This window comes from Gossypium raimondii, chromosome 12 (assembly GCF_025698545.1).
Source record: "Gossypium raimondii isolate GPD5lz chromosome 12, ASM2569854v1, whole genome shotgun sequence".
In the NCBI taxonomy this organism is placed as follows: domain Eukaryota; kingdom Viridiplantae; phylum Streptophyta; class Magnoliopsida; order Malvales; family Malvaceae; genus Gossypium; species Gossypium raimondii.
Window position 1 is genome coordinate 4,448,779 of NC_068576.1, and position 72,089 is coordinate 4,520,867.

The 72,089-nt window shown below is 33.0% G+C and overlaps 4 protein-coding genes across 4 annotated transcripts; 3 read left to right on the top strand and 1 right to left on the bottom strand.

Moving 5' to 3' along the window:
- Nucleotides 1-9,148: 9,148 nt before the first annotated feature.
- On the top strand, nucleotides 9,149-18,207 carry LOC105762934 (E3 ubiquitin-protein ligase UPL3). Its single transcript, XM_012580911.2, has 17 exons — nucleotides 9,149-10,351; nucleotides 10,715-10,825; nucleotides 10,939-11,055; nucleotides 11,134-11,304; nucleotides 11,386-11,547; nucleotides 12,049-12,297; nucleotides 12,420-12,541; nucleotides 12,627-14,058; nucleotides 14,242-14,337; nucleotides 14,437-15,993; nucleotides 16,144-16,368; nucleotides 16,449-16,553; nucleotides 16,692-16,772; nucleotides 16,868-16,936; nucleotides 17,020-17,148; nucleotides 17,526-17,651; nucleotides 17,723-18,207. The coding sequence occupies exons 1-17, from the start codon at nucleotides 9,455-9,457 to the stop codon at nucleotides 17,786-17,788; spliced, it is 5,715 nt and encodes a 1,904-aa protein (XP_012436365.1). The 5' UTR covers nucleotides 9,149-9,454; the 3' UTR covers nucleotides 17,789-18,207.
- Nucleotides 18,208-33,473: 15,266 nt separating this feature from the next.
- On the bottom strand, nucleotides 33,474-38,062 carry LOC105762935 (beta-galactosidase 13). Its single transcript, XM_012580912.2, has 18 exons — nucleotides 37,838-38,062; nucleotides 37,536-37,744; nucleotides 37,365-37,431; nucleotides 37,192-37,284; nucleotides 36,966-37,109; nucleotides 36,327-36,421; nucleotides 36,120-36,225; nucleotides 35,912-35,996; nucleotides 35,711-35,829; nucleotides 35,472-35,639; nucleotides 35,196-35,371; nucleotides 34,998-35,107; nucleotides 34,817-34,926; nucleotides 34,618-34,725; nucleotides 34,429-34,530; nucleotides 34,151-34,296; nucleotides 33,718-34,063; nucleotides 33,474-33,621 (listed from the first exon to the last, which is right to left on the bottom strand). The coding sequence occupies exons 1-18, from the start codon at nucleotides 38,060-38,062 to the stop codon at nucleotides 33,496-33,498; spliced, it is 2,535 nt and encodes an 844-aa protein (XP_012436366.1). The 3' UTR covers nucleotides 33,474-33,495.
- A 17,940-nt stretch (nucleotides 38,063-56,002) lies between these two features.
- On the top strand, nucleotides 56,003-60,215 carry LOC105762936 (rac-like GTP-binding protein ARAC3). The gene is made up of 7 exons (XM_012580913.2): nucleotides 56,003-56,238; nucleotides 57,141-57,228; nucleotides 57,324-57,433; nucleotides 57,523-57,586; nucleotides 59,370-59,434; nucleotides 59,554-59,619; nucleotides 59,701-60,215. Exons 1-7 carry the CDS (start codon nucleotides 56,140-56,142, stop codon nucleotides 59,803-59,805), a joined length of 597 nt encoding a protein of 198 aa, XP_012436367.1. The 5' UTR covers nucleotides 56,003-56,139; the 3' UTR covers nucleotides 59,806-60,215.
- A 681-nt stretch (nucleotides 60,216-60,896) lies between these two features.
- LOC105762937 (ubiquitin-conjugating enzyme E2 10) lies at nucleotides 60,897-62,086 on the top strand. The gene is made up of 4 exons (XM_012580914.2): nucleotides 60,897-61,160; nucleotides 61,275-61,402; nucleotides 61,566-61,670; nucleotides 61,761-62,086. The coding sequence occupies exons 1-4, from the start codon at nucleotides 61,091-61,093 to the stop codon at nucleotides 61,902-61,904; spliced, it is 447 nt and encodes a 148-aa protein (XP_012436368.1). The 5' UTR covers nucleotides 60,897-61,090; the 3' UTR covers nucleotides 61,905-62,086.
- The last annotated feature ends 10,003 nt before the right edge of the window (nucleotides 62,087-72,089 follow it).

The window sequence follows — 72,089 nt, forward strand, 5'->3', positions numbered from 1 at the left end:
GCCAACTGAATGATTTACATATGGCCATAAACCCGCTACGGTGAAAGCTACTCAAGAGGATGATAAGTATCAGCAAATAATGGATAGACTCATCCATATTGAATCTGCTTCGACACTATCTATGCATAGAGGAGACAAGCAATTCTTCCATTATATCAATAATCCTACTGAAAATATAAATTACATTGGGAATAGAGGTGGAAACCATTATTCAAACATATACAATCTTGGCTGGAGAAATCACTCAAACTTAAGATGGGGAGGAAACCAATGAGAAGGTAACAATTGAAATCAAGTTAAAAATACTAATTACCAACCTCCTTATTTGCAGAAACCCTAGGACAGAACCAACCCAAGTAACCATATTGCATGTGGTCAACGTCTAGATAGAATTGAGAAAGAAATGCAGTCAATGAGAACATATGTCAAGCAGATGCAATCTGAGTGCACTAACTCAACGAGAACATTGACTAAGCTCAAAGATCAAATGAGCCAATTGATGAGCATGATGGGAGATATTAAAAGAAAAATTGGCACACATATTCCTAGCAATACAGAGGATAATCCACGGAGGGAAGGTAAAGAGCATATGAAAGCTATAGCACTTCGATCGGTCAAGGTACTGAGTAGCCCAGAAATAGCTACCTAGAGGAAACTGTGGATAATATTGATGAACCTCAAGACAATTCCCTAGAAGTGGAAGACAGACCTAAACTAGAGGGGGAGAATGTGTCAGCGACTAAGATGGGAAAAGAGACACCTAAAGATGTTGAAATCACGAAAGTCTCATTTCCATCAAGATTAGAAGAAAGGCAAAAGTGGGACGAGTATGAATTTGTAAGTTTTTTAAATTTGTCCAAAACTTTAAATGTTAACCTACCTTTGATCGAGTTAATTGAGAAGGTTCCTAAGTACGGCAAGTTTTTAAAGGAGATGATGACAATGCCTAAGAAAATCAAGGTAGAAGAACATGTTAATTTAAGTGCTTCTTGTAGTGTAATTATTTCTAGACAAGTACTGCAAAAATTGAAAGACCTGGGCAGTTTTACTATTCCCATAGAAATAAGGAGTATTCACTTTAATAGAGCCTTATGCAATTCAGGAGCTAGTATTAATTTAATGCCCTTATTAATTTTCGAGAAACTTAGGTTAGGGAATCTAAAAGCAACTCAAATAACATTGCAATTGGTTGACAGGTCTTCTGTACAACCGAATGGGGTACTAGAAGATGTGTTAGTCAAGGTGCGAAGCTTTATCATTCCTGTGGATTTTATAGTACTTGATTTTAAGGAAGATCATGAGATACCAATCTTACCAGAAAGACCTTTCCTGGCCACTTCTAGATCCACCATTGGTTTAGAGAAAAATGAGTTGAAAATGAAAATTAATGGTGAGACTGAAACCTTCAAATGTGGCAATCAATTGAACGAGAAAAATATGAGGAAATTAGGGGAGCATTGTAAAAATTTATCTATTTTTGACGTTCACAAATCAAGGGAAATGCTTCCTTTTATGGATACAGAAAGACAAAACGGGTTCAAGGAATGAGACGAACAGGAAATAGCAGAATGGCACAACGGATGGTGGACCAATGCTAATAGAATAAGAAAAATTATCCACGAGTGAATTGGCAATATTGCTGGATAAATTTGGCAGTATAACTTAAAATTTTTGAATTGTTGTATGATATTTGTAAATTATTGTATATCTAAATAACCATGTAGTTTAGATTTTAACCTTTATTTGATGTAGGTTTATCCCTGGATCGAAACATCTTTAAGATGGAGTTTTGGGCTAAAATAGAGTCATTGTCTCGACATCACAATAGCAAGTTGCAATGTAGCAGATAGTTCTTGGAAATCTCTAAATTGGCAGATGTGTCATGACACGGAACCCCTGTGCCACGACATCACTGCAATTTTTTGTGGGGTTAACCCGACCCGTTACGCAACCTGATGACTTAAACATGAATTTTACCCAATTTTTAACCCTTTAAAACCCTAATTTTATAACCTAAAACTATATTTACTACTAGTTAAAACATCTATTAGCCCTTACTCCCTTAAACACTTTCAAATCTCTCAACACCTCCTAAACCTTAAACCCTCAATTTCCAAAATTTCCTTCATCCTCGGTACAACAAGGAATAGGGACACCACGGGCAAGCAAGGAATTAAAATGAATGACGACTATACAATCAAGGTTAATAGTTCTTCAACTCAAACTTTTTGCTGTTCCATTGAATCATTTATTTAGTAAATTATTAGGATTGAAACATCATGCCTCCTAAGAAAGTTAGGCGAACAATGGAAATGGAGCCGTTGATGGTTCAATCTCCCTCTAATTTTCCAAATATGAATGTTGAAAAGTATTTCAATGAACTTCAAGGGAAAATATTCATTCAGGAGAGGGGATTTGATCCATCGATGATTTTGTGTAAAGAAATTTGGCCTTTGGTCAGATATCATCGATAGGAATGTCTTGAAGGAGAATGTCGTGGTCCCTTTTGTCTAAGAGTTCTACGCATCTCTACGGGACCACGTGTCTAGAAATACTTAAGGTCATATATTAGATACAGTACTTGTGCGAGGGAAAGAAGCATAATTAACCCCTAGAATAATTTATGACTTTTATAATGTTCAATACTATGAGAATGATTTCATTGATAAAACTAACTTAGTATATTTTAGAGACATAGATATAGATAATATTATAAACTTTCTAACTGAAGGAAGGGGTGAATGGAAGTATCGCGCAAGTACCATTATCTCAGTATTTTTTATCAAGCTATTATGTTTCCCGAAGCTAAGATGTGGATCCAATTCATTTGCACACGAATTAACCTACTTTAAATGTTTCTAACATTAATGCCTTTAGAACAATTTTACTCTACGTTATTTTGCAAAAAAACATGTATGTGTTGGCAAATGGATCCACCAAAACATGGGAAGATGCATTAGTAGCCAGAAGGTGAGAGTATTATTTCCCCATCTAGTGACAACTTTATGCAAAAAGGTTAGTGTACCTATGACATCCACTGAGCAGTCGTTGAAACCATTCCGAAGCATTATCGGGGATACCTTGTTCCAACAATACATCGAACTGCAAACCAAATAGATAAAAGACTGAAACAAGTGATAGCAAGAAACAATAGCTACACCAACTTTGTCAAAAAGGTTGGCACGAGCTCAACAAGATGTTGATGAGAGCAGTCATCCAAAGTTAGATTAGATGATTCATTGGATGTAAGAATCGGGGACAAATTTTTCAAAATTTTTCTAGGACAAATGACATCCGAGTCCCCAATTATACATCAGATATGTTCGATCCGATGAGTATGAAACAAGAAGAAGAAGTACTGGAAAGCGAAGGAGAATGAGAAAAAGAGGAAGATGACGGATATAAGAAGATGGACGATGAGGAAGAAGATTGAACTATTTTTAATTTTATAAAGATTTGTATTAGTTTTGGGATAATTTTAATTTAGACTTTGTAGGAGTAGGATTAATAAGTAAATTCTAGTATGTTGTCATCTGTTTAAATTTTCTATGTAGGAACCCAACATGAAAGAGACACAAACAATTTGTCAAAGGAGGAAGCAGCCACCATTAGCAATTGGAGTGACTATGATCAATCGGGTAACTTCATTCCTTATCTATTATTGGGGCTACATATTGAGGACAATGTGTCAACTAAAGTGTGGGGAGTAACATAGAAAATTTGCTTCAAATTTTTACATTTTCTTTGGTTTTTCTTGTCTTTTGTGTGCTTGAGCTTGTAGAAATACAAGTGATTGGTTAGGAGTATGTACATAGGTTGCTTGTGTTTATGAATAAATTTGGCATGATGATAGGTGATTTTAAATTTTTTATTATTAGACTACTAAAGTTCTATATGTTATACTGTAAATAGATATTAAGCTATCATTTGTACCAAGTGATATAGAAAATACAAGGAAACGAGCATAGCAGTAGAAATGATAAATGGTTGAATTTGTGTTTGTTTGGCTGATTAAATTTATGTATGATAAGATATTTAGAGATGACCTAAGGTATTGTTTGGAACACATCTAGAGCCAAAAGGCTATCCTATTTATAATTCACCTTTAGTACACAATTTAAGCCTTTTGACACTTCTTAATGAACCGCATTACAAACCCCAAGCCTAAAAACATTAATTTGTATATGCCCTTTTTCATTGGTCTTATACCGCACGATTATAAACACTTGGCTATACGTATTGAGGGTAAAGTAGATACGTCACGGTGGACTTTGTAAAATTAGAATGAAATAAGAAAGATGGGTGTGATATATGAACTATAAGTTAGCCTAATGTGCGAAACAAAAAGAAAAATCCAAAAAGAGAATTAGTACGAGTAAAAAAAATCTTAAACTAGCGAAAAAGCATTCATGAGTGAGATGTATTGAAAAAGAGAAAAGTCACAAAGTCACAAAAGAAAGAAAAACTCATTCATTAGTGTACAAAAACTCATAAGGCTAGCCATAGTTACTATGTCATGCTATGAGTTCCTATAGATGGAGAGACAAATAAGGCGATAGAAGGAAAAATAAGACAATGAGTGGGTAAAGGTCATTAAAGGGGAAGAATAGGGATCAATACAATGTGCCAAACTATTTTCTTGTTTGTAACCTTTTGATACTTACTTTTTTTGAATTTTATACCTATCCTAAGCTTCAGAACGTTACAAGCCGAAAAGGCCTATGTGACCTAAATATCATTATACATAATGGACATCATATTAAACGTTCACATAAATGACTATTTGTATTCTACTTGGATAATCAAAGTACTTGTATGATTTTTTGATGGATCCCTATAGGTGAGAACCTTAATACTTGTATATTTTGTAGCATACTGAACTTAGATGTTTGTGATCAAAAGTGGTAGGTCGACTAGTCATCATGTTGAAATTGTTAATAAGCATGAAATGCCTAAGTCATATGCTCCGAAATTAATACTTGTACCATACTTGTTCAAAGGTCGTCTTTTTTATTTTGTTATCTTTGTTTATATAGCTTGAGGATAATCAATGACTTAAGTGTGAGGGAGTTTGATCTACCGTGATTCAGTGTAGCAGATTTAACTAGTTTTCACATTTAAGGAGCTTGAATACAAACATTTTCATTGTGTTTTAATTAAGTTTCTTTAGTTTATTTGCATTCAATAAAATGTGCCGCAACATAGAGAGCAGAATAGAGAAAGTGAGAAATTTTCTTCAATGTCGTGACATAGGCTGAGGGTGTCGCGACATACCCCTGAAGATAGCTGCAGAGGAGTAGACTGGCTACTATGTTGCGACACAGGTCTTAGTGTGTCGCGACATCGATCTATGATAGAATAAAACACAAAACAGGGGTATTTTGATTTGCATAATCAAACTTAAAGCTCGGGAACGTTAGCTAACCTAGGGTTAAGGATGACAACTACCTAAAGGCTATAAATCGGCTCATTTGGCATATATTATGGACACACTTCATTAGCTTAGATTCTCTTTTTAGGTTTTAGGTTTTCATAGTTTTAGTTATTTGTTTTCTTCAAGAGATCTGATTATAAAGGAGATCAACTCCTGAGAATCGTGTACCACAAATACAAACTAATAAATAGGCATGTGATCCCATAGAAATACATCACGATTCCTTGTGGAAAAAAACTATTTGCTGAGACGAAAATAAAGATATCAAATTCCTACCAAGATAACTAAAAGTTCCAATTAATAAAAACACTAATGAACCAAAAAAAAGGCAAAGGCCCAGCAGAAATTGCTTGTTTTTCGAGAATTCACATTATTCATCAATATCAATCAGGCTTTCTTAAACTCTCTATTTCAATCCATTCTCTATGATTAATTCTTCCATTCTTTTGTTGTTGTTTATGAAAGGCATGAGGAACTAATCCTTATATGGGGGATTAGCGAGTGGAGGTATGATCTTTTAACTATTTTGTAGGGTTACTTAACGGATCAACTATTTAGAAAAGGAAGAACGTGAAACAAACCCTTGGTTTGACAACCTTGAGAAGTCATCAAGGTGGTAGTTAACCTAAAATTGGTACTACCCATTTGTTAACACATTTACCCTAAGCTAGTCTAGACTATGAGGTTGGAAGATAAGTAGTTCTTGTTGACTCGTTTTGTTAGTGAAAGATCGAAAGATCCTGCTAGGGTAGCGACTAGTTGGTTGACGGGGGAACCCAAGACGATAGTTAATTAAAATTGTCGAAGCGAGCTGATCACCCATCTTCATATTTGTTTTACTTTATTTATCTCTATCTCTTGCAGTTTTAATTTTTTTTATGATATTTTATTTCATTATTTTACAAACAATAAAAATACTTCTTATTTTACTCTCGTACTATAATTGACTTAAAGTATTAATTAGATCTTTAATTGTTTAGGTTAAGATTGATTTAGTACTCACCTCCTTTGGGTACGATCCTCGGAGTACTCACCTACTTCGTTGTAAAATTTATATTACAACTTGACCCATATACTTGGGGATACCTCCTCATAACTCTTTATTTTATAGCAGTATTCACATTTTGGACATTTGTACGTCCGGAGGTGGTCAATGACATTATAGACTTCACATTGATTTAGAGATTTCCAGTAGTAAATGTTACAATAGTACTTATATGTGGATACAAAGTAAAATGAATGACAATGATATTATCAATTTGTCACAATTTATATTGACATTATTAGTATAATTGAAATGAATGTTAAAGTAAACCAGAAGTTTATTGATACAAATGCATTTACTACTTGGCGTGATCAGTTAGACCATCCTGATCATATATGATGCGAAAATTAATTGAGAATTCATATGGAGATTCATTAAACAACTAGAAGATTATTTAATTTAAATAATTCTCATTTGTTGCTTGTTCTCAATGAAAATTAATTGTTAGAAACTCACTAGCTAAAGTTGAGATTTAATGTCTTGCATTTGTGTCGCCAACTTGCAACCTGTCGTTTGCAAGATTGCTTGTCTAAATAATTAATTTCAAATCATGCAATTAAGACAATTCATCTTGCTAATACTAATGAGTTTATATCTCAGTCTTTTATTGATTGAATTTGAAAATTTTTTGTAAAAAATTGTTATTTATCGCATAATGGTTTAGAGAAATTATTGATTGAACACCAATGATTAATATCTAAAACCATTACTTATGAGAACTAAGCTTCCTATTTTAACATGAGATTATGTTGATTTACATGTTGTACACATCAAGCCAATAAGTTATAAATACTCCCTATTACAATTGGTTTTTTGTCAAGAGCTAAATATTTCTCATCTTTGAATTTTGATATGTGCGTATATGATCCAATTGCTCCACCACAATGCACAAAGATGAGTGAATTCTCAAAGAAAGTTTGGAATATATATTAATTACAAGTCTCCTTTTATTTTTAGATATTTTGAATGTTTTGGAGATTCAATTATGACATGTTGTGTGATTACTATTTTGATTTGATAGTTTTCCCGATATTAGTGGGAGAGAAATAATAGTTGAATGAAATCACTACTTGTAAGGAGTTACCATTATCTAGATCCTTATAAAGAGTAATTTGAACCATAAGTTCAAAAAGGATAACTCACTTTATTACAAGTTAACTGTCAAATGTATTCACAAACTTAATTAGAATAATCAAGTGTTATAAACCATTTAATATTTTGAATCAAAGTCCCAGTAGGACAATCAGTCAGAATAAATAATAGATTGATCGGTTTCAAAAATAAAAATTCTTCTAAATTGTCATATAGTGGAGGTGGATACTCCAGAAGAGACCCAAGACATAATTAATAACTAAAATTCTAGAAGAGATTCAAGTACCTGAAATTGACGATTAAAATAGTGAAAATAAGAGATCTTGATAAGTTATGTCAATTTGAGAAAATGTCGAACCGATATTAAAAGTGGTCGACAATGGTTTTGCATGCAATATTATTGTTGTAATAATGAAATAAAAGGAGGATCTTGAATAAATCTATTGAGAAATATAGATATGGAATAAATTGGTCAAAATAGAAAGACGCGACTCAAGTACAATTAAATTTGTGGAGTTTTTTGAACCAATAGTCCAAATATCTAAAGGTATAAAGCCAGTGAGGGTACAAATGAAGTTGTTTTGCAAAACGGAATAAAATATGAAGTTTTTGCTAAGTCATGTAATTGATTATGAAAAGATATAATATTCTTTTGTGGTAATACAATAACCTTTAGATATATTATTAAACTAACAGTTCATAAAAGATTTAACTTGTGTTTAAGGGTTGTTGTTACAACTTTTATGAATCACTATATAGTAAAGTTTATATTAAAATTCTTGAAGGATTTAGAATGCGAATCATATTGAAATTATTGAGAAATTGTTCATTTATATGAATTGAAATAATTGAACATATGTGGTAAATTTGACTTAGTCAATAGTAGTTAAAAACTATTATAAATTGATCCAAAATACTATTTTATTTTCATAGAAGGATCATGATTAAAGTTTGTCATTATTATTGTTGAAATTTGTAAAGAGATCAAAATATATTTCCCCTCTCATGACTTTCAAAAAAATGTTGATATAAATGCTTAGCAAATACGTTCAAATGGTCATTTGAAAAGTTAGTATTCAAGATTAAATACATAGAATATGAGGGGAAATAAATACGCGCTGTATTCTTTTTCCCTTAACCGAGGTTTTGTCCCAGTAAGATTTTTAATGAGACAACATATTATGCATATTATAGATATGTGTATTTTTTTTCCTTCTTCCTTTTCTAAGAATTTTTTTCCCACAAATTTTTTTTAGTAAAGTTTTTAATGAGACACATTAACAATGTCAATATCATGATAAGTTTTGAGATACTTAAAATTATAATAGTGAGTAGAAATAAATATCTACTTTATCTATACTTCTTAGGCCTATTAAATAGACTTTTAAGAAGCATTATAAACATTGTGATTTATCAACCATATGCGCTCTCTTATTTATTCTCCCATTTTATAACACGTATTTATGATAAAAATCTAAAATATCTCGAATATTTATTAACTCTTAAAAGGCTTATTTAAGAACTGGTTGTATATAATTTATAGATAAATTTAAAGTTATAATCTAAAAAGCTTCACCCTTTTTATTTATTTATTCATTTTCACTTTAGGGTTTCAAGTTTCTCTCTTAACCTTCATCTCTTTAGGGCTCAAATTCTCCCCTAATTAATCATTGAATTCTATTTCATTCAAAACCAAGACAAAGGCGTGGTTTCCCTGATTGTAAATTCTAGGGTTTTACATTTATCCGAAGCGTGGATTCCTTTGTTTTCGTTTTCTAGGGTTTCGATAAGCTGTTGTTGAGATGCAACAAATAATCGGATCAGGAATCGTCTGATCTTGTGGTGGTGACCGTCCGATAATCAGGGGCGTTGGTCCCCTTTGTATGGAAACTCGGAGCCGGAAGCGGGCGGAGGCCTCCTCAGCTGCCCCTTCATCTTCTCCCTCCGGTCCCACCACTCGCTCTCATAAACGCGTTCGTCTCTCTTCCTCCTCTGCCGCTGCCGCCGCCACCGTCGCTGTTACTCGCTCCCGTACTTCCCGCACATCACGTACTTCCGCTGCCTTAATGGACCCCACTACAATCGAATCTTCTTCCGGTTCCCGCCGTGATCGCCGTTCCAGCAAAGCTAACCAAACCACAACAAGTGACAATCCGAATCTTGCCTCTGATAGAGGAAAGGAAAAGGAACATGATCCTAGGATTCGCGATAGAGATAGAGACAGGGATAATAGAGACAACAATTCTAATCATCCTGAGAGAAATTTAGGATTAAATATGGACACCTCTGGAGGCGATGAGGATGATAATGATAGCGAAGGCGGTGTAGGGATTTTGCACCAGAATCTGACGTCAGCAAGCAGCGCGTTACAAGGCTTGTTGAGGAAGCTCGGTGCCGGACTTGATGATTTGCTTCCCTCATCGGCAATGGGTTCCGGGTCTTCATCTCATCAAAGTGGGAGGTTAAAGAAGGTTCTGTCTGGATTGCGTGCTGATGGAGAGGAAGGGAGGCAAGTGGAGGCGCTGACCCAGCTGTGTGAAATGCTTTCAATTGGTACTGAGGAATCGTTGAGCACGTTTTCTGTTGATTCCTTTGTTCCCGTGCTCGTTGGATTGCTTAATCACGAGAGTAATCCTGATATCATGATACTTGCTGCAAGGGCGCTTACTCATTTGTGTGATGTGTTGCCTTCTTCATGTGCTGCTGTTGTGCATTATGGTGCTGTTTCATGTTTTTGTGCTAGGTTGCTCACTATAGAGTATATGGACTTGGCTGAACAGGTTGGCATTTTCGTTGCTTCCTAAATAATTGATTGTTAGAAAATGAAATTGATCAAATATGTGGTTAAACTTAAACACCCTTGAGCTGATTGAGCGACATCTTGCATTTCATTATGAACTATGGTGAACTGCAACTAGCTAATTCTACTAGAAGTTGGCCCCCCAACTGATAAACAGGGGATAGTTGAGCATTTTCCTGAAAGCCTATTTGACTTAAAATTTGCTTGTTTCTAACTAACTGTTAAAAATTAATGTTGTGGGTATTCTTTATTGTTCTTAGTTATGGACTTGAATTAGAAAGTTGAAAACTGTAGATTTGCTCCCCTCCACTTTCTTATCTTTCTGGTTGAATTGCTGCAACAGTCTCTGCAAGCTCTGAAGAAGATATCTCAAGAACACCCAACTGCTTGTCTGCGAGCTGGTGCTCTCATGGCAGTGCTTTCATACTTGGATTTCTTCTCCACTGGGGTTCAGGTGATTTAATTTGTGAACATTTTGAGTGTTAATCAGCATCTATGGAGTGGAGAATTTTCTTGCTATTTAGATTCTTATTGTGTTTGTTTCCTATATTTGATCCCATATTCCAGCGAGTGGCACTATCTACTGCTGCAAATATGTGTAAGAAACTCCCTTCAGATGCAGCTGATTATGTCATGGAAGCTGTACCACTATTAACAAATCTTTTGCAGTATCATGATTCGAAGGTAACGTGAACATCATATTAGTGATGAGTCATTTGTGGTCAATTATGTTTCATCCTGAACACTTAGCTATCTTTCTAGGTGCTGGAGCATGCATCTGTTTGTTTAACGCGCATTGCTGAAGCCTTTGCATCTTCCCCGGATAAATTAGATGAGCTTTGCAATTATGGACTGGTTACTCAGGCTGCATCTCTCATTTCCATAAGTAATTCTGGAGGTGGACAGGCATCATTGAGTACACCAACATATACGGTGAATTGATGGTGCTCCTTTGTTTATCTATTTGAATGCATTTTATGTACCATTTCATGACATTTGGGTTTTTGAATTCAGGGCTTAATTCGGCTGCTCTCAACTTGTGCAAGTGGGTCTCCCTTGGGAGCAAAAACTTTACTTCTGCTTGGGATCAGTGGCATACTTAAAGATATACTATCAGGTTCTGGTGTTTCGGCTAACTCATCTGTTTCACCAGCCTTAAGCAGACCGGCAGAGCAGGTAACAATTTTAATTCAAGCTGAAGAGTTGGTAGTTATTATTGCTAGCTGTTTATTTAACTGTTTTACATGTGTGCGATGCTATATTAATACAAGTGGAGCTGAGGAAATGGTATAACCTTTAAAGACAAAGTATCAACTCCAAGCTTTACTATCAATTTTGTGAACATTGCATGTCAGTTGTTTTTTGTTTTGTGGTATCTTTTTTTAGTTAAGGCTGAAGAGATTGTAGTCTTCATTGCATGTTGTTTATATATACCTGTGTACATATGATACGTGTAAGGTTTGAATGTTATATTATTACTAGCAGTGAGGAAAATGGTATAAATGTTAAGACACAAAGTTTAACCCTTTTTATTTGGTTAAAAGTTACTTGTTTTCAATACTTCTATTTATTTCTTGCACTTTATACAGTCTATATTGACATACTAAATTAGTAATAGCTTATGCATGTAAGCCATATTTGTCTGATGGGTCTTGTAATTCTTATATGATTGTGTAGATTTTTGAGATTGTCAATCTGGCAAATGAGCTTCTTCCTCCATTGCCACAAGGAACCATCTCCCTCCCTGCTAGCTCTAATATATTTGTGAAAGGATCTATTTTGAAGAGGTCTCCTACTAGCAGCTCTGGGAAGCAAGAAGACACCAATCGAAATGCTCTTGAGGTTTCACCCCGTGAGAAATTATTGAATGATCAACCTGAACTTCTTCAGCAGTTTGGAGTGGATCTCCTTCCTGTTCTCATTCAGGTAGCCTTTTCTTTGCAGATGGTAGTTTGGTTATCTCTTGGTTGTTGGTATTGTCTCTTATCTTTTATGGTATTTTCTTTTTGTGTGTAGTATTATATAATTCCTTATCTTTTGTCTATCAGATCTATGGTTCCAGTGTCAATAGCCCTGTTCGCCACAAGTGTCTCTCAGTTATTGGAAAACTAATGTACTTCAGCAGTGCAGAGATGATTCAGAATCTATTAAGTGTGACAAATATATCTAGGTATCCACCTTAAGTAAAATAGAGTCGTTAACATATTCATTGAATGATTGGTTATAGTGACTTATTATTTTGTTTGATCTTATAGCTTCTTGGCTGGTGTTTTAGCATGGAAAGATCCATATGTCTTGGTTCCTTCCCTGCAAATTGCTGAGATCCTCATGGAAAAGCTTCCTGGAACTTTCTCCAAAATGTTTGTTCGAGAGGGCGTGGTTCATGCTGTGGACCAGCTTGTTTTAATTGGTAATCAAAATACCACTCCTGTTCAAGCATCTTCACTTGAGAAAGATAATGAGTCTGTATCTGGAGCTTCATCACGTTCTAGGCGATATAGACGACGTAGTGGTAACTCTAATCTTGAAGGAAGTTCTATGGAGGAGTCCAAGAATCCAGCATCTTTAAATATTGGCTCACCTACTAATTCAGTCGAAATTCCTACAGCCAATTCCAATCTTCGTACTGCAGTAAGTGCATGTGCTAAAGCATTTAAAGATAAGTATTTCCCCTCTGATCCTGGGGCTGTTGAAGTTGGAGTAACAGATGATCTGTTACACTTAAAAAATCTTTGCATGAAATTGAATGCTGCTGTTAATGATCAAAAGACCAAGGCAAAAGGAAAATCTAAAGCTTCGGGGTCTCCATGGGTTGATTTTTCTACTAGCAATGAAGAGTATTTGACTGGGGTGATTTCTGAGATGCTAGCAGAACTAAGCAAGGGGGATGGTGTATCCACTTTTGAGTTTATTGGTAGTGGTGTTGTTGTGGCCTTGTTAAACTATTTTTCTTGCGGGTACTTCTCCCAGGAGAGAATTTCAGATGTGAACCTGCCCAAGCTTCGTCAACAAGCCCTTAAGAGATACAAATCATTTATCAGTGTTGCCCTTCCTTCTAGTGTTGATGAAGGAAGTATGGCTCCTATGACTGTCCTGGTTCAGAAGCTTCAAAATGCTTTATCATCTTTAGAGCGTTTTCCTGTAGTTCTTAGCCATTCATCTAGGTCATCTAGTGGGAGTGCACGCCTCTCTTCTGGTTTAGGTGCATTAGCTCAGCCTTTTAAGTTGCGGCTCTGTCGAGCCCCAAGAGAGAAGTCTCTTCGTGACTATTCTTCGAATATTGTGTTGATTGACCCATTAGCAAGTCTAGCAGCTGTTGAAGAATTTCTTTGGCCTCGAGTTCAACGAAGTGACACTTCTCAGAAACTCTCTGTGACTGTTGGAAATTCTGAGTCTGGGAACACACCTAACCGGACTGATGTATCTTCTCCGTCTACCTCAACTCCTGCTTCTACCACCCGACGCCATTCTTCAAGGTCCAGATCATCTGTCAATATTGGAGATGTGGCCAGAAAGGAGCAATCACAGGAGAAAAGCACTAGTTCATCAAAGGGAAAAGGTAAGGCTGTTTTGAAGCCTTCTAAAGAGGAGCCAAGAGGACCTCAAACAAGAAATGCTGCTCGTAGAAGAGCTGCTCTGGATAAAGATGCTCCAATGAAACCTGTAAATGACGACTCTACTTCTGAGGTATGCTTTTTGATTATTAGATATGATTTTTCATTTGTTAATAAGGCAGTCATGTTCAATATGACTATGTCAGGACTTCCCTGTTTTTAGCTTGTGTTTCTTCTCTGTTGCTTGCATGGAATTGTGCCTTTCTTTCTATTTCCTGTTGAATGATCATCATTTGACCCTTATTTGGTTGGTTAGGATGAAGAATTGGATATGTCCCCTGTGGAGATTGATGATGCTTTGGTGATTGAAGATGATGATATTTCTGATGATGAAGATGATGAACATGAAGATGTAAGTTATATTGTGCCTGTAGAAATGTGCAGCCCCTTGTTGATTGTAAACTCCTTTTAAATCTTACTATTGATTGATGGAAATGTTGTTCTTTTCCAGGTGCTCAGGGATGATTCTCTTCCAGTTTGTACACCTGATAAAGTACATGATGTTAAGTTGAGTGATTCAGCTGAAGATGGTTCTCCTGCTCCAGCTGCAAGTGATAGCCAAACTAATGCAGCTTCAGGATCTAGCAGCAGAGCTGCTGCTATTAGGGGTTCAGACTCTGCTGATTTTAGGAGTGGCTATGGCTCAAGGGGTGCAATGTCGTTTGCAGCTGCTGCCATGGCTGGGCTTGGATCTGCCAATGGTAGAGGTATTAGGGGAGGTAGAGATCGACAAGGAAGACCTCCTGGCAGTTCTAATGAGCCTCCAAAGTTGATATTCACTGCTGGTAATAAGCAGCTCAACAGGCATTTGACCATCTATCAGGCCATTCAAAGACAGCTTGTGTTGGATGAGGATGATGATGAGAGATATGCTGGTAGTGATTTTACATCTAGTGATGGAAGAGGGGTGTGGAGTGATATCTACACAATAACATATCAGAGGGCTGAGAGCCAAGCTGATCGATCATCACCAGGGGGATCAGGTTCTGCTACAGCATCTAAATCTGGTAAATCTGGTTCATCCAATTCCAGCTCTGATCCCCAACCTCATAGAATGTCTCTATTAGATAGCATATTGCAAGGGGAACTTCCTTGTGATCTAGACAGATCCAATCCTACTTATACTATATTGGCACTGTTGCGCGTGTTAGAGGGTCTGAATCAGCTTGCACCTCGTTTGAGAGCTCAGATTGTTTCTGATAATTTTGCTGAGGGAAATGTTTTAACTCTGGGTGAGTTGAGCACCTCCGGTTCTAGAGTTCCTCATGAGGAATTTATTAATGGTAAGCTGACTCCAAAACTGGCGCGGCAAATTCAGGATGTTCTTGCTCTATGTAGTGGAAGCCTTCCTTCCTGGTGTTACCAGTTGACAAAGGCATGCCCCTTCTTATTTCCTTTTGAGACACGAAGGCAGTACTTCTATTCAACTGCCTTTGGGTTGTCTCGTGCATTATATCGTCTGCAGCAGCATCAAGGTGCTGATGGCCATGGGTCAACTAATGAAAGAGAGGTAAGGGTTGGGAGATTACAGAGGCAGAAAGTTCGTGTCTCCCGGAACCGCATTTTGGACTCTGCTGCAAAAGTGATGGAGATGTATTCCAGCCAAAAAACTGTGCTTGAAGTTGAATATTTTGGAGAAGTTGGCACCGGATTGGGTCCAACCTTGGAGTTTTATACGCTTTTAAGTCATGACTTGCAAAAGGTTGGACTTGCAATGTGGAGGTCGAATTCTACATGGAACAAGTCAGTGATGGAAATTGATGGAGATGGAGATAAAAATGGAAAAATTGCTGGTTCTGCTACTATTAACGGAGATATAGTCCAAGCTCCTCTGGGGTTATTCCCCCGACCTTGGCCACCAAATGCTGATGCTTCTGAAGGTAGCCAATTTTTTAAAGTAATTGAACATTTCCGGCTGGTTGGGCGTGTTATGGCAAAAGCTCTTCAAGATGGACGGCTTTTAGATCTGCCTCTCTCAATGGCATTTTATAAACTTGTGCTTGGTCAAGTAAGCTGACTGCATTTTTTGACTTATTGAACATGTTAAATCTACTTTAGCCTTGTATTTCACGTTTTCATACCGATAAAGTAATCCCTAGCATTGTCACAATGGTCTTTTACCTGTTCTTGCTAAAGTTGACTTTATAAACCATTGCAGGAGCTTGATTTGCATGATATTCTGTCTTTTGACGCCGAATTTGGCAAAATTCTGCAAGAATTGCATTTACTTGTTCGTCGAAAGCAATATCTAGATTCATTGGGTGGTGACAATAGTGATGCAATTCCTGACTTACGGTTCCGTGGAGCCTCAATAGAAGATCTCTGTTTGGATTTCACGCTTCCAGGATATCCGGACTACATATTGAAGCTAGGGGATGAAACTGTATGTCTTCAACTTCTCATTCTGTTACCCCCACCTCATTTTTTTGTCAAGATTTTTTAATGTAATGTTAAATATATCAGGTGGATATCAACAACTTAGAGGAATACATATCTTTGGTGGTTGATGCAACTGTGAAGACTGGAATTATGCATCAAATGGAGGCATTTAGAGACGGTTTCAATCAGGTGAAGATGCTTTCTTTGTTCTGAGTTTCTTGACTAATTACAAATTGATGTCCATCATGGATTTCCCTAATATATGCATGTAAGGAGCTGTTTTTGGGATTGATCTCAATGTTAATATATCCGTTATATAACATGCAGGTTTTTGATATCTCATCACTGCAAATATTTACACCCCAAGAGTTGGACTATTTGCTGTGTGGTCGTAGAGAGTTGTGGGAGGTAATTTGACACTTGAATTATGTGATCGTGTTGCCATCTTTGATCAGAACTGGTTTTGCACTTTGATTTTAACAATACTACTTTTAATTTTGCAGGCTGAGACTCTTGCTGATCATATAAAATTCGATCATGGATATACTGCAAAGAGCCCTCCAATTGTTAATGTATGTTTGTTTCATACTACTCACATTTAAGTTTTTTGAGAGGCATTTGATCCGTAATGATGTTCTGTTTTGTGATTTCTTAGTTGCTTGAAATTATGGGAGAATTAACACCAGAGGAGCAGCGGGCCTTCTGTCAATTTGTTACTGGTGCACCCAGGCTTCCACCCGGTGGTCTGGCAGTGCTAAATCCAAGGCTGACAATTGTTAGAAAGGTAATTTGAGTTAGAATTAAAAACCTTTTCTCAATATTTCTTCTTGATTACAATGATGTAGACATTTGTCGTCTTGCATTGAAAATCTCATTAAGATGATTTTGGAAGTCAGGTGGAAATGGACATATTTATTGCAGGTTATGGCTTCTTTATGTGCACTGGCTTCAATACTTTTAAAATTGCTACTAAAGATGGAATAAATTAATGAGTGCTATGGCTAATGTTCTGATTCAGGCTAAATTATCGCTTTATTTATTTCTTGCTGTAAAATTATTGCTGTTAAGATAATATTCCATTCACCTAGTCTAGTATCTAGGGCTATTCTTGTTTGGTATGTTGGTGGCTTGAATGCTAATCTGTCTGAAATCTAAATGCAGCATTCTTCGTCTGCGACTGCTGCTGCTGCTGCCAATGGAACTGGACTCTCAGAATCAGCAGATGAGGACTTGCCTAGTGTCATGACTTGTGCTAATTACTTGAAGCTTCCTCCATATTCTACCAAGGTATGTGATTATTTTTTATTGTGAGGAAGGGGGTTAAATTATTCTTGTACTAATTTCATGGATATTAACAGGAAATTATGTATAAGAAATTGCTATATGCAATCAATGAAGGGCAAGGATCTTTTGATTTGTCATGAGTCCACCGCCACAAGGCTAACGAACAGAAGAGAGTTGTGTGGTGTTGTGTTGAGGCAGTGTGTATATTTCTGAGCAGCACAATCCGAGGGTCAATTTTTCTCACCTGCTGCGAGTATTTTTGATGTTCCAAAGTAGCATATTGATTTTGCTCAAATAATGGCATTTCTCTTCACTGCTGCTTCTCCGTTACTTCAAACTTTTCTCAAATCCTGGGTAGACACAAATCTGATTTTTTCCGCTTTAGTATTTCTAATATTTTCCCCAGTTGCATGCGACTTATATGCTAAAGCACAGAAGAATTTAGTAGGATGTTTTTTGTTAAAGCACTTCTGCATTCAGCTGCTAGAGCTTTGTATATAAAATTAGGGAGGAAAATGAATAAAATAATGATGAAATTGTTATTCCTTTTTCTTTTTCATCCTTTGTTTATATTTAGTCCTTTCGGTTTTCTAAATTGCTACGAGTTTTCCTATGAAAAATTTGCAATTTTTGGGCTCGGTAAATTTTAGTTAACAAATAGAAATACTTTAGTTTGCTCAAAGTTGGTTTTGCTACTTTCAGTTCTTTCATACTCTTTCTATTAATTATGTTCTTTTGTGAATTTGGTCTCTTACTTTTTCTTCAAATACGAGCAATCTCAAAAATTAAAATTAGTAAATATTCAAAACTTATAATTTGGTAGTGATTAATATTATTAAGTTTTTGGTGTTCTCTATCCTTGAAAAATTTTATAAATAGAAATTTTTGTTCTATATTTTGAAAGAGATTTCAATATTAATATCAGTTTGTAATTATATTTAATTTTAAAGAGACAACTAAAGGATAAAAAATGATCAACTCGATTTGAGCAAATTTAAAGTAGAGAAATTATATTCAAATAAATTTACGCAGTCTATCCTTAAAATTTAAATCCAACTTACAATATTCTTAAATTTTAACCAAGTACTTCAACTGAAATTTTTCTTAAAAGAAGGTATCTTCTCATGCTGTATTTCGTTGGAACACTAATTAATATAGGACATTAACAAAATTTTTCTAAATAATAAAGAAAAATTCCAAATATGATTGGAGAAAAATAAGTTTGGGAAAGAAAATCTAATTAGAAAAATATTCTTTTTTTTAAAATTCTGTTGTTGATGCCGAAATGGATAAAAAACCACTTTTTTCTTCCTTGCATTCGAATTTATCTAATATATATTGCAACTTATACATAATATGAATTTATTTAGAATATGTTGTAATTTATTTATGAAATATACAAAACGCAAATTTAAAAGATCAAACAGATAAATTATTGTTGATTATATTATTAAATTGAAATTAAAATAATATTTTATTTTATTATTAAATTTTAAATATTAAAATAGACTTAAATGTCAAAAAAGTTCTTGTAAAAATTTAAAAATAAATTAAGCCCCTAATTAAAAAGTGCAATTAATTGAGGCATTAATTAGATGTTAGTGATCACTTGAGCTCCTGAAATATAGTTTTCTATCGAAACCGTTGACAAGTGGAAAAATGATGATGTGGTGGTTGATATGTTTTTTGATGTAGAAAATTGTTGACGTGAAGAGTTTAATTTTTAGAAATTGTAAAAGATTATAAAAATAAAAAATTATATAAAATGATTAAAGTGATAAAAATAATAAAAGATGTAGAATTTATTAAATTTATAAAAAGAGTTGTAATTTTTAAGCGTTTACAATATTTTAAAAGAAATTTAATAACTTACACCTTTTATATAATTTTCTAATTTTTTGTCTAATTTTTTTATACAATATTTTAATATTTTATAAATTTTAATTTTTTTTAAAATTATACTTTTTGTTTTCCCTCGCACATTATCTTACATCATACAGTGCTCCTATTCTTGCATCACATCTCCTTAACCAAAATCATTACTCATCACTCACTTTAGGTCACCAAATACTAAATTCATTGCCACTCAAACCTCTCACTCAACACTCTCTACAAGTCTGATTACCATCACACTTCAAGGTCCCCATTCCTTTCTTACCAAAATCGAAGGCTAGGGGTGTTCAGTCAGTTAACCGACTTGAAATAACATTAACCGAATTAACCGACCTTTCAAAATTTTTAACCGTTAACCGGACCAAAATTTGTAAAAAAAATATTCACCGAACCGAAATTTTTCAGTTAATTCGGTCGGTTAACCGAAAATTATATGTTTTTTCTATTTTTGGTTAAAAAGTAACCGAATTACCCGAATTAACCGTGTCGAAACTATTTTTTTGAAAACAAAAATTTAGTTGTCGACTTTAAAAAACAAAAATTAGAGTCGCCACCGATCCTTGATTGAGGTGTGATCGGCTCACCTTAAAAATGATTTTGGTCTGCAAAATTTGAGAAAACAGGTTCGGGAGTCAGTTACGCACGAGGAAGGGTTAGCACCCTCATAACGCCCAAAATCGGTACCAAATTGATTGTTTAACGTCTTGGTGTCGAAAAGTTGAAAAGATTTTAAAAGAAAACTTTTTAACTCGAATGAATTAAAATAATAAAACATTCTTATTTTAAAGAAATAAAATATCACACCCAGTGAGTTAGGGCGCAACATTTTTAATCTTCAAAATTAAGTTTGTCTTTTGATTTTTAAAACTCATGCATTTAAATTTCAAAGGATATTCGTTTATTTCGGTTAAAAGAGAAAAATCGAAACCCAGTAAGTTAGGGCACTATAACTCGAATTTCCCAAATACAGAATATTGCCTTTATTATTTTAGAAAAATCCTCATCTCGAGAAAACAATGCGTCATATCCAATGCGTTAGGACACAACGTATTGAATTCCTGATAATGAGCTTTTTATGTTTTTTTGATTAAAGAGCATTCCAGATTATTTAAATTCAACGAAGAAAATTAGAACCCAATACGTTAGGGCTCAATCCTTTCGAAGATCCCAAATACCGAATATTGCCTTATTTTGAAAGCCTTTGAACAAAAATAGTTTTAATGCTTTCATGAAATCAAATATATATATATATTTTAAAAATGATAAAATGTTAATATACAACATAAAACAAATACTTTAATATGAATTATATATGTATATGTATTTACAAAATATGTATATATATATAAGTATGATATATAAATAAATTTTGAAAATATGTATATGCATATATTTAAATACGTATATATAAGCATACATATATATAAAAAATGAATGAAATATATACAAAAAACTTATAATAATTTCTAAAAAATGTACACATATATATTATAGAAAATGCATGTATATGCATGGATTATAAAATATGGAATATATATATGTATTATAAAATGTAAATGTATATATGTATACATGTATATAAAAGTTATGAAAATAAAATAATAAAATATATATAAAATATGTACATGTATTTACAAAAGTTTAAAATATACATATATATTATAAAGAAAATATGCATATATATATATATATATATATTAAAAACTATGCGTGTGTATATGTATAGGAATTGGAATAAAAACGTAACAATAATAATAATAATAATAATAATAATAATAATAATAATAATGCAATATAATGGTATTAATAATATTAAAATAAAAAAAACTTAAAATGATAGATTAAGGATTAAAATGAAAATAAACGAAATTTAAAGGCTGAATTCAAAAATAGAAAACGCGAAAAGGGACCAAATCAAAACTCGCGCAACAGGAGGAGGACCCAAAGAGAAATTTACCCAAACCGCTGCGCAACATTGGACTAAAATAAAACAGATTCGATATTTCATGGAAAAATTTGAAAACAAAAAAAAATGGTTTTGAAATGATGGGATAAAATGGAAGGATTAAAAACACAAATGACCCATCAATGCTTAAAAGTTAAAACCCATTTCAAACTCTAATTAAAACCCTATTTCATTTGCGATAACAGCAGTCTTAAGAACTGCTCCATCCTCTCCTCTATTCTTCAAGCCGAACTCCCCCCTTTCAACTTCGATTTAGATGAAGAGAAGCAAAGATGTCGACGGCGCGCCTCTTTTGGTAAGGATTTCTCCTCTTTCTTTTATTTTTGTTTGGTACACAAAGAAAAAAAACAAGCGAAGAAATCAATGAGCAAGAAGAAAATAGACCCAGAAAATCACCTTCAATCCCACTGCTATTTTTATTTTCTCTCTTTGTATTTCGTTTACACTAATTTTTTTTCTCTTTTTTTGATTCAATATGCGTAACCCCTCCTCTCAATTTCTTGTTTTCTCTCCATCTCCCTTTACAAATGCCTCCATCGGTCTTTATAACCGAATCTTAGAGAAGAATAAAAAATAAAAAAATAAAAAAAATTTAATTTTTACTATATTTTCTGCTATCTCTACTGTTCGTGGTCTGTTGCAGAACGTAGAAGACGTGCCCGGAGTGTGCGACATTTGCGGAGGCGTGCAAGGGAAGGAAAATGTGCAGAGTGCTGCGACGTTGGGGCGAGGTTGTTGCTGCACTAGGTTTGCTGCTAGGGTTTATGCGTCTTAGGCTATTTGGGTTTGGGCTTTACATTTTATTTGGTATTATTATTTATGCGGGCCCGGGCAAAAATTGGGCCTTACAAACATAATTAACCAAATTGAATCACTACATAATTAAAAACATTACATAAGCCTTCGAATCACTAACATTTCATAAGTCCTAAAATTAACACATAATTGAAATGTAAGTCTTTAATATTCTCCAATCTCCATATGTATCCATTTCTTCCCTCCAAAAGATATCCATTTGCATTAAACCTACAAAAAAAGAACATGTGCAAAAATTTAGCATATACTTGGGTTGGGTTGGGTTTATTAAATTATTAAATTTAGCATAAAATTTAGAATTTTATTTTTATTTATTAAATTATTTGTAATTTTTATGATTGGGTTGGGTTGGGTAATTGGATTGGGTTTAGGTGAATAGTGGGCCTATTTATATATTATAATTTTATTTATTAATTTTTTCGTCTAAACCGAAAAAATTCGGTTACTCGACCGATTTCGAACCGAATTAACCGTTAACCGAAAAATTAAAAAATAGTTAACCGACCCCTGCCGAAAAAATTTGATTAACCGACCGATTAACCGAATTCGTTCGATTAACCGAATTTTTTTGGTTTTATCCGAATTTTGCACACCCCTATTGAGGACTCCAAACCCTCAAAATAACCTAAAATTTTTTATTTTAAATATTTTAATAAGTTTTGTAATTAAAGAAAATAATATAATTTTCTATGACCTTTTTATAGTTAATTTTTCTATAATTTATTATTTTTATATTTTTTCATAATAAATTAATAATATTTTATAATATATAATATTTTTATATTATTTTTTATAATATTTCTAAATTTTTTATACAATTTTAATATTTTTAGAATTAAATAATTAAAAAATAAATTAAACCCTCACAAAATAATTTAAAAATCAATTAAGTCATCCACATTAGTATTTTTCAATGTCAACTGTCATAACGTTGCCTACATAAGGGTACGAGGGCGGAGTAAGCAAAGCTAGACACGGAGGGCCTAAATTAACGTAGAGTCACCACTAACCAATTAAGGCTAGGTTGGTTAGCCACCTATCGTCTAAAAGTCTAGAATTAATACTACAAAAAATCCTAAAAGTCTAGACTCAATCTCATCACCAAATTTTGGGTTCAGGAGGACGGTTATGTGTGAAGAAGGTTATAACACCCCCACAACGCTTATCCGGGGATAGTCTTACGGGGTCTTAGGAGCTAGGTTTTTTATTTAGTATTATTTAAGCATATTAATGTTTTAATCTAGGCTAAAATCTTATGAAAATCTTAAATAAAAACTCTAAAGAAAATGCTCTCGGTTTACTCGTAACTTAATTAAGATGTGTTCACCAAATTTATCTAATTTGAAACTTAAATTAGAGATTTTTACTTTTAATGAGAACCCTAAAGGATATCTAAATAATTTACCTTCAATTCCTAAAATTAATTCTATCTTAGAATTCTAAAAAAACCTAGAAATTACCAATGAGTTAAGAGAAATATTAAAATCCATCTACAACTTATTCGATATATTATTATTTAAAGAATTAATTAATAACATTGAACCTATCAAGATCTTAGGAAAGTATCCCATGCCGAGTTTGTGATTTATCTTACTTTAAAATTCTTGATCTAAGATTTAAATTCACCAAAATCCTAAAATAATATATCTTAAATAATATTTATTAGCTTTCTTAAAAAATTTCTAAAATAAAAATTTAGAAAGACCTACTCATGATTTACAATTCGCCTACAAAAATCTTTAGTTTTAATCTTGAATAAAGTCCTAAAGAATATTTATATATTAATTTAAGGTTCTAATCCTATACGATATTTAAAATTATTTAAAAAACCCTAAAATGAATATCTTATATATTATTTATAATTTTCTAAGATAAATGGTAGATAAGATCTTAAAGACTAACCTAAATTCAAATGTAAAAACCTTATGGTTTCATTAAAATGTAACACAACTAACTTCATGTCAACAATTATAGGATGGAAAAATGACCTAAAGTTCCTTCTTTTAAAACTAATAGTAATAAAATAGGAAAATTAATTAAATTGACTAAAGTTAATGAAAAGTTAAAACTCTTTCAAAAATGGCAATAATAAAAAAGAAACTTAAATAAATGAAATAAATAAGACATTGACAAGATGATAATGATAATGATAATAATAACAATAATGCACACTATTCATAATAAAATAAAAGAATCAAAGTAACATAAATAAATAATATTAAAATGTATGTAAGGGAATGTAAAAAACATAAATATAAATGGACATAAAATAAATAAAGACAGAATAAGAATAAATAAAATCATACAAGTGTGAATAAATATAAAACATTAAAATAAAATGCATAATTGACATTAAATATGTAAGGTATAAATGCAAATGAAAGGGAAGATATACGTGTAAATAACTTATTAAAGATGAAAACAAAACAACTTGATTTTGGGACTAAAAGATAAAAAAATGTGGAAGATAGATGACTGATGTAGCAATTAATTTGCTTTTAATTTTGAAATTTCGGATTAAATCGAATGTTTGAATAAACAAAAGGGTTATGGGCGTAAATAGGCCAGAGAGTGAGGACGGTGTTGCAAAAAACGACATATTTTTGGTAAATTTAAAGGTAAGGGGATAGGAATAAGTTACCCCTTTTTGGCACCTATAAAAGCAAAAAAAAAAAACTATTCATTCTTTCATTTTAACCTCATTTTTTTTCAAAAAAAAAACATCTTCTCCTTCTATGTTGGCCATGGCTCCACCACTAGAGAGCCGGAGCCCAACAGCTCTTTGGTCTCCGGTGGTGGAGCCGCCGCGTACGGTGGTCGGATTTTTTTTTTTTGCAAAATCAAATTTTTCTTTAAAAAATCATTACTTTTCTTAAAAATCAAAACTTTATTTAGAAATAGTTAAAAAAGATCAAAATTTTGTTTTAAAAAATTCAAACTTTTCCTTTAAAATGACTAAAAACAAATTTTTATTTTAAAATCTAAACTTTCTCTTTAAGAAAAACACTATTTTTCTTAAAGATCAAAACTTTATTTTGAAATAGAAAAAAAATCAAAACTTTATTTTAAAAATTTAAAATTTTCTTTAAAATGACTAAAAAATAGATTTTTATTTTTAAAATCTAAAATTTGTCCTTTTAAAAAAACGCTATTTTTCTTAAAGATCAAAGCTTTTATTTTGAAATAGTTGAAAAAAATCAAAACTTTGTTTTAAAAATTTAAACTTTCCTTTAAAATGACTAAAAAAATAGATTTTAATTTTTAAAATCTAAACTTTCTCTTTTTAAAAAAAATCTAAACTTTTCTCAAAATCAAGCCCTTTAAAAAAAACCTTCATTTTAGAAAGGAGAGGGAAAAACGAGATTAAAAACGGGATTTTTGGGGGCTCCTAAGGGCGGAGGACGGACGGTCCAGTGACGTCCCCTTCATCAGATCCCAAAACTCAATCCCTCATGACATGTCTATGACAAAAAAAAAAAAAAAAAAGATAGAAGAAAAAAAATAGAATGCTTGTTGTTATTGGTTTTTTTTAAACCTTTCTTTTAAGAACAAAAATACGAAAAACCTCTTTTTTTTTTTCATTTCATTTCATGTATATATATTGCTTTTTAATCTTGTTTATTTGTAAAAAATGATAATGATGATATTTAATAATAATAGTAGTAGTGATGATAATAATAATTTAGGCCTTTGATAGGCCCAAAAAGGAAAGAAGAAAAAAAAAGAAAAATAAAACTTAAGGTCTCATAGACCAAAACCGGGTGGGCTTCGAACGGCCCAAGAGAGAACAAAAAATTAAATGGGCTCGGACAAAATGGGTGTCTACATCAACTACCATATCATCATTTTTTTTCAACGTTAGTTGCCACGCTAGTTGCCATATCATCACTTAGTGGCTCGTCAAAGGCTTTAATTGAAAACTATATTTTTGTAGCTCAATTGATTGTGATTTTTTATTAGAGGCTTAATTGATTTTATTTATTTATTTTATGAAGGCTGTTTTTTTTTTCATTTAAACCTATTAGGCTTAATTGAGATTTGGCTTAATTGAGATTTTGAAAAATTCTACAAACTTTTTTAAATTAAAAATAGAAGGGAGAAAAGCTTGGACACTTGAATTTTTAGTTGTTCGGCCCCAATTGTCTACCCCCACTACTTTAGCATACCTCAATTAATGATTTCCTAATTCAGATTATTGAATTAATACCTTTTAAGGATAATGTGTAACAACCTGTTTTTAGTGAAATCGAAACACTGGTGTCAGAACCAAAAATTCGAGTTAGAAAGAAAATTATTTTAATATTAGTGCATGGTTTGCATTATGATAGGAATAACATGAAAATTTCATTTAGAAAATTTTACCGATTTCATGATTAGTTAAGAAAAGGACCAAATTGCATAAAATGAAAAGTTGAATTCTAGTAGCTAAAAGGATCAAATAGCTATGGAATTAAAAATTTGGGATCCTTATATGGAAAATAGACCATTAAGAGGAGTTAGTAGATAAGTTTGATGATTCAACTATGGAAAATTAGAAAAGAAAAGGATAAAATTAGAAAGATGAAAAATAAAGATGATAAATAATAAAATAAAGAAAATATCATCATTTTATGATCATCTTTCCTTCCCAAATAAAATATGGAAACCCTAGCCATGGAGAATTGAAGAAAGAGAAAACTTATTTGGCCAAATTAGGTGAGTATTCCAGTCCCATTTTTAGTAATTTTTATATTTTTGAGATCGTAATAGCTTAATCTAGCTATCTTAGGGATTAATTTGCAAAGTTATTAAAGTACTAGGGTTTTTCCATGGATGAATATGCATGAATTATGAAATTTATGGCAGAAAATGAAAGGTTGTTGATAGATAAACAACTTTTGTAAAGTGAATTTTCATGAAATTGTGACTTAGGACTAAAGTGTAAAGATGTAAAATTCATGGAAAAATTCTAAATTTTATGAATTACATAGACTGCAAATGTTATATGTAAAAATCGGTTAGGCTTGGAATAAGGATTAAATTGCATGAATTTTATTTTCCGAACTTAGGGACGAAATCATCATTAATTAAAAGTATAGGGGCAAAATGGTACTTTTGCCTAAGATGTGAATTGGATTGAATTGAATATGAAATTTATTAAATTGATGTTAAATTTATTTATATAGATCCGAAATAAGGAGTTAGATCGAGGAAAAGAAAAAGTGTCGGATTAGTAGGTTTTTGTACATGAGCAAGTGTCGAGGTAAGTTCGTGTAACTAAATTATATAATTATGTGATATGCTTGATTTATATGTATGTGATTTGTAAAATTGTTAATTATGAAAATAAATCACATATCCGACAATGTCCGACAAGAAATAAATCTCGTTTCAACAAATGAAATTAGATGGATACAAGGTTCCCAGAGTGGTTGTGGTTCTACATATGTTGCGAACACACCATAGCTCGCATGAGCGTCTCGATATAGCTCACATGAGCATCCCGATATAAGCTCTTTTGAGCTTTTTGATACATGGTTATTCCAAGCTTCCCGTTTATATGCTCCTATGAGCATTCTGATCGGTAGTGATCATGCATATGTTGCGGACATACCGCAGCTCTTATGAGTGTCCCGATATATGACTATCCGGAGCTTCCTGATTAAAAGCTCTTTCATGAGCTTCCTGATAATAGCTCTTCGGAGTTACCCGTTAAACTCGCATGAGCTTTCTGATTTAAGCTCTTATGAGCTTCCTGTTATTAAGCCCGAATAAGCTTCTTGTTACAAGCTCACATGAGCTTTCTGTTATTTGGCTTGGAAGAGCTTCCCGTTTAAATGCTCAATGAGCATTCCTGAATATGAATTGATGGAATATACTATGTACACTTTGTGTGTACTAACCATGTATCCATCGATATTATAAGTGGTCCAACGGGTAAAGTTATGATAAATGACAATATGAATTTGTGATAAAAGATTCTGGACATATATTTGACTACATGAACATGACTTGTATATGAAGTTTGAATACATGATATGGAAGGTACATGAATAAGGAAACTTGATTAATGTTAAGTTCATACTTGTTTATTGATATTCAAGTGAAATAAATGACTAACATTTTTATGAGGATATGTGTATAGGCTATTGGCAAACTTGTTTTGAATATATTATGTATATTTACCTTAAATGCAATTAAATGGTAGGTTAATTTCCGTTATACGGACTTACTAAGCATTAAATGCTTACTCTGCTCTATTTCCTCTATTTTATAGTAATTTAAAAGCTTGTTGGGTTGGAGGCTTGGCGGAGATATCATCACACTATCCATCAGCTTATTTCGGTATAAATAATAAATACATTTTGGTTATAATGGCATGTATAAGGTAAAGTGGTCATGGATGGTATGTATGTGTTTGGTTGAAATTAGCCATTTGATATGGCTCGTAATTTAGTATGTTTTGATGTGTATATATATGGCCTTAATGTGTTTGATATGTTCTTGAAATAGTTAAATGATGGAAATCTTGTAAGTATATTAAAAATTTGATTGTGAAAGTATTAAAATGTTAATGCAGGTGGAAGACCAATTGGGTGAGAAATAAGGCTTGAAAATGACCTTATTTTGTCCACACGGGTAGAGACACAGGCGTGTGCCTCAGCCGTGTGTGACACACGACCATACGCACGAGTGTGTGGTTCGATCGTGTGTCCTTTGCATATTTAAAATTGCAAAATAGAATGCTCAAGTATTTTCCCATGGGCCTGAGACACAGACGTGCCTCTCGACCGTGTGAGCCACACGACCTGACCACACGGGCGTGTGTACTTTGCACTTAGGAAAAATATTAAAATTTTGTGAAAAATTCTCTGAGTACCCGGATTAGTCCCGACTTATTTCTATTGCATATTTTGGGCCTCGAAGGCTCATATAAGAGACAATAAGATTGTTTATGACTAATTTCTGATATAAATGAGAAATGTTATGAAATGTTTGTATTTGATCTATTTATTCCGGTAATGCTCTGTAACCCTGTTCCAACGATGGATACGGGTTAGGGGTATTACATAATGTATAACATTTATAATCCCTAACTTTTAAAAAGCTAAGTTAGAACCATTTCCCCTAGTTTTTGTGGCTAAATTGGAACCTTCTAGCTTTTATAAGGCTCAACTAGCAACCTTTAATCCTCTTAAGGTTTTTTATACAAAAACCTTAATTACACACTTTAATAAAAAGAGAATAAAAATGAGCAAACAAATAATCAACCTTTAGTAGGTGTGTGTCTGTAAGTTTGCCATAATCTATTTATGAAAAATTAAACTCTTTTCGCTACTTAAGAAACTTGTATTCAAGTCATTTTATATCTGTTGAGTATGACTTTTATTTTAGTCAAATTTGAGAAATAATCTTCCACTTAAACTCTGTTTATTTGTTTCAATCAAACTCGACTAGTCTAGATTATTTTATTATTATTTGACTTATGAATTTAGTCTATAAATAGACTCTTTTACAACATTAGAAAATACACCCATTAGAGATTAGAACTTATAACATTTTTCGAGAATTTTGTGCTTACGTTTTGAAGTTTTTTTGTTTTCAGGTTTTCGGGGTTTAGTTTTTATCTTCATCTTTGTACTCTTCATTCTTTTGCCATTATAGTAAAATTATCTTTGACTGTGGTTTTTTATCCTCTTTGGAGAGGTTTTTCCCCATTAAATTTGTATGTTTAATTTATTAAGTTTTTCTGCTATTTTTAGTTGTTCATTGCTTAATCGGGTTGATCCCCAACAAGTGGTATCAGAGCTAGTTCAGTTTTCGTAGATTAACCCATTTAGAGATGGCAACAACAAGGTTTGAAATTGAGAAGTTCTATGGTGTCATAAATTTCAATCTATGGCTGGTTCTGATGATGACAATTCTAGTTCAAACTAGCCTGAAAAAGGTTGTTATCGAGAAAAAGCCTGAGAATCTAAATGAAACAGAATGGGAAGAGCTTGATGAAAAGGCCTTGTCTGCAATCTAGTTGTGCCACACGAATATGGTTTTGCAGGAGGTATTGATGGAGAAGACCTCATCCACCTTGTGGAAAAGTTCAGAAACTCTTTATGCGACTAAGTCTCTGGCTAATCGTTTAGTGTTGAAACAATGTCTATTTACGTTTCACATGAATGAATGTGAGCTTCTTAGAGATCACATCAGTCAATTCATTACTCTTTTAAATGATCTAAAGAACGTTGAGGTTCAGATTGACGATAAAGATCAGGATATGCTATTATTGTGATCTTTACCCTCTTCATACAAGTCTTTCAGGGAGACTCTGATTTATGGTAAAGACAAACTCTTGTTCAAAGATGTGAAGGGTCATTTTTTGAGTAGAGACAAACTCTATAATGAGTTTGGTTTGGATAGCAAGGTAGATAGGCAAGCTTCCGTTTTGGTAGCATCAAAGAAGCGAGACAAAATGTGCCGCTATTGTAAAAAGTTAGGTCACGTTAAAGCAGATTGTCATAAATTGCGAAATAAAATAGCTGTTCAGAGTAGCGAGGAAGATGTAGCTGATGCTAATTTGGCCGATGAAAGCAGTGATGATTTCTTGTTAGAGTCAACGAGCGATAACTCCAAGCTTACGTCCAAGTGGATCCTAGATTCGAGATGTTCTTTCCACATATGTCCCAATAGAGAATGGTTCTCCAGATACAGCCCGGTTGAAGGTGGAATTGTGCGCATGGGAAACGATTCATCCAGTAAGGTAATTGGTATTGGTATTGTTAAAATTATGATGCATGATGGGACAATTAGGACACTCTCAGATGTCAGGTATGTACCTGATTTATGAAAGAATCTCATCTCATTGAGTATTTTAGACTCGAAAGGATGTAAAATCAATATCAAGTCAAGTGACATTAAGGTATCTGGTGGAGCTCTCGTTTTGTTAAAAGGTAAAAGGACAGACAGTTTTTAAATTCTGGAAGGTTCTACAGTGACCGGTGAAATTAGACGTCCCTTGTCCGTTATAGAGTCAAAGTCAACTCGTTTTGAGTGGAGGCAACTTAGTCATAGGAGGGAAAAATGTATGATCATTTCGTTGAAAAGAGGTTTTCTTTTGGATGCAAGTTTTAAAAAGTTAGGGCACTATGTTCGTAAAAATCAGACCCGGGTTAGTTTTGAGTTGGCAGTGTACAAGTCGAAGGCTAGAAGTCTTCCAGTTTCTAAGCACAGATTCGACTCAGTTAATTCCCTGCATAGTTCAAGATAGGCCCGTGGCAGGCTTTAGCAAAGACGACTTTGTGGAAATATGAGTCAAATTGGACATTTGTTAAGTATGACTCCTATTTTAGTCAAATTTGAGAAATAATCTTCTAGTTAAACTCTGTTTATTTGTTTCAATCAAACTTTGATTAGTCTAGATTATTTTATTATTATTTCACCTGTGAATTTAACCTATAAATAGACTCTTTTACAACCTTAGAAAATACAATCATTAGAGATTATAACTCATAACACTTTTGGAGAATTTTGTGTTTACATTTTGAGGGTTGTTTGTTTTCGGGGTTTAGTTTTTATCTTCATCTTTGTACTCTTCATTCTTTTTCCATTATAGTAAAATTATCTTTACCCGTGGTTTTTTATTCTCTTTGGAGGGGTTTTTCCACGTTAAATTTGTATGTTCAATTTCTCAATTTTTTCTGCTGTTTTTACTTGTCCGTTGCTTAATTGGGTTGATCCCCAACAACATCTTTTATGTTATTTTTAGAATTATTTAGTTTTAAGTTTAGATTGAATAAATTGAATTTTTGTGTTGTTTTGTGACCTTTTAGGCCGATTCGGGCCTAAGGAAGAACTAACGAGTTGATTGAGTGTGCATGATAACAACCTAAGTCGAGGAGTTAGTGGACTGTCATGGATGTCATAACATTCAAGGAGGAAGTCGCGATATTGAAGCAAACATTAACATTTAGCCAAATTTTTAACCAAAATCCATTAGGCATGCTTCCGAACACAAAGTCACGGCACCATAATCACAAAGTCGCGACATTGGCCGACAAAGTTGCGAAATCAAGAAGTAATGTCGCTACATTCAATCCACACAAAAAATAAGCAAATTGTCCATAAAGTCATGGCATTGTTATGGAGTGTTGCGACATTGGGCCCGAGGATCCAGAATTTCTGAAAAGGGTGTTTCTGTCCGTACAACTGACATTAACTTGTAATATTGGAATTAGTAGGCCCAAATTGGTCATAATACATTAACACTATAAATATTAGTTCAAGAGAACATATTAGGAGGCATTTTTTAGTTTATTCTTATTTCTTTAAAAGATTATTGAGGGTTTTAGAATAGATTGATGGATTTCTTTCAGCTGTTCAAACACTTTGCTATTTTCAATCGAAGTTTATTTTTAGTTTTATTTTGGGATTTGTTACGATTTTTGCCAAACCAACAATCATCGCTTGTGAGTTCAAGTGATCGTTCATTCAAGCATAATTCTTGAATTTTTAGATTCTTGAGCAACTAGTTTCCTTCTCTTTTATTTCACATTTATTTGAATGTGTTATAACAAGGTAGGAATGTTTGCATCTAGAATGACCGGTGGCTAAACCCTAGGAAGGTTGATTGACTAAAGTGAGAGTGGTTGGTCAGCTTGGATTTAGGGTTCCTAAATTGATTAGTTGGATTAGATTATCAAATTTTGTTAGAATTGATACTCAAGATAATATCATATGTTTTAATTCTTAAATGCACCCTTATTTTTTTATTAAAAAATTATTTTTTACACTAATAATGGAAAAAAGTCAATATAAGATAAACTATTAAAATGTTGACACAAAACTAAATGTCTCTCTTTTTTCTTTTATCATCTATTAGACTTTAGTTATCCTATTTTTGTATGTTGATACATTGAGTTAATTTTTTGAACATGAGTAAGTCTAAGTTTTGACTATCAATATAATTTTTATTTGTTTCAACAATGATGCAAATGAAGTACTACTGTTAGACATTAAAACAATAAAACCGAATAACAAAGAAATGATATTTTATTTCTTGAAAGGAAAATAAGTAAAAGAAGATGTTAAATTATTTGGAAATCGCACAGTCAATTCATTTCAGAAATAAAATAGCAAATGACTTTGTACAATCAAACAAAATGAGGCTTAGCTCATGAAATTCTCAAAGCAGGTTTAGAACTACGCTTTAAAAGCACATTTGGCTTGGATGGCTAATGTCTTCTTCATTTCGGGGCATGCTTCATTTTTATTGTGCAAATCCGGGGTGTCCAGAGGGATCTTGCAGCTTGGTTTTCCCAAGCAAAACTGTTTTAAAAAGAAAACCCCAAGTGTGTTGTAAGAAATACTTTGAAATTCATGTTACAAACAGAAGCTGTAGGATAGGAAATAGAGATTAATTACCTTTTCAACAACTTGCTTTGCTACGGGAGATGTGCAGTTTCCTTCGACGTAGTGCCCACAGGCACCAAAAGGATCACCAAAGCTGGCAAACTCCACGGCAACAATTTGTTTCTGGCCTGGACATGCAAGTTCAACCCTTGGTTTCAAATCTTTCTCCAAGGCTACAAGTTTGCCACCTTTGCCTTCGAATAACCTCACTGACGGTAAGTGATTTTCAGTTATAAAACCGCAAATGGTATCTCTGTCAACCAGAACTATCTCAATATTTTTAGGGTCACCTTTCTCGTCCTCTACTATAACAATAAGATTCATTGTTGGTTGAAGGTATGATCTTGGGATATGGTACCTGAATTAGATTGCATTGCGTAAACGAATTAGAGTTTTTCTTAGTTTCATCTGGTTCATAGTTCAGTTCCTTATGGCTTTTACGTACTCGGATTGAGTTGGCCGCTTAAGAGGAGAGAGGTAAGACATCCAATATCGCCCAATGTTTCTACCATTGATGTAAACCATACCTTTCCCCATACCAGTCATCTTTACAGCAACTGGATTGTCTCCTTCAGGTGCATCAAAATATCCCTATTCAACAAGCAACTTTCATTTTTCTTCTTTTCTTTTCTTTTTGTTCTTTTGTTTTTTTTTTTTTTTTGCATAACATACTTCGTTTTTCAAATCATTAAAAAAAATTAAAGAGTGTTGCAATGGAATTACCTTGTACCATGTTACACCTTCGGATGGTCCACCCTTTACCCATTGTACCTTCGGGAAGCCATTTTGGGTATATATTTGGTTTTTTTCTCCATCAAGTCCAACCTGAAAACAGTTACCAAGTATATTATTTGGGCAACCAATATAGACTGAAATTTAGTATATAGAAAGTGAAAAAGTTGATAGTCATACCTGATGACTCCAAGTATTTAATGTTATGTCAAGTGTTCCAGTGTTCAAACCTAGGATAGTGATGGAACGAGGCCCAGCGTACCTTTTCTCCATGTAGGCTCCGCTATCCTTGATTAATAAAGAAAAGCTATAATCAATAGCTGCTATAAATTTCAATTAATCCCCAACAGTTGTTTTTTAAGTTGCAGAAAAGCCTTACTGGAAGTCCAACTAAAAACCCCAATAGAGCAATCTGATTACTCCCTGCCTGAAATTCTACGGGTTTCTGGAAAACAAAGCTCTTCTCAACTTTGCTACCATGTGCGCTACCTAAGACCAGCACCGAGATCAGACACCTGAGTTTGAATAACATAGAATATAACTCCGAATGCTGCAGTTACCTATGTATTTTCCATTTACGTAGCAATGGAGTCCGTGGCCAAGACTTGCAACCCTTAAAACTGGGAGGATTTCATTTTTCATTGGTAAGTCACGTCGACCTAAATCGAGTCTGCAGCAAGAATTTCGTAGAACAAGATCAAATAATCCCCACAGTTCAATATCCATTTTTGACAGGTTTTTATTTTTTATTGACTTACTTAGTTATGTACCAAGCATAGTCAGATGTATCTTTTGTCAATTCATAAAGCTCCCTTGGCTCATTGAGCTTATTTCCAGGATCATCAGGAACAACTTCTCTGTACATCTCCCAGTTAAAGTTCTTGTTTGCAGCTATGGATCTTACAATATTTCTTGAATTATGGTGTGTTGTGATCTGAGTTCAATAATCAAGATTAAATTATTTAGGGACCTGGCCAACTTGTAGTGTTAACAGAAGTGGAGATATGAAGGGTCAGGAATTTAGTTCAGTTCACCATTTGAGAGTTGAAAACCTCAGTCTTGCAGTCAGGGAGGATACTAATGGAGCGAGGTGGAAGTTGATAATCCTGACCCCTGAAACGGAGCGCTTGTGGTTTCTTGGTGTTGTTGTTTGTCAAGAAAGCTGAACAGAGTGAAGTTCCAGGTTGCTCCCACACACGAGCCTGCATTGCACAATAGCTTAACTCATTTTAACCATATCCAATTATCTGATCCAACCACCTCCATCCCTTACCTCTTGATCTGGACCCAACTTTTGAACAAAAGGAGAGCCGGAAAATAAAGCCCTCTTGCACAAATTTACGGCCCTGTGAGCGTCCTTGAGGTGACCCCATTTTGGTTCCCTTATTAAACCTACAATATTCACATGTAAAAATTAGCTGTACAGAGAGGACTTCATCCAGGGATCATCAGTAAGAATATTCTTAAATCCTACCAAATTCATCAAGAGGCGCTTCATCATAGTAGCGAGTTGTTGTAAAAGAAGAGCTTGTTCTGCCAAAATTTGTGCCACCATGGTACTTGAAACACACACACACAATAAAAAAAAAAAAAAAAAAAAGAAGACCAATGAGCTATGTCTGAAAAGGGTGCCGTTTAGATAAGAATTGAACTTAGACAAGACAGTTAAGCATCTTTCCTACCATATAATAGTTGACCAAAGTTCCATTTTTGGAGCAGAATCGAATAATCGAGAATGCCAAATCCTCTGCTGATCTTTGAGATGGCGGGTCTCCGAATACTCTAAACCTGAATTTTCAAAAAACCGCATTGAAAATAGCCACAACATCAGCCTATATCACAACGCATTAGAATTTTCGAGTGAACATCATTCATAATCGAATACTTACTGTGCAGTCCAGTTCTCAGTCCAAAGGAAAGGCTTGTTGGGACCATTTGGACCCGTGAAAGTATCTCCACAGTGCCTTCCATTGCATGTATTAATCTGAAACAATGAATGCATAAACAAAGGAAAAAAGCAGGCTTTCCGTCTTTTTCTTTATTGAATTATGTTGAAAACTTTTGCAATATTTTCTATACTAACTGATACTTGAGCAATCAAAATGAGTGGGGCCCTTATTAACCCAGTATTGTCTCCATTGAGGTTTTATATCTCGACTCTGCTGAAAGCTTTGATGGGTTCATAAGGGTGAAATTCATTGGAGTGTTTGAACAGGTAAAACTGCTGCGAACTTAAGAGTTTACGCTTGATAGAACTTGATTCGATGACCTATGGTATATAGATCATTTATGGGGAGGAGACAAATTGAAGAGTTTGCACACGATTGAACTCGACTCCATGACTTACAGTATATAGATCATTTATCGGGAGGATGCTACCACTATGCCATAGGTGATGTTCTCGAGTCCTACCATCTGTAAACTCTTCAGCTTTCCATGGTTTCGTATGTTTAATGCTCCTAAAGCTCTCGGTAAAGTCAAGGGACAAAATCCCGAGCAGGGATAGTGTTGCCTCGACAGAAACTTACAATTGGATCTGGGGCATCCTTCTGCTTGCACATGATCCATGGGACTTTGGTATCCAAGGAAAGGGCCATCTTTGCTGCCCACTGAACATAACTGTCTCCACGTTCTCTGAATGCTAGTTGAATAGTATTGTATTCATTCTCAATCTGCCAAACATAAGTCATCAATATTAGATTAAAGGATATAGCATTAGTTACAAGTTTCAGATAAAGAGTATATCAACTAAACCTGTGATACTATAATAGGGCCTCCTTGTGGAGCAAACAACTTCGCTTGCTTCATTTTCTCAATCACCAATGTAACAAATTTTTTCATGTGCATCTGCAAAAGGTTAAATCTTTAATCGATTAAAATCCTGTGGATTTACAGTATTAGAGTGCTCGGAGAAGATGACAGATTACCTTGAATGGTTCATTATCACAACGGAATATGATGTTGGGGACCTCTCTTAGCCAATATGGTAATCCTCTGAATGTTTCGTTACAATGAAAACTCGATTTTTAAAGCTGATATATAGAAGATTAAATCATTTAATAAGAAATAGGAAGATGATGAGGAATTTCAATGTTTACCCATGGTTCCATTCACCCTGGACAAAGGGGCCAACTCGAAGCATTGCAAACATTTTGTTTTGCTGAATCAACTTAATGAACTTCACCAAGTCGTATTCTCCTTCGAAGTTGTACTTGCCTTGAACTGGCTCATGGACGTTCCAGAAAACATAGGTCTCAACCATGTTCAGGCCTCCCATTTTAGCTTTTCTGATGAGATCAGGCCAGGCCTGAACCAAATTTGAACAACAAAAATTAGTTCTAAATGCATCAAAGCTCCACCGGAATATTAAACGACACAAAAAATTAAAAACAATGCCTACATCTGGGGGGCTGCGAGGGTAATGTATGGAGCCTGAAAAGAAAAGCATTCTTTTGCCATTAACGAGCAAAGACCTTGAATCATAAGTCACCTCCTTTGGTGTGGTACTTTCAGGGCTATCGGGATCCACCTCCTCCTCGTCCTCCTTTTGAGCAATGCTGGAAGTAATCAGCAAGGTGGACAAAAAGGTTATCAAAAGTATACGACCTGGTTCTACTTGTACCATCTTGTTTGTATATTTCGCTACAACTTGCTTTTCCTTTTGGGTTTTATATCAAATGGATTTATTTGAACTGAAGAAACTAGAAAGGAATGGAATAAAGCATCTTTGGGAGCTTCTCTACTTTAAAAACAAACCAGGAGAAAGACATGGATGAATGTGAGGTATTGGCTGAAGTTGCGGATTCGTGTTGCTTTGGTGACATATTTTTAAGCTTTGAATGTTTACTCCTTCCGAGTTTTCTATTATTGGCTATTCTTGAATCATTTGCACAGAGTGAGCATCAATGTCAATTAGCGCGCACACACACGTAACCAATTCATAAATTCACCAAATATTCATACATTTTAAATCATTTTATTTTCTCATAAACAAATAAATGCGTAAATATTCTTCAGTTGTTTTATTTGGGCTTCTATTTTTCTATTAATAATCTTTAAAATTAATTTAAATGAATTTATCTTTTCCCCAAAATTATAATTTGATAAATAAGAATTTATATGCAAACTTTTGTTTTAAAAATTAAATAAAATTACTTGAGTGTTCGATCAAATGAAAAATTTTGAGGTAATCGAGTTTACAAGTTCTATTTTATCATCCTAACTTGATTTTAAATTTTTTCTAATCGAGTCAAGTCAAATGAAATTGAGTCGAGTCAAATTAAGTAAAATTGTTCGAGTTAAATTAAAAATTAAACATGTTAAATTAAAATCTTATTACAAGATAACTTAGAGCACATAAATTTGAAACCAAATATATTTGAAAAATTTTTCAAAGCAAAGTAAAAAAAAAACTTTAGTATGATAAACTTGAATCATTAATTAACTTATTTAGGTCCCAAAATTATTATTCTAGGAAATTTTAAAATTTGTTTAGAAACTTTTTTGAAAATTTTATATTTTTTAAAATATAATTTTTAATTTTTATAAATATTTTGAATTTTAAAATTTATTTTTAATTTTTAAAAATTATTTTGAATTTTTGTAATTTTTGTTGACAGAGAGACCAATTTGCTCGTTTTCAAACTTGACGGGACCAAAAGTGTATTTACACTAATTTGTTATTTGAATTATTCGAGTTATTCGAATTGTAAAATTCAACTCGATTCGAACTTGAAACTCGAATTACTTATTTGAGTTAACTCGAATAATTTGAATAACTCAATTAGATTAACTCAAAATTTAAATTTTTTCAATTCAATCAAATTTTACTCACCTTTACTTAATAATATTAATATAAAAAAATTAAAGTTGACATATTTTGCACTGTTCACAATACACAAAAAAAAAACCTTATCATTTGATATAACACCAACAATTATAGTATAAAATTTATCATTTACTTGACCTTTCAACTTAAAAAAAATTAGTCATTTTATTTTTTGTTTTTTTTAATCTTTAAACTTGTATTGTTTATCAAATTACTCTAAAATTGATGAAAAAGTTAACTTCATTAATTTTGCTGATGTGGCATTCACGTAAACAATTAATTAATTTTTAAAAATTTTAAAAATTATTTTTATATTTTTAATAATGTTAATAGTTTATTTAATATTTTATATATTTTTATTTTTAAATATTTAAAAATTAATTAATTACTAATGTGACATCCTTGTGGTAATACATGTGTATGCTCAAAGTTAAAAGATTGAACTTTTTCATCTCTCGAGTGATTTGACAAACAATATAAGTTTAATGGTTAAAAGAGAGAAAAATTAAATGAAAAACTAAAATAACTTTTTTATAAAGTTGGAGGGTCAAATATATTATTATGCTTTTATTTTTCAAAAGGTTACAAGTATAACTCCATTTATATAGTGCAATTTAAAACTTTAGATTTTAAAAATATCTAGTTGTCAACTTTATCATTAAGATTTTATAGTGATATTGTTAATATTTTTCAAAATAAGTGGAGTTTGAGATTATTTTCAAAAATGTGTTTTTATGATGGTTAGGGTTTTTTAGCCTATCAGAATTAGGTGTCGAGGTTGATTTTAATGCCCATATTTTTTTTCCATAATCCTCTTCTTAACTTCGATGGGCTAAAATGATAAATTTCTTTATAAATTTAAATGAATCTCGCAATATCAATGACTATTGAGATCTATTTAAAATTTTAGGCACCTTAACTCTAACTAATCTTTTAATATAAGAAAAAAAATTAGAAAATTTAAATGGACTTTAACACCTAAGGCAGTTGTCTATTTAAAAATCCTAACGACCTTATCCTTAAATGACTTTTTTTTTTAGAGAGAGATAGAGAATTTGAAAAATTTAAACATACCTTGACAGTTATAGGTGTCGATGCTTGTAAAAAATTGAGTGTATTTAGATGAGGAATTTAAACATACCTTAAATGGCATACCTTGTGTTTCCCACCTTTTTGTTGATGATAGTTTTTTCTTCTTTTGAGTCATTGACTCTGAGTGTCATACTATTAAGAATTATTCTCTCTACATATCCTGAGGCTTCGTGTCAATCTATTAACTTCCAAAAGTCTAGCATCATGTTTAGCTCTAATATAAGCTTGGATAGGAGACAAGCTATGTAACAACCTCCACTCGACCGCCAAATTCGATATGTGAGATGCCACATTTGTTGCTGAAGCAACTACGATTTCATTTACACATCTAATACACAAGTCATACAAGCAATTAGATTTCAAAACTTAATTAAAGCATATTATTTATTCAAATCCGAGTTATAAGAGAGCTTATGAAAGTTCTTATGAAACATCGGTAATAAATGAGGGACTAAAATGTAAGAATTGCAAAATACAAGGGTAATGTTGCGACATTGAATGTAACACCCTGTACCTGACCCGAATTATCGGGTTCAGATCTCGGTTGTTACTACCCACAATACATAACAAAGTTTTGAAATAATTGACAAATCCTTTTTATTTAAAACATTTTTCTTATTATTTAATTAAAGACATAATTTCATATAAACAAAAGAAAGTATTTAGAAATAAAAAATATTACATCAAACTTGGCACAACTCATTACAACACAAAAGATTATTAAAGGCTGACTCTTAGGGTGAAATCCTACAATATGCCACTTTTCCACAGTATGCATAATAACCCGGTTCATTGCTTCCTTGGCATAATCCTGGCGTGTTCTCTTACTATACCACATGAAACATAAACATAACATTTATAAGTTCAGGAGAGCTTAGTGAGAGTTAATACAAAATACATTGGCGGATACTTTTATAGTATCTAAAGATTATCCGTGCGTCAGCTACCATTCTCAACATCTTACTTCTGTTTTGGCGAATGCTTTCACAATTACAGGCTTACACGTATGCTAACTATCATACTCTTAGTGTACCACAGTACTCTCTTAACTACCTGACTAACTTAAAATCCTTCTAGACATTTCATTAATCTTTTCTTTCTCTTGAGATCACAAAAGTACTCTTCAAAAGAACATACCTTCAGATCCCACTTCATACGGACCATCACTTTACTTATACACTTATTCCAGAAAAATGGTTCACGAATAATGTTTACTGGCATATTCTTACACCTTGAAGGATTCCCATGATAAGTTGGATACCATCAATTTACCAATTAATTAAATCATTTTCTACTTCAAACTGAATACATGCCTATACTGATAATAAATTATCTAGATCGTTTAGAATAATCACCCATACCATGGTTTCAAAACACAATCTACCTAATGTGCCATACATCTCAAATTCCATAAGATTTCAAGATAAGACATATTACTACTCTTATATGGAGGATATTAGATACTCAGATTTTGGCACTAAATATAACATAGACGAACTTAAATACATAATTTCTTATGTTTTCATGACTACGAATACTCCCATATTCACAACTAATACCATGTTTGGTATGCCAATACACCCCTAATCGGTGGGCCCCACCTAATCCGGGTGTATTACATCGTTTGGTTTGATGTATTGGTAATACGCACCTAATCCATTACCTTCTTAATCGGTGAAAACCACCGATTTTTAATCCTCTCTTTCTCGCAGATTAGCGCCTTCTGGTTTCCCTCCTGTTTTACCCTTTCTGCCGATTTGCTCTCTCTGTCTATATGCAAATCTTGAAACAGACATTGAAAATGGGTTTCACAGACATTGAAACAGACATGAATGAAACTATGTCAAAACAATATAACTCCTATTTTCAGAATTAAAAAAAAAACACTTTCTTCCTTTTCTTATTTCTCTCTTCCAAGGTCTTCATCATAGAAACAAAACCCAAAGGTAGAACCATTTTTGCAAGCATAATTTTTCGGAATTTCGGAGACCACTTCTTTCACTTTCTTTGGAACTCTGTTTTCTTCTTTCTTGTTTGTGAATTTAAAGATGAAGAAACGGAGAGGTAAGCTGACTTGAAAGATGATGGAGCAAGTGCCAGGGGCATTGGGAACTAGCGCTAGCTTGGCTCTTCGTTTGGGACAAACCATTTTCTCCTCTGCTTCACTTCTTTTCATGTGTTTGGATGTTGAATTCTATAATTATACTTCTTTCAGGTGATTCCCAAAAGCTTCATTTCTTCTATTTTGTTGGGTCAAATTTTGATTTTGGTTTTCTCTTTACCCTTTAATTGTCAATACCCATGCCCTTATTTCATTATTTTGTTGGAATTCAATTTATTGTTACTTGATTTCGGTGTTAAAGTGGAAGTCTCGAAAACTGTCACGATCATCATCTTGATGAATCTAGTACTATGTTAGGAGTTAAAATTTTTATGAGAGGATCGATCGAATTTCTTTGCTTTTCCATTTTATTGAGGAAGAAAGATAAATGCAATCAAATGAGCTATATGCAATTCTTTTATGTGATCTTTTGGGTTCTGGGCTTTGGAATTATCAAATGCTTTCACTTGCTTAACTATCAAACTTCAGTAAGGATTATAATATAGTTTATTGTTTTTGAGTTTAAAAAAGGGGTGAATTGTATGTTATTTCTTCTATTTCAATGGAAAATTCTCTAAGTTGATTCTAAAACTAGTTATCATGAACCTTAATGGATCTTACTGTATCTTCTAATGTTTTTTCCTTGACTTTTGGTTCTTGATTTCTCATGTTCATCAAGTCAAGACCAAACCACAGACATTGAAGATGGGTTTCCGAGGACGCCACAAGTTGCCCCATTCACCTCGGCTGATGATAAGTTAAATTTTGATGGACCCATGGATTTTAATGAAGATTTATGTAGAAGCAGTTCATTCAATGGAACCATGGTCGGTGAAGAAAATGCTGTGAGCATGCTGAATCTGTCATACTCTCAAGAACAATTGCCAGAAATTTTTGTAAGGCTTAAATCCCAGCAGGGTTGCATTGGTGAAATGAGTGATGTTGAGGATGAGACCTTCAACACTGTTGTTAGTAGATCAAGTCAAACATGTAGAATTGATCTACTCGAAGAGATCATTGAAGATGCTAAAGATAACAAGGTACTATTTGCTCTAAACTTGTTACTTTCTTTTGTCAACTTTGGAGGCTGTTTGGGTTTGAGAATGATCCTATGCAATGCTAATAATACTAGAACTTAATGTTTTGTATCGTTGATCGCAGCATGATGAATGAACTGATCTTTGAAATTTTGAACTTCTAATGTTTTTTTTTTGTTGCTATTTTGGGAGGATGAACTGCTAACTTATGAGATTTTGGTTCAGAAAATTTTGTTTCAGACTATGCAATCGATTATGAACTTGATGAAAGAAGTTGAACTTCAAGAGGCAGCTGCCGAACAAGCAAAAGAGGAAGCTGCAAGGGGGGCATGGATATTCTCGTCAAGGTGGAGGAACTTAACAGATGCTGCCACATGCAAAGGAAGCAAATGACATGGTTGTGCACTTGTTGATAACCTAGATGTTTTAATTACCAAAACTAGAATGTAGTTTTACGATTTTTTCTGCTTCACATTTTATTTTGAGTGGTTATTTTCCTTCTTTATCGTGTCAAATTTTAAGTTTGATTGGTTTACTTTGATGGGTTTGTGTTATTGGATTAAGTTTAATCAGTAATAGATTATCTGTTGAGCCATGCCGCCAATATGTGATGAAAGTGTATGAATCTTAATGAACTGCTCTTGATTCTCAATGAAGCGTTTTTCTGTCAAATTCGGTGAAATGAGTTTTCTAATTATGATCAATAATCTTTTTTGAGGTCCCTTTTCAAGTGTTTCATTAAATATATTCAAGAAGATATCTTGTTTAATTTGTTTTTAATTGTAGATCACTTGATTATCTCATGAAGCATTTTGTTAATTTGCAAAGTAGAAAGTGTATTGATCTTAATGAACCATGCTGCTCTACCGAAGCTTTTTTCAATCAAATTTGGCATAACAGGGTTAAATTGAATTTGCAATGGTTGTGTTAAATCTGTTTTGAGTGCTGCTCATGAGTGCTGCTCTTGTTAAGGCGTGCCAAGTAGGAAATGGAGTTGAAGGAGCTGAAGAAGTTACATTTCTTTACAGGTTGACTCCTGGTGCCTGTCCAAAAAGTGTGTGAATGTTGCATGAATAGCTGGTAAGTTTATTTGGCATAACCGTTGCATGAATCAAAAAGTGTATTGATTCTCTTTGCCGAGGATCTACATGTGGACTTGTGGGAAATGGGGCCTCATTAGCTTCTATGTTGCTTATAGCTTTGATATGTATAAATATAATATGGAGATTAACTTGAATAATGTGTACTGTGGGTTGAAACTATAAGGACCTTCGAAGTCCATTGAAGAATGTTAAATCATAAGATTATTAATAATTATGTTAAATTATATTTAATATATTTAATAATAATTATGTTAAATTATCTATATTATGATTTGAGTAAATTCATATAAGAATATTAATTATTAAGAATTTTATTAAATTATATATTTTAATTATAATATATTTAATAATAATTATGTTTAAATATGATTAAATTATTTATTATTGATATTAATAATCTTATTAAAAATTAAATAACAATAACAATAATAATTTACCAAAACAAATTTCGCTAATTATTAAGAATTTTATTAAATTATATATTTTAATTAAAATATATTTAATAATAATTATGTTTAAATATGATTAAATTATTTATTATTGATAATAATAATCTTATTAAAATTTAAATAACAATAACAATAATCATTTACCAAAACAAATTTATGCTAAGGGTATTCTAGTCATTTTAGTTTTTTCCATTATGCTATTACACCTCTATTCCATTCAACCAAACACAAGATTACTATTACGCCTCTATTCCATTACATTCAACCAAACAGTTGATTTGCTATTACACCTCTATTCCAATACACCTCTAATCTATTACACCTCTAATCCAATACACCTCTAATCTAATACAGCGAACCAAACGTGCCCTAATAGATTACCATGGCGGATACCTTTTATAAACATACAGATACACACTTCTTTTCAAGAACTTCCCTTAAAGTTTATTTGATTATATCGCAGATCTAAATCAGCCAAATTAGCTTCGAATATATCATAACCTTATCATAACAATATCTATCACAGAACCAACAGAATTTATATAGAACTTACCATACAAGCGGATAATCACATTCTACTATACAAACTTAGCAAAGTACGCCACAAAAGTCAAATAGAATACGCAACAAGGGTAAAATATAAAATTTACATGTTTACTATCCCGACAGCTTTTCACAGAATGTGCCACAAGTTTCTTCGTTATGGACTTATACATGAATTTTTTGTATCGTGATCTACCAGTTCAACCTACACATATCAAAAGCTACACCATGAACATTCGTACAATCATATCTTATTATGGGTCTCAGCCACGTGAATTTACACACTTTCATGTATTGTGATCTGCCAGTCTAGTCTTTATTTTACTAGAGGCTACACCATTAGTGTTTTCAAATCATATATTGCCATGGGTCTAAACCATATGGTCTTACACTTATTTTTGTATTATGATTTGCCAGTCTAGTTAGTATTATATCTGCCCTACCAGAGGCTTCACAAAGGGACATTACTCAGAATTCACTTGCCAAATTGTTCACACATCTGATCGATTCATAAATTTTCCTTATATCAAACTTTACTTGCATACTTTTCAATCAAAATTATTTTCAATAGAACTTTATACATATCATCATAGCATGCATATCATATTTATTATTCTTCCAATACTTATCAATTATCAGAGATGCCATTATCATTTATATATATACTTTTACTTAAACAATTTTTATGCAAGAGTCAGGATGGAGACTCACCTGATACTCACCCGCTATAGATCGAAACTTCATACTCAGACATCTTTCTCGAACCAACAATAACAACTGCTTAAAGAACATAGGATCTCCATTAAAACCTGTTCACATACAAATTACTATCATCTTAATCACTGACAACCTCCATGCAAAGCCTTGTACTTACACCTTACTGTTCATATACATCTTACAGACTTAATCTTTCAAAACTTAACATACAGAGTTGTAATACTTGCCCGGAGATGGAATGACCACTGATTAAACCAAGAACCTTTAATTCCAGCTTAATGAGGAAGAAATACAATTGGATTTAAGAAAAATAATAAAAGATTAGCATTTTGGAGAAAAAGAAGAACCTTTTTCAAAACCCTTCTCACTCATATATATATAACCTAACCTCGCCTAGAGGAATTCAACAAGTGTCACTTAATTCAAAATTTGTCTTTCTTAATAGCCTACAGAATCTGAGAGAAACATAAATGAGAATCCTGCATATTAGATATTAGACTAGTCAATCTAGTTGGTTCCTAACCAAGTCACTTTATAATCCAACCAACACAATACTAAGACAAATAAGGCATATTATGCATTTGGCTATAATTCATACCATATTTACCATTTCACTTAACAAAATATTTCTTTTTAAATAGTATAATAATCTGAAATGAAATCTTCACTTACTTATACGACAATTGCTATACACTTACACATATTCGCAAAAAAGAAGCCGTTGGGCGGATTACACTTTACCAAATAGATTATTTCACTACTACAGACCTCAACCTTGGAATCGCCATACTAGGGGTGTGACATTGAAGGATGCATCCTGTAAAATTGAGGGCAGAAGTATGATGTCATGACTTCAATTGAGGTGAGTCGCGACCTTGAAGACAGGGGGTTGATGTCACAACTTCAGTAAGGGAACATTGTGACTGTGAAGACAAGGGAATTTTAATGTTGCGATCTCAGTAAGGGAGAGTCACAATTATGGGAATAGAAGCTCGATGTTGTGACATTGATAAGGGAGTGTCATGATTATGAAGGCAATTTCCCTAAATTTTACTTCATTAATCTCAAATCTACCACGTACAAAACTCAAATGGTCTAAATGTCCCAAAACTCAAAACATCTTATTTTTAGGCATTAATTCAAATGCCAAAACACATTCTTGGCACATGTAAACATCTTCAAACATGTGATCATATACATATTTACATTCATACTAAACTTAAACATCTCTATCTTTTACTTAGCATATAAGTTACATTCCAAATTCACTTTATAACATCACATATCTATTATTAATTCATATGATCATCATCAAAGCTAACATTTTCAACCTTAAGTACCAAAGTTACAACTTGAATCTAAAGACAAACTTAAGGTTAGGTAGATGCCACTTGCAACTAACATAACAAAACTATACAAACTTGTTGAGTCGAGAGTTAATCTAGATGCTGTTAATCGCTTTGAAGCTTTGAGATCTATGATACTTGTGCATAGAAATAAACAAATTGTAAGCTAAGGAATAGGGCTCAGTGGTGCTACCATGATTTGAATCAATAATCAAATAGAAATAAGATATCAAATACAATCAATATGTGATTCAACTATCAATTAAATCAAGTTTTCATTTCATGTCTCAAGTGCATAGCCTAGTACCATATTTTATTTGACATTTCCTACATTAATACATAATCTCTTTTATCATAATATCTCAATTACATTTATGACATAGCATATTACAAAGTTCATTCATTTTCTCATTTCTTTCTCGAACCCATAGATTTGCTTTATATCCATATCGGCCCTTAGGGCTTATTTTAATTGATTTGCCTGATCTTTCACATGTCATCTTTTATTACTTTAACATTAATATTCAAGATACACCATTCAATATTAGCATTTCATATCAAATGTCACATAACATAGTATATGTTGCATGATCCCTATTAACCGAATATGAACTCAAAACAGATACATGGATTATCCAACTATCACACTAATATATTAAGCACGCAATGACTTATCAGTACGTTTGAAGCATAATTTGCTCTCTCCTCCTTATCGATATAAACAGAAGTATTTAAATGTGCCTAGAACCTCATTAAAATGTCTAAAGTATAATATGCGCTTCACACCTCATCAGTATAAACCGATGTATAATCCCATACACTAACCCTATGGCATGGTAACTATACTCGACTGTACCCGAGGCTGTTAATAGGGTAACCAATGCTTTCAAGCACATATATACATGATCCACAAATAATAAATTCGTACATAACCAATTGTATCAAACTCAATTTGATACATGCTATTTTATATCATTATATACATACCAAATCATGAGGCAAGTAGGTTCTTACCTTAATCAAACTAGTTTGTAACAAGGCACACACACACATATATAATTCAAATAATAAAAGTACAATCACAATAGTTGCTCATTTATATCTCTTGCCTTTCCTTTATCTCAAGACGATTGGGCGGCATCTTTAGTTACTATGATAATTCAAGTATAGAAACAATATTAGTTTTCATCCAATCACATGAAAAACACATAATCAAACATAGTTTTCATTTTATTCATTTTAGTCCTTATATCTGAATTGCTCATATTTTTTTTTCATTTCATATTCTTTCATTAGTTACCTTGTACTTTTAACTTGTAATAGCCCATTTTTAGTGGCGTCAGAAATAGTGGTTTCGGGACCATAATTTCGATCAATGAGACTGTAAATATTATTTATATAATATTTACGAGATTATTATATTGTCGTATTAAATTTTGGTCTAGTAATTTTGATGTTTGATTGGTCAATTATGGTGCAAGCACTAAATAGTTAAAATCATAAAAGTTAACTATTATTGAGTTTTATTAGTTAAATGACTTAAATAGTAAAAGTGGGATGACTTATATGGTATTTAGACTACAATATTATAGTATGGACGGTTAAGACTTGAATTTTACTTATTTTATATGTTAAAGTTATATTAAAATAATATATATGTTTATTAAACATTAAAATATGGATGTCATCTTCCTCAATTTGTCTTCCACTGAATAGAAAAGCATAAAACCACCATGTTTGAAGCTCTAAATTTGGTTGCACTTGTTTCCTTGCATGTAAGTCCATTCTAAACCCATTTTTAGTAATTTTTATGTTCCATTCTAAGCTTGTTTTTAGTAATTTTCATGTTTTTGAGATCGTTGTAGCTTAATCTACCTAACTCGCACCTCCATTTTCAAAATTGTTAAAGTATTAAAATGTTGTCCTTGATGAAATTTTAAGCTTTTGATGTATAATGGCTTGTTTGTAAGCTTTGATATGTTTAAAGACAAATTTGAAAAAAAGAATTTTATTAGTTTTAAGTCTAAGGAGTAATTTGTAAATATGTTAAACTTGTGGTGAAATTCTAAAATTTTATGTTATAGAGGGTTATAAAAGGATGAAATTGATAATGGATTGAAAATAGAGTTTAAATGTGAAAGTTGTAATAGTTTTGGCTTTAAGGACTAAATTGTATAAAATGCAAAACTATAGAGAAATTGTGTAAAATAAGTAAAATATGATACATACATGAAAGGAGATGAAATAAAGTGTTTGAAACTGATAATTTGAAATGAATTATTATATAGATCAGGAATCAAACCAACCGATAGATAATCGAGGAAAGAAAAAATTGTGGATTAGTCCCTGACCTTTCTTCTATTGTTGTTTTCACATGGCAAGTTCATACAATATAATTATGTGATTTTATATATATTTTTTGATTGAATTGTGAATTGATTACATTTGAATGTATATTTGAAATGTTTACATAATAGTATAAAAGGTAAGGAATAGATTGAATTGTAAAGTATTGTCCTTATATGTTAATAAAGCCCGGATGAACATAAGATAGGATACAATTGACATTTCAATAGAGTTGATTGCACACTAGTACAAGATATGTATAAAAGATGATGTGGAGTAAAAATTTGGCAGAGACATCACAATTCATGTCGGAATCCTACATTTGCTGCAGATTATCGAGCTTTGTCTCTACGGAGACCTTGGTGTGGTGTAGTTATTACTCTTTTGAGCTATTTGGTGTGGTGGAGTGATACAACTGTAAACTAACTAAAAATCTAATTAAGGCAAATGCGCCTATCAATTAATAGTATAACTACGGTGAGCAAAAAAATCATTCCAACGAAGACTAAAAGTGCTAGTAATTATTGTCTTTTTATTATTTAACCAAAAAATCATAGAGAATGATTAAAACTAAAATTAAATAAAGAACACAACATATAGTGAATCAGGAAAAAAATGATTAACAACCAAGAAATGAAACAATACCCAAGAAAAAATCCATCTAGATTTCATCTGTCATTATTAATCTAAATTAAACGATTTCTTCACTTATTATCTTGATCAATAGAAATCCCTAAATTATGCTAATATCTCTTTCAAGAGTAAGAGCAACCGACTCTAGGCTGATTAATTAAATTTCTGTCTAATTAAAACCCCTATTATCGCATTAACTCGATCTATGGATCCCGTTATTAGATTTGACTCTAATCCGGTAGATTTGTGTCGTCCTATTTCTAGGATTGCATGCAACTCCATTCAATTATGCTAGATCTATTATTAAAGAGGGACTTTTCCTCCTCTGATTTAAGCACACCAAACATGGATTAATATTCCAAAAATATTAAACTAAGAATCAAGCACACATAATTGAGAACAAGATTCGAGTATTTATTATGTAAAATAGAAATCAAAAGACAGAATCCATCCTAAGGTTCATCTCCCTAGGTATTCAGAAAATTAGTTCATAATCGCAAATAAAAACATCTCAAAGACAATATAACCACAAGAAATAAATAAACTCACAATAAACTTTAAAGAAATCAAAAGGAGTTATTCAATCTTAATGGAAATCTACTTCAGAGTCGGCTTCAATGGTGTTTTTTGAGTTATTTTCTTAAGTATTCTATGACAACTCACTCCTCTCTTCTTATCTTTGTCATATATAGGTCTTAAAATTCTCGAAAAACCTAAAAATTACATTTTCCTGCATATTTGGAGTGCGATTCGTGAAATCCACACGGTCTGGTACATGACCATGTGGAAGCCTATGTGGCTCACATGTTTTTAGCACTTATCATGGAGGGATGATATATTACATTATACAATATTATGCCTATGGGCTTTGCACTACCGTGCCTCGGTGTGGTGTAGTTAAAGCTTTGTCGAGGTATCTGGTGTGGTATAGTTCCCCTCGTATCTATATCTTATTATTTTAGTTCATCGAGCTAACTATTTAAAAGAAATGGTATTTGATTGTGAATATGCATTGATATGATCAATTGGTTAATATGATTCATATGTTAGATATTTCCTATTGAATGATACGAAAATGTATCATATTGAATAATCGAGAGATTATACGATTAATACATGAAATGCTCACCTTGTTGATGTAAATGTTGTGATAGAAAATTGTATTAAATTAGTTATATCTGTTTACTTAAATTTGAATTGAGGTAAGAGTGTTTTTAAGTGCATATGAACTAACTAAGCATGTTAATGCTTACCTTTTCATTTTTTGTTTCCTGTAGTTGCATCTTCTTGAAACTTGATTATTGAATCACTTTCAAGGCTCACACTATCCAACGTTGTTTTTATGGACTTTTGTTTCATTTTGGCTCGATTATAAGTGACATGTAATAGGTGTAAATGTGTTTATATGTGTTTGAGATTTAAACTAATGAACTTGCTCATTTTGATATGTTTAAGTGTAATGTGAAAAAATGGTGATGTTGTTTTGGTTAGTTGAATATTGCTTATGCATATATGCCTTAGTTGTTGAACATAATTTTATTGATATGTTATAATACATCTTGAAATGGATTGGCATGATGAATGTATAGACAAATGATATTGTAGTGTGATTAAGTTGAATGATTTGAAATTCTTTATTTGCGATGGTGCCATTGAGGCATATTGGTTAGTTATTTAGGATATGTTTGTATGACATGTTTTGAATTGGTACATGACTTATATATATATATATATATATATGAAACATTTGCTTAGGTGAACAAATTATAGTTAGTATATAAATGGAAGCAACTTGAGCATGTTTGAACTATGGTTCTTGTAGTGTTTAAAGTGATGTTGATGCAAAAGTAATGTATTTTGGGTTACTTACGAAATCGTACTATAATTTGAGCATGAGTTGTGATTTCAACTTATGATTTTTGACCATCTGGGAAAAAATATCGATACTAGGGATCAAGGTATCGATAATTTTCTCCCAAAATCGATACCTACAAAAAGGTACCGATAAAATGATTTTGAACTAAAACTTCCAAATTTGGCAGAATGCTAATTTGGTATCGATACTCACAATAAGTATCGATATTTTTTTCTAAAATATCGATACCTTGTTAAGTAGTATCGATACTTGAAATTGGCAGACTATTAAAAGGGTATCGATAATGTTTTTTTCGTATCAATACTTGTTACAAAAATGTCGATACTTGTTTCTTCAATATCGATACCTAATTCAATGTTTTGAAATTTTACAAATTGGTTCACGTTCATGCTCGTATCTGATCTATTGTAGTTTAAAGTTTTATTTAGTCTCATATTTATTAGTAATGATTAATTTGCATATAAATGCAGTGATTTGAGATCGGAATTTGTTTGTGAATGTTTCGATATGTGTAGTAGCATCCCGTAGCTCGGGTTCGGCGACCGGGTCGGGTGAGGGGTGTTATATAACCTATAGCATAATTTCTTAACAACTTTCAAATTAATTTAGCCCCTAATGTCACAAAATTAACTATCAAGCTTAATTAAATTTCTAATAAATTCCATCACTTTTTACTACCTTCTAACTTAGTCCTAACATTCTCAAAATTCATACTTCAAATTTCCATAAAAAATCATAAATATTTAGCAAATGAAAAATCTTAGGCATGGGTAAGTTTAATCAAAGCTTAGATGATAATGGAAATATACAAATTTCAAAGAAAAGACTTAAGTACCTTAGGATTTTGAACCAATTTGTAAATAAAGCAAAAAGAAAAATTATTTCCTTTTCTTCCTACTTGGACGGCACAAGCTTGGAGAAGATGAAGTCTTCATCTTTCTCTCCCCACTGCTTGATATTTATACTAAGATTAATGCGTTAATTAACTTACTTAATAATGATTAATTTACTAAAGTAAGACATATATTTGTTTATTAATTAGAATTATGAGAACTAAGTGGATATCATTATCATTTTCCATTATCTCATAAGAATCAATGGAAATAACCATTAAGTCCTTTGGTTGTTTTTCAATTGGGTCCTCAAGTATTTTTTAATTAAAAATTAATTGTATATTTACAATTTAATCCTTATACTATAATGAATGATTTTCTCGATTTCATTATATATTTCCAATCCAAGCATATAAATTCTCTTATTTATAAATTCACTAACTCGATTTATGGAATTAAATTCTGAAATTGCATTTTCCGGCACTCTCTATTGTTACAGGCTGCTTGTTCCATTTTGGGTGTTTCAAAGCCGAATTCCCATAGTCGTTATTTGAGGCTTGCCTCGTGATTAGGCGAAGTAAGAAACAAGTCTTTGCTTTTATCTGGGACTATCTTACTAAACGAATTTTCAGTTGGAAGAACAGGCTTCTTTCGAAACCTGGTAAAGAGATTGTTATTAAGATAGTTTCCCAAGCTTTGTCCGTTTATTATATAAGTATGTTCATGATCCCAATTGGTACTTGCGTAGAACTCCAAAAACCGATGAATTCCTTTTAGTGGGGTTTAGGTTCAAGTTCAAGTAAGGGTTTCCACTGGGCCTCGTGGTCCAAGCGATGTTGGGAAAGCAATGTCAGCGTCTATTTGCCATTCCAAACTCTCTTCCTAGTAGAACTTAGACAGTTAAATATTATCCGGATGGGGATTTATTCAATGCTTTAGTAGGTAGTAATCCTTCTTATGCATGGAGGAGTGTCTTTGTGGCCTTGCATTTGCTTTTTAAAGTGATGCGCTAGAGAGTGGGAGATGGGAGTTCCATTCAGGTTTTTAATGGACCTGTGGTTACCTAATGCTGACAATTTTTATGTTCAATTGGAGGCGTTACCGGGTTTTGAAAATTTGTTGGTGAAAGACTTGTTCAATACCGATGGGGTCGGGTTGGAATGATTCCCTCGTTGAGGGACTTTTAGTGCCTTAAGATGCTACGCAAATTCTTAGTAATCCTGTCTTGTTTTCAGAGCCTCCAGACCAGTTTATTTAGCACTTCTCAAAGGATAGCCGGTATGATATGGAGATGAGCTATCGTATCACTCTTCAATCGAGTTCTAATTCTTTGTCGTAGGCGGCGGTTGGTGAACTTGGCTCTTCCTCTGAAAGTTAAGTCTCTTGTTTGGCAGGGGTTGCGCGGTTACGCGAGAAGGGCTGTAATGTTGATTTGAGGTTGTTAGCTGTGGAGATGATGAGAGCCAAGAGCATGTCTTTATGTACTTCTCTATTGCTGCTGCTGTTTGAAGCAGTCTTGGTATGGTGCCTACGCCTAGCTTGTTCACTGATTTTCTTTGGTACATGCTGCAGCTTTCGGACTCCTCTCGTAGCGAACATTATCTCACCGTTTTGTGGAGCATTTGGTTCCATCAGAACTTCTTGAGTTGGAAGAACGTGGTAACACAACCTGACGTATTGTCTGTTTTGCTGATATGCTCCTTCAGGATTGGCCCAAGGCGACTGCTGTAGTCGTCACAGTTGCAGACTGGTCGAGACCACCGGCTGGGTGCTTGACGTGCAACATGGATGCTGTTATCTCGTGGATTGGCAGGTAATTGCTCTAGTAGCTATCATTCGAGACGATCACGACCACTTCATCAAGGGGCACGTTGTTCTACTGTGGGATGGGATGGATCTGGTGTTGGCTAAAACTATGGCCATTCGTTAGGCTCTCTCGTGGCTTAAGTCCCCTCCTGTCGACAATGTCATGGTGGAGTCCGATCGCAAAGTGGCCATCTATACGTTGCGCTCTCCTCGTACTTAGTTGTTGGAGTTTGGTGTATTATCTTGTGACTGTTTGGATTTGAAAGAGTCTTTCCAAACCTTATCCTTTTATTGGTCGCCTTATTAAGATGTCCTTATTACGTGCTCATTGTGTTACTTGAAATTCTCCATCGTCTTAATTTAATGTCTTCCGAGAATGATTTTTAGGGAGGTTAGGACTGGGTGTATTGAGAAGGCTTGTTGATCTGAGTTGAGATTCTCCTCGATTTTTGTTTATTTGTCATCTCTTTTTGTTTTCGTAAATAAATATAAAATTGATTGATAATTTCTTTCTTTTTTATAAAAAAAATAGTAAATAAGTATTTTATAAAAACTTTAATTACCGATTCATATAAATCAAATCAATAATTTATTTATTTATTACCTTAAATTTATCATTTTAAATTTTTTAGATATTATTGAATTTTATATATTTTATTCTTAAATTTTTATAATTTTTAAAGACAGATTTTGATTATCTTTATTTTTAGAGTAAATAAATTGCCTTTTCAACCTATGATGTTTCTCTTCTTTCCCGATAAAATATTGGAAAAATCAAGTCTATTAATTCGAAATTTAAAATTATTTATATAATATCTCGAAAAATAATCCTATTATTATTATTATTATTATTATTATCCTTCCCTCTTTCTTGTACCTTAGCAACAACACTCGACTTTGGGTTGCTTTTCAACACTCTGTCTGGGTTTAGACAACAAAGAGCGAGAGAGAAATAGCGGACTCAACTTCTGCGGATCACGCGTGGCGTAAGGATGAGTGCTTCCAGGTTCATAAAATGCGTCACGGTCGGTGACGGTGCCGTCGGCAAGACTTGCCTGCTCATTTCCTACACCAGCAATACTTTCCCTACCGTAAGTTTTCACTCTTAGGGTTTCTTTTTTCTGTTTGGTATCTTGGGAAAATGCGGGCAAGAGAAAGAAAGTTGACCCTTAGGATTTTTTTTGACTTGGATTTCCCCCCTATTTTCTCCGCAACCAAACGGAAATTATGCTGGTTTGTAGTCGTCAATGTTCCTTTTTTTTTTTTCTCAAAGATGCTTTCTTATTTTCTTTATTTGTTTTTTTCCCTTTGATTATACTTATCATTGGGATCTTGAATTTGGTTTAGAATATTATTCTGACTAATTGAATCATTCTTCATAAATTGTGTTTATCTAAGCAATTTCTTGGGGATTTTCGCTGCAAAAACTTGCAGATATTTATAGTTTGCAAGTTTGTGATGATTTGGTCTGTTTTAGTTTCGATGCACCATCTTAGGATAAAGGATGCTTAGTTTTTTAATCTGCTAATTAATGTTAAACCTTAAAACTGGAAATTTCACCAGTTTTCTGCTAGAAAGAGGAAAGAAAAGAAATTGCTATATCTGTAAATTAGTCCTGATAAAAATTCCTGATGCAAGCCAATATCACAAATACCAATTCACACAGAAAAGAAGATATAGAGGAAGAATGTTAAGAAAAGAAGAGTGGAAGTTCCATTTAGGGATTTTCATTATTGTTGATCTCATGGCTGAATCTTGGGTGATGGCTATGATATTGGGGTTTTATTTTGGTCCTTACCAGTGGTGTGAGGAACATGCTTGTGCTAGAGTTTTCTTCTTTCTGTAAAACTTTACCACATATAGCTATGGTTGATGCTAGTTTTGTAATCATGACTGTCTAGTTCTTGCTTCATTGTTGCGATTACTTTAAGATGACTGGTGGACAGGGTGATTAAAACATTTTCCCCATTTTGTGCAATGTCTTCGGAAACAGGATTATGTGCCAACTGTCTTTGACAACTTTAGTGCTAATGTGGTAGTGGATGGGAACACTGTTAATCTGGGATTGTGGGATACTGCTGGTAACTTTCGATTCCATAATTTTTCCTTATCTGTGTCTTCTAAGTTCCAATGTATATTCTAGTAGTTTTCATTTAGTTTTTCTATCATGGAACAGGACAGGAAGATTACAATAGATTAAGACCATTGAGCTATCGTGGAGCAGATGTCTTCTTGCTGGCATTCTCTCTCATTAGCAAAGCTAGCTATGAAAATGTTGCTAAGAAAGTGAGACTATTAAGCTTTTCATGGCCTTTTTTGAAGATATACATTTGAATTACTTGACCTGCTAATATTTATCTATTTCAAATCCACAGTGGATTCCAGAATTGAGACATTATGCACCCGGTGTTCCAATTATTCTTGTTGGGACTAAGCTTGGTCAGATTCTACTCCAATTTTTATTTTGCATTTATCAATTATTTTTCCTTTCCATCATCTCTTATTGCAATCAATCTCTTTTTCTATATATATAGTATAAGTTGTGTTTAAGCCTAATGAATCCCATAATTTACAACATTTCCAACACCTTTTCTTCACATTTTCCGTGCCCTGGGAAAGGAAGAGGTTGGAGGGGAGGGGAGTTCATTGTCCTTGAGAAATGGGTAGAAGTTCCTCTTGGTGTGTGAAGTAGTGTAGTGCCTCGAGTTGACTATCCTTCTTGGTGAAGGCACCTAAAACCAATCTGTTTCGACTATGGGCTAGTTTAGCATCGCTTTTGAAAAGTGCTAAGAAAAAGTGACTTTGAAAAATGCTTTTGAAAGGTTTGCTTTAAGATCCAAGTGTTTAGTATTGCTGTAAAAAAAGTGCATTTTTAGACATGATGTTGTAAAGTATAAAATATGCATTTAAATGATGTTAAAATTCATTAATATTATGATATTTCAATAAAAATATAAAAATGATTTATTGTAACTAATTATTAATATTTTGGTATAAATTTCAAATATTATTTAAGCAATTAATATTAATTGTTTTAAAATTTAATTTGAATATATAGTCTATATTTTAAATATTAAAATATAGCCATTACAAAATCAAATATATAAAGTTATATATTTGAAACAAATTTTAATAAGGAAATAATGTATACCCTATATAAATATTACATAAAATACATTTGGGTATAAATGAGGGATAAAAACGTTATTTGACTCCAGAAGTGTTTTTTCCAAACACAAACACTTTTCAAAAGTACTTTTGACTTCAGAAGTTGCCTTGTTTTTGTATTGCTTATGGCTCCCAAAAGTGCTTTTGAAAAGTAATGCTAAATGAAGCCTATATATCAAATTAGTATGTTTTTTAATGTGTTTAAAAGAATGCTTTGAGGGACAAGTTTGGGGAAACTTACTAGCTTAATCCAGTTGAATTTATCAGTCCAGTTACAATTGACTACATTTTGTTGTTTTCCAGTAATTTATTTTCTCCTAGTGAGTCATGAAATGTAATCCTTTAGGATATATTAGAAGTTAGTCTAATAATCTTGATGCTCTTATGTCCTCCCCAGCCCTACCTCCTCCTAGCCATGGGACCAAGGAATACCGAAACAAGTTCCATCTGCTTTCCGAAAAAGCCATTCATTTTGGGAGCACTATTTACTGGTTTTAAGGAAATCTTTGGGAACTATAGTGAAGTTACTGATTGTGAACTAAGCCTATGAGATGCTGAAGTGGAATATGAACCCAATAAAATGTTCATTATCTGAGATGATGACATTTGAAGAAAATGGGAAACAAAGAATATAACCGCAAAATTTCTAAGCTGGGCCCTATAATATGTTTTCTCATGGAAACCATATTCTGGGTTTACTTCCATATGAGTTCATCACTCTGTCTGGAGTTAGTTAAATTGTCAATTTCACTATGGATAGTGGGGGAATGAAGTGCATATTAGTTTCACAAGAGGAAAAAAAGTCCATGTGGCAGATGAATAACAAAGAAAGCTATGAAGCAACTATCTAATGGAAGTTTACCTTTCCTAAAGCTAATGAAAGCACTTCATTTCTCAAATTGTAATTTCTTATTCTTGTTCCAAACTTTCCTTAGTAAATATTCCTGGAACATTTTCCCATGTTGATTTGACATCGGAAACTGCTAAATTTATCTTTAAAGCCATCCATCCATCTTTATGATTTTCTAACAGCTACTAAATTTTCTTACTGTAGATCTTCGAGAAGATAAACAGTTCTTCATAGATCACCCTGGTGCAGTGCCCATTACCACAGCACAGGTACTGATCAGAGATGCTTTTTATGGTAACAACTACTGCTGAGTTATGTGCATTGTTGCATCATGCTGTCATTTTTGTTGAAAGCATGAGATCCTAATTTTGATTTTTTTCCCCCAAAGGGTGAGGAATTGAGAAAGCTAATTGGAGCACCTTTTTACATTGAGTGTAGTTCAAAAACACAACAGGTACGATCTTTGGGTTTATCTTCAGCCTTATCTTTTCGACTCTTGGAAAAGATTGTTGATAAACTACTTCTGAAAATACAGAATGTGAAAGCGGTCTTTGATGCGGCCATCAAAGTAGTTCTCCAGCCTCCAAAGAAGAAGAAGAAAAAGAAGAGAAAGGCACAAAAAGCCTGCTCAATATTGTGATCATGCAAAGAAGTGATATGGGTGCCAGATACCATGAACAATTAGCCATTTAATCTGTTAGTTTCTCACCATATCTATTATCTCTTCTCTCTGAGAAAATAGCTCCTTTTGGTATGTTGTCTGAACTGACAGAACTAGGGAACTTTCTACAAGCATCAAAATGTGTCCCTTTTTTTTTCTTTCTCTTGGATTGTATTCTGAATTTGTATATCAAGGGTCTTTCATGTATTTGTCAACAAGCACATTATCCCCTTCAGTTTCTTTGGGTTTAGATATGCTTTGATCCATTGGCTACATTTGCAGAGAACAACCTATTGTTCTCCCTTGTATCTTGTTATGTAATATGATCTTAGTACATTTAAAGGAACTTGCTAATATATGTGTGTGGTTTTGCATTGCCACTTTGGTCCTCCATTGTATTTAAGATTGTCAGGAACATCGAATTTTATGATCTCGAATAAGAGGAAAAGGGGGGGATGAGATTTGTGAAGACAGAAGATCGTTTCACAATGAATATTTGCATCCGTTTTCTCTTGGTAGATTTTGTTGATCAAATTCTGTGGTGCCTCTTTGGACATGTCAACTTCTTTGCTTTCTCAGATTCTCAGCCAGAGAAGCCAGTTAAGCTAAGAAGGAATATTTTTCCTGTCTCGACGTGGGTGGAGAGTGTAGTGGCAACTAAGAAGCTGTTTCCAAGATACAACATGGATTTAGCCTCCCCGGCTTTTGATATTCAAGCCATCCCTTGGGGAAGGTGGCTGTCATATGGTGCTTCATACGAATACGATCACTATCAACATATTGATTTTCTATTTAAGCATGAAATTTGTCTACGGAAAGAACAAATTCCGTGGAATGAAATGGTTGACTTGGAAAGTTTTAAACGACATTTAGAAACAGATGATTCTATTTGGCCTCTTTGACCCTCTAGATTGTTGAGAAAGATGATTAGAAATGGCATCTTTGTGCTGTTCATGAATCAAGTGATGACCACTCAGTTTCAGTGGATGAAAAATATCTTTGTGCTATTTATATGGCTCAACATCTTCCATGGTTTTTCTTTTCTAAATTTCTTGATTCTGTACTGCAAACTTTTTATCTGGAATATATACTGTGCCCACTTGCATCACTATGATAAAGAATTGGTGGACCTCTATTTCCTAGCAACTTGCATTTCCACCATTAAATACATTAGTATCCTCCCCATGAAGGTCGTCTGTGAAGTAATTTCACTTAATATTCACATTCGTTGAATTCCCATTTCTGAGTCTCAAAGTTTTCTTTAATGGCGTCGAAAAGAATACTGAAGGAGCTGAAGGATTTGCAGAGAGATCCACCAACGTCATGCAGTGCAGGTATAGAGTAATATAAAAATGAAAGAAGAAAAGTCTTCCTTCTTGAGCCTAGCCACAACTGCGAATTCATTGTTGGTTATCGATTAATTTAACCATTTATGGCTGCACTTTCAGGACCCGTGGCTGAGGATATGTTCCATTGGCAAGCAACCATCATTGGTCCAAACGATAGTCCCTATGCTGGTGGTGTTTTTCTTGTAACCATTCATTTCCCACCTGATTATCCATTTAAACCTCCCAAGGTATACAACTTAAACTGCACTCACAATTTCCTAGTCGGAATTTTCCCAAAACATAGAAAAAAATATTTTCTTTTATAAGAAAACATGCTCGAGTCCTTGTGACAGTTTCCAACTATCTAACAAATTAACCCTATTCTGTTTTCCAACAAAAACCTGTTTTCAGGTTGCCTTCAGGACCAAGGTTTACCATCCCAACATAAACAGCAATGGCAATATCTGCTTAGACATTCTCAAAGAGCAATGGAGTCCTGCACTCACCATATCTAAGGTAGTAAGTTTGTCGGTTGATTTGGGGGTACTGCATAATGGCTTATATATCTAAATATCTAAACAACTTTACATATTCTATTTTCTATAGGTTTTGCTGTCAATATGTTCACTGCTAACAGACCCAAATCCTGATGATCCTCTAGTTCCGGAGATTGCTCATTTGTGCAAAACTGACAAATTCAAGTACGAATCAACAGCTCGAAACTGGACCCAGAAGTATGCTATGGGCTGAACTTAGGTGCCATATACCTGCACATCCTCTTCTTCCACCTTTGCTTATTTAAGTATATTATCAAACAAAAAGTTGTTGCTGATTAATAAAGAATGTTTGTGATCATCAGGCTTTGAATTCTGAAATAACAAGCTCTAACTATTTTGCTTAGAATAAAACACTTCTGAGCTTAATTATTATTATACAGGCTTCACTTCATTATTTTGTCCTGGGTTAGAACTTGCATCCTCTTGGGTTAGCTTCCTTTTGAAGCTGCCAACCAAACTGTTACGGGTAAAATAGTGAGCGCTGAAGGCGTGGGGTCAACTGCTGTTAGTCAGTAAGATTTTCTATTGTAAACTGTAAGTGAATTACTAGAGAATTAAATATAGTAATTGTAATTACATGAAGGAATTCTTATGATATACAATCTCATTCTTGAGACATCATCTTCTTCCTCTCTCTCTGTGTCTCAATTCCACCATTAGAGCCTCTGTCCTATTCAACTTTCAACTTCCAACTTCCAACTTCCCTACAACTCTAGACCCTATCTCGCCGTGAATTGATCTTACTATTTGGTATTAAAGCACGTTACGTTCTGGATTACAGAACCAAGCAGAATCGCATGAACAAGTTATGCTCGCTTTAAAGGACATCGCAACTCTCAATCTGCAGCAGATACCAAATACTGGCACAATTACATCAAGGAGAGACGACGACTACAATTCACATTTTAGTGGTGTTGATCTGAAGTTTGCCACCAGGGAAGCAAAGATAGTTTTCCTCGTTTTAATGGTGACGATGTGATTACAAATGTCAAAACAAATTTTCGATGCTCATCACACCTAGAAGAAGCAAAGGTGAAGGTAGGTGTCATCAATATGGCACCAGAATTGGGTGCCTTACGAGGGTGGTCAGAAGGCCCTGGAAGATTGCTTTGGTGATGAACTATACGGAGGCCGTATGGCTATGACCGAGTTGTTGAATTTGAAACAAACAGGTAGGGCAGCCAAATAGCATGACTAATTTTGACTAGTTTCTGCGTAGAGTGAATTAACAGGAGGAGGTGCTGTGAACTTTTTCTTGCAGGACCGCGTGAAAATGTTAGTGCCAAGTCTCTCCACCATTCTTTTACCTTAGCCAACTTATACAAAGAATTTCACCAAAATTCCAAGAAACTATTATTACCCAATCACCTATTGTTGGAATTTTTAAGCCAAGAAGAACAGAGAACAAGTGTAAGAAGCATGAAACAATTTACTTGCTCAGAAACGTGCAGCAAGGAATGAAAAACAGATTTTCATTACCAATCAACAAAGCATTACATGTTTTTTTATAGTCAATCAACTTATCAAACACAATTATTACCGCTAATCAGTCTAGCAATTTGTGAAACATTACTTGTATACTAAAACAAGTCAACTAAACAAATTATTCATTATCTAAACACATCAAGCTGCCATCAAACTTAACCATTTAATCATTTTCAACTAAGCAAAATTACATTACAACTAAAACAAAAAACTTATTAATGCAGCATGCTTACAAGCTGTATGCACTCAACAAAAATCATTTTAGCTGCATAATTGATCACTTCTCGACAACCATACCCGACATCTATATTAACATCCTCAACAGCTAACCACTACATGGGCACCAACATTAGATCTAAGCACCCAGTTTTTGATGATGAGAGAGTCAAGGCTCAAACTACATTTGGGTTTCTAAATATTCTTTTCTATTTTTATTTTTAAAAAATAATTTTTATTCTCTATTCTATTTTTTTTAAATGATAAGCACCTTCCTATAAAAATAAAATTTATTTTTCAAAAATGAAATAATGCACATTTGGTCTCTATTTTTTAAAATGAAAAGGAAAAAAAATTATATACATAATTAAATTAAAATATAATTCTTAGAAAAGTTACTATAGTAAAAATGAAATGCAATTAAACAAGATGAAGTGACGGTATCAATAAAAAGTGAAAACGAATTAGGTTGTTAGTAAATGAAAGTAATCAACTGTGCTCCACTAAAAATAATTGTTATCGTTTAATATAACGTCAAGTCTTGAATTCAATGAAATAGGGTACATCATTAGTATATGATTGTTAGCATTATAAAATAATATATAATATATCATTACAGGATAAAAAGTGCTAGGTATTCATATTGGTAAAGGGAGGGATGAATAATATAGTTTTAATAGACCCATAACATAGATATGTTAGAGTGTTATAATTACGGGAATACCTTTGATGGGATCTACCTATGTGAGTGTGAAATGTGATCGCTTTTAGGAATTTTAACAATATTCCTGAAAAGAGATTACAAATACACAACCATAACAATGTCCTCGAATATTGTGCATTGAATGGTGTTGAAACCAGTGTGAGAGATGTGTTAAGTTGGTCGTCGAAACCACCTTTTTTGAAAAAATAAAAATTAGTTGTCGACTTAAAAATAAAAAATTGGAGTCGCCACCGATCTTTTATTAAGGTGTGACCGGATCACCTTGAAAACAATTTTAGGTCTACGAATTTTGAGAAAATAGGCTTGGGAGTCGGTTACGCACGAGGAAGGGTTATCACCCTCGTAACGCCCAAAATTGGTACCGAATCGATTATTTAATGTCTTAGTGTCGAAAATTTGAAAAGATTTTAAAATATGATCCTTTTAACTTGAATAAATTGAATTGAATAATATGATCCTCTTATTTCAAAGAAATAAAATGTCACACCCAGTGAGTTAGGGCGCAACATTTCTAATATTCAAAATTAAGTTTATCTTTTTTAAAACCCATGCATTTGATAAGGATATTTGGTTAACGAAAAAATCAAAACCCAGTAAGTTAGGGTTCAATTTCTCGAAATTCCTTGTAATACCCCTTACCCGTATTCGTCGCCGAATTAGAGTATGAGGCATTACCAGATTTTACCGAATAATTTTTTTTTAAAATTCAATATAACCAATTTATAAATATCTAATCTTCCCTACAAATTTTAAACCGAGACCACTCCGACACAACCAATCCATTTCAATATATTTTCAATATAGATTTATCGTATTCATAAGATAATCTCATCACATACCAAAACCAAAATTTGTTAGCCATACCAATGGCTAACTATACATTCATTTCACATTAACATCTACTTTACTAGCTTATACATGCCATTGATTTCCAAAATAAAGTTTCTTCATATACCGAGATCTTGAGGTTGATAGTGTGATGCGTCTCCGACCAAATCCGACCTCTGAGCTTTTAACACTACAAAACAGGGGAAAAGGAACACGGGGTAAGCACTTTGTGCTTAGTAAGCTCATGTAACAAGAATTATACTTACCTAATATTTTCAATACAATGCAATAAACATTCATACATCCGTTCAATACATTATTCCCCTATCATGCACAGACTCAACATTCAAATTAGTCCAATAATTTCCATGTATCAATAATTTATACCATGATTGATGAGCTCATCAATTCCATGATTTCCATTTCCTTGTTATTTTTCCATATTTATCCCGTTGAATTTCTCGAAATTTCGATGGATTTTTAGAGGTACACTTTAGTGTACAAATCCGGGTCCGTCAATTCATATTCATGTGCGCACATTTCCATTTCAGAGAGCACACTCCCGCGAACCTTATCCTTACAACTGGATTACCAGTCTAGGCTAAATCCCCTGTAATATAAACTCATAGAGTATTGTCGGGATTACCAATCCAGGCTAAATCCCCTGCAACGACAATTACTCTAATGAGCTTGGATCTGAATTACGAGTCCAGGCTAAATTCAGACCCTAATTCGGATTACCCGTCCGGGCTAAATCCATTTTCCACATATTCTTCGGGAGGGCTATATCAGGATAGGATCACCCGTCTGAGCTAGATCATTTTTACCGTCAATTCCTTTTTAGAGATCCATCGAATTTCCTTCCATTCAACCGGGATTTCTTCCCCTTTTTATCAAATATATCAATGTTTCATCAATTTTCATATAATGAACATTCAAATCATATTCACATCAATAACAAACATTTCAGGCATTTAAGAATATAATTCAAGTTACATGAACTTACCTCGACACTTGTTCGTAAACAAAAATCTACTAATCCCGAACTTTTTCTTTTCCTCGATCTTGCTTCGTATTTAAATTTTCCGGATCTAAATAAATAAATTTAATCATTAATCTAATATTTTTCATGTTCATATGTAACATTCTCTATAATTCCATTATTATTTATAGTGAATTCAAAACTATCTCACTGAGTCACAATCGCTAAATTATTTATATCTTGAGCTACAGAACTCCAAATTAAGATCTGATAATTTTCCCTGAAACTAGGCTCACATATCTTATTACCATAAAATTTTTAGAATTTTTGGTTTAGCCAACAAGTACAGTTTATTCTTTAAAGTTTACCCTGTTTCACTGTTCGACAGTTCCAACCTCTCTTCACTAAAATTAATTATCTCATTTTAAAGAATTCAGATGATGTTTCCATTTATTTATTCTAAAAATAGACTCATTAAGGATTCTAACCATATAAATTATAACTCATAATCATTTTTGTACAATTTTTAATGATTTTTCAAAGTCAGAACAGGGGAACCCGAATTCATTCTGACCTTTTCTCACAAAATATATTATATCTCATGATTTACAATTCCATTGGTTACACCGTTTCTTTTATAAGAAACTAGGCTCAATAAGATTTAATTTCATATTTTATTAATTCTCTAATTCGATCTATACAATTTTTGGTGATTTTTCAAAGTTAAAGTACTGCTGCTGTCCAAAACTGTTTTAGTGTATGATGTTAATTACCATTTTTCCCTAAACTTTCAATAAATAATAATTTCATCCCTGCTCAATTGACCTCTCAATTGAGCTGATTTTTCTCAATTAACACTTTGTCCCATCAATTTACTACTTTATAAGCTTTGGAAATCAGAATTTTAGCACTAGACTTTAATTCCAAACTTTTTCACAATTAAGTCCTACAAATCAATTTCTATTGAAATTACCTAATAAAATCATCTTATAAACAAATTAAATCTTCAATTTCATCCTATTTCATCATAAAATTCCAGCACATATTCATAGAAACTTTCAAATTTATTCATAAAATCAAAAACTAATGAATTTAGTAATAGGACCTAGTTGTAAAAGTCTTAGAAACACAAAAATTACAAGAAAAAAAGCAAGGATTAACTCACTTGGTGAAAAAATTATGAAAAACCAGCTTGAAGAAACCCTTAGGACATTTTTGTCTGATGAGAATGCAGAAAAATAAAGAGAATTCTAGATATTCCACTTTAGTCCTAACTTTTAAAGAAGTAAATTTTGCAATATTCCAATTTTACCCTTAGTTCTTCAATTCTCCTGATTTTTCTCAGCGTATGCCGCCCAAAATATCTTCTCTTGGGCTTATTTTCAATTTATGTCCCTCTTCATTTAACAATTGAGCTATTTAATCCTTCTAGTAACTTTTACGCCTTTTTCAATTTAGTCCTTTTCACTTAATTGACTACCCAAACATTAAAATTTTCTAACGAAATTTTAATACCATATTACTAACACTTCATAAATATTTATAAAAATATTTTTGACTCAATTTTACGATATCGAGGTCTCGATACCTTATTTTTACCCAATTTCTTCATTACTTTCTTTTTCTAACTAACCACTAAATCGGTAAAATTTTTCTATCGATATTTTCATACGATTTTCCTATCATACCAATATTCATGCAAAAATATTAAAATAAATTTCTCTTTAAATCAGATTTGTGGTTACGAAACCACTATTCCGATAACCTTGAATTTGGGCCATTACATTCCTAAACACCAAATATTGCTTTTATTTTAAAATCCCTTAATTCGAGGTAGCAACATGTCATATCCAGTGAGTTAGGATCCAACATTTTGAAATCTCAGAAAACTTTTATTTAGGATCTGTACGATTTTATTTAAAAAGGGATACTCGGATATCTAAATTTAACGAAAAGAATTGAAGCCCAGTAAGTTAGGGCGCCATTCTCTCGAAAATCATGAACACCAAGTATTTTGAATATTTACGGAATAAAATGATTTTAATGCCTTAATGAAGCATAATCTTTAAAACAAATGTAATGTGATTGAACGGCAATGTCCAAGGTAAAAGGATAAATTGTAACCTAAACATACACCAAAGAATAATAAACAAGCAATAGATAAATTCAAACAAGAATAGTAACAATGATTTTAATCACATGACATTCAAAAATCAAATGAATTACTAATCAATTTTAAAGATACACTAAAAAGAAGAAATTATAATCAATAATTTATACATACAAAAAGTTTTAAAATGAACAATATAGATATATATAAGTATGAAATGTATTCAAAATAGAATAAAAAAACACTACATAAAATAATAGTATTTAGATAAATTTTAAAGTAAATATTATATGAAAATAAATCAAAATACATTAAATAATATACATATATTAATTTAAATAAGTAATACATATGGGATGAAAAATTTAATATAAATAATAATAATAATATATATAAAAGAGTTGAAATAAACTAAGTATATAATAAAATAAAATAAAATAACGTGCATACATGAAAATAAGTAAATATATAAACTAATAATATTAATACCCCTAATAACAATAGTAATGCTAGTGAACTAAATGATTTTATAGCAATAATAACAAATAAAGGACTAAATTGGCGTTAAAGCAGTAATTTCGGGGAAAAATCTAAAATAAATAAAATGAAAGGACTAAATTACAAAGCGCGAATAACATAGGGACTAAAATAGGAAATATTCCTTGCCCACTAAAACGCAGCACTGCAAATGGACTAAAATGAAGTCAGCGACAAATTGTGCAGCCCCCAATGTAAAGAAGCAACATAAATTAGATTGAAACCAAACACAAACAAGGAGGACTTGGAGTGCAAATAACCCTCCCCTATCAAAACACGTGGGTCAAACTGCAATCGGATCAGGTCATTGGGTCATGGCTCAATACGGCACCGTTTTGGTGTCATTGAAGCAAGGCCCAAACGGTGCCCTTTCAATAATATGTATTAAACTAAAAAAAACTGAACCTAAGTAACCCAAAAACCATCCTTGCTGCGCCGCATCAAAAATTGAAAACCCCCCCATCCATTCAACTCCAATCCGAACGGAGGAGGGATTCGGCGACGCCGTAACCCCAGGTATGAGTTCTTCCTTTTCTTTTTTGTTTTTTCGTATCAAAGAAAGAAAGAAGAAAAAAAAGTGCAGTAGAAAGACGCAAAAAATGGTAAATCACCTTTTTTGATTTTTTTGTATTCAGTATGCGTGGAAAAAAAAGATCCTGGTAACAATACAGAAATGGGGTTTTATAGCCCCGAAAATACATCCATTTTTCCTTCTATTTTTTTCCTATTTTTTCTTTTCTGTTGCTATTTTGTTATTTTTCTTTTCTCTTTCATTTCTTTGCATGTTTGTTGCGTCATTATGTGTGCAATTTGGAGTGGGACGACGTCTTGAGAGACACCATGATGCTTGTGGAGAACCCTCGGTTTGACCACAATGCAAAAGTTCCAGAAACCCTATGTGTTTTTGGAAACTTGAATTTGGGCCTCCAATATTGGGCTAGGGTTAGCTGGTTTGGATTTTAGTGGGTTTTGGGTTTAATTTCTAGTAAGTAATTAGGTGGTGTATTGGGCTGACTAGGTTGGGTATTAGGAAATTTGGGTTGGGGCTATTTTGTAATTGGGTTATGTCAGTGATTTTGGGTTAGTTGAGTTTGTAGGCTGAATGTAATATGGGCCTGGATTTTATTAGATTTGTAATACTGGACTGTATTAGACTTTTATTATATTTATTTTCTATATATATATTTTTATATTTCGGTTTTAATACTTGGGTTTAGGTCGGGCAAAATTTGGGTATTACATTAGTTAAATGGATTAGTTGGTTCAAAGCATAGTCTACCATGCAGTAATATCCCTTACCCGAGTTGGAACTCTGACCTGAGCAAGGAAGGCTACATTTAAAGGCTAAATGCATTGCTTAGGTTCCACAAATCTTTTAAGCTTATTTGAGGTTGTTTAGACTTCTAGAACCATTTCTAAACTTACCCTACAATCTAGTTGCATATTGTAACGACCCAGTTTCCAGTGGCATTGGGAATTGTAGTTTTGGGATTCCATTTCCGTAAACTGATTTTGTAAATATTAAATAAATATATATACGGAGTTATTATATAGGTTTATTGAAGTTTGGGTATTCAATTTGACCAAAATTGTGATTAATTAGGGCCTATAGACTAAATTGTAAAGTACAGCCGCTATAGATTTTTAATTAGTAAATGGCTTGGGGACTTAAATTGCAATTAACTAAAGGTTTAAAACAACAATTATACCATCCTAAAATATGTATTAGTGGACGGTGAGGTTATATGATCATTAACTTGATTAAAATAATTTTTTTAATTAAATTAAGGTTAATTAACTTAATTATGTAATGCCCCAAGTTTTTAATTATTGAGTGCTAAAATGTGTCAAGAAAATTGATCTAGTTCAGTGGTTAGGTGTTTTGGTTGTTTGCTTAAGGTTTTGTGTTTGATTCACTTTCCTTAGAAATTTTTATTATTTTTGTCTCAATATTTGGCTCGGCACGTCTAGCTTTTCTTTAATTTTTGTATGTTTATTAACAAGAATGAACATGTTGGTTCGATGGTTAAGCATTCTCTTTCCCTTCGGTCCCAAGTTTGAATCACGTTGTGTCTAAAGTGGAAATTATTTTTGCTTCCTTCTTGTTGTGCCGTCCATGCACTCAAAAAGAGAGTCAATTTCAAATTTTAAGCAACCTAATAAGGATAGCAACAAAATTGAATTTAGTGGGATTTAATTAGTTAGTTTTTTTTTAATTGAAAGATTATCTCCTAAGAGTTCTCCCTTGTGCCGTCCCCCTCTCCACCACTTTCTTCACTTTTCTGTTTTCACTTTTGTTGTTGAAATTTCTCTTCCCGTCCTCTCCCTCTACTATTGCTTTCTCATTTCGGTTTTTCCATAATTTCACGTTGACAATATTTTATTTTCTTTCTCTTATTTCTTTTTTCCGATTCATTTATTCTACTTTGTTGTAGTCCAAACCTTGATTTTTCCCAGAGCCGTCGCTAATCTTTTGGTTTCATTGCTGGCTGTGCGTGGTTAGGGAGTTTCGGTATAATAATCATAATTTTTCATAAGTGTCATCCGTTTTATGCTTAAGCATGTTGTTTTCGATTTTACTTGAGAGGTTTTTAGTTGATGGTTGGCCGAATAGTTGGTGACAAATCGTTTCTTCTTATGCTATTTTATTTAGCTGAAGAACATGTGACGATTACTCCTCCGATGAATTGAGGATTTCGAAAACCTCTTTGTAACAGCCCGGCCGGTGAAGTCTTCGTATTTGGTTATTGTTTGGTGTATAGTTGGTAAAATAAGGATAGATATGAGTAAGTGTTGTCTTGGCCAAGTATAAATTTTGTATATTGCGCTATTTGGCAAAATCCTAGTTTGGAAAGCTCTAAGTTTTGACAGGCTCTTCTATTAAGTACTTGCCCAACCTAGATGCTTTGGGTGAACTCATTACATTCACAACTGTTTAGATTTTTTTATTATATTAATATGGTGATTCAATTAGTTAAGTTGGGATTTAGTTAGAACGGAACTAGACTATTGTAGATGATAAGACTTAAATTATGTTAAGTGCACTTAATCACAAGAATCAAGAGTGTTAATGGAATTATCTAATTTTTTCACTAATCCTTGTCTCTGTGCTTAAGTATATAAGGATAGCGGTGGTCTTTCTAAGCACCTTTATGTTTTCCTCTTCTTTCTTGATTTCCTCTGAAACTCTCTAAAAACTTAAGTTTAGAAAACTTCTTCAAAGTGAAAGTTCGTAGTATTCAACCAACTTGTACATTAGTACCAACTCATTGGTAATTATTGATGAACCCTAAGTTATCCTCAAAGTCATTTACGTGTTTTTTGTTCTAGATGCATAGATGTTATAATGTTTTTTGAGGAAGGAAAATTTCTAATTCTCGATTAAGTATTATCGATTCTTGCATGCATGATAAAATTTGATAAATTGATGATATGATATGTATAATTATCTTTCTTGTAGCTCAAGAAGCTAACGAAGGTCTAAGTGATAAAGGCA

What these genes read in the sequence shown, in the direction of transcription:
- LOC105762937 (XM_012580914.2), top strand. Translation starts at nt 61,091, where the DNA reads ATGGCGTCGAAAAGAATACTGAAGGAGCTGAAGGATTTGCAGAGAGAT. An exon ending in ACCAACGTCATGCAGTGCAG is followed by an intron (nt 61,161 to 61,274) that starts GTATAGAGTAAT and finishes CTGCACTTTCAG; the next exon opens with GACCCGTGGCTGAGGATATG. An exon ending in ATCCATTTAAACCTCCCAAG is followed by an intron (nt 61,403 to 61,565) that starts GTATACAACTTA and finishes ACCTGTTTTCAG; the next exon opens with GTTGCCTTCAGGACCAAGGT.
- LOC105762935 (XM_012580912.2), bottom strand. Translation starts at nt 38,062, where the DNA reads ATGGTACAAGTAGAACCAGGTCGTATACTTTTGATAACCTTTTTGTCC. An exon ending in AGCGCCTCTTGATGAATTTG is followed by an intron (nt 35,830 to 35,911) that starts GTAGGATTTAAG and finishes TGAATATTGTAG; the next exon opens with GTTTAATAAGGGAACCAAAA. An exon ending in AGGTTTTCAACTCTCAAATG is followed by an intron (nt 35,372 to 35,471) that starts GTGAACTGAACT and finishes TATTGAACTCAG; the next exon opens with ATCACAACACACCATAATTC.
- LOC105762934 (XM_012580911.2), top strand. Translation starts at nt 9,455, where the DNA reads ATGGAAACTCGGAGCCGGAAGCGGGCGGAGGCCTCCTCAGCTGCCCCT. An exon ending in TCCTTCCTGTTCTCATTCAG is followed by an intron (nt 12,298 to 12,419) that starts GTAGCCTTTTCT and finishes TTTGTCTATCAG; the next exon opens with ATCTATGGTTCCAGTGTCAA. An exon ending in AGAGCCCTCCAATTGTTAAT is followed by an intron (nt 16,937 to 17,019) that starts GTATGTTTGTTT and finishes GTGATTTCTTAG; the next exon opens with TTGCTTGAAATTATGGGAGA.
- LOC105762936 (XM_012580913.2), top strand. Translation starts at nt 56,140, where the DNA reads ATGAGTGCTTCCAGGTTCATAAAATGCGTCACGGTCGGTGACGGTGCC. An exon ending in TCTTGTTGGGACTAAGCTTG is followed by an intron (nt 57,587 to 59,369) that starts GTCAGATTCTAC and finishes TTCTTACTGTAG; the next exon opens with ATCTTCGAGAAGATAAACAG. An exon ending in GTAGTTCAAAAACACAACAG is followed by an intron (nt 59,620 to 59,700) that starts GTACGATCTTTG and finishes CTGAAAATACAG; the next exon opens with AATGTGAAAGCGGTCTTTGA.